Source organism: Porites lutea, chromosome 5, assembly GCF_958299795.1.
Source record: "Porites lutea chromosome 5, jaPorLute2.1, whole genome shotgun sequence".
In the NCBI taxonomy this organism is placed as follows: Eukaryota; Metazoa; Cnidaria; class Anthozoa; order Scleractinia; family Poritidae; genus Porites; species Porites lutea.
Genome location: NC_133205.1, coordinates 24,308,685 through 24,379,646, shown reverse-complemented (window position 1 = coordinate 24,379,646; position 70,962 = coordinate 24,308,685). Strand labels below are relative to the sequence as shown.

The following is a 70,962-nucleotide window of genomic DNA, read 5'->3' as shown; positions in this document are numbered from 1 at the left end:
AATCGTCGAAAAGATCATCGAAAGATGGCAGGCTGACTTGAACGTTCGGAAAACTTACTGATAGGCCAACCCAGCGGATAAAAGGTTTCATGCTTTTTCCAAATGTCTTGGCAATTCCGTTTAAAACTTTGTACAGTCCGCGTGCTGCTTTTAACCAGAAACTACTCTCTATTTTGTTTTGGATCTGTGACAGCCTTGAATTAAGTTCTCTAGAGTAAGACGATAATTGTTCGTTCATCCGCTTTCTCTCTCTTTCAAATTTCACTCTCGCCTCTTTAAACTGGTTATCGATTCGATGTTTAGCGGCCAAAATAATGTATTTTCTTCTCATTTCCTCTTCCTGCCTTTCTTTCATCTCTTTGAAGTATTTCTCCAGAAATATATTCAGCTCTTTTAACTTTTGATCGCAGATCAGCTTTCCTTTGCCAAGAACTGACCACTGGCGGTTAATTTCTTGTACCCTGTGTGCGTCCATCTGTTCCATAAAGGCCCTCTCCAGGTCTTTCTGTTCTTCGTGAAACGTTCTGTATTTTTGTAAGGTCCTTACGTTTGTATAGTGAATGGCAGTGAGGATGACGGAAAACACAGTCAATGTCAGGAGGAAACTTTTCAAAAGTCTCATACCGACAAACCAAACGACGAACAACACATGTCGGAAATGGAGTTGGTTGTCTCTATCGCGGTGGTGTGCATCTTTTGGGCGCGTTTTGTAGCCGTAGATTAAGATTGCAATCAGTACTATCATCATCCCCCCGACGGCACTGCTGAAAGGAATTAACACTTCAAGTTTTGTGACGTCAAAGTCGTCGTCAATGTTCGGAATTACGATGTCGGGTATCCCCATTGGACTCACAAGAATAACCTTCAGGGTTTTGCGCGAATCTGTCAGTCGTACGACGAACTGTTTGTCGATAGAATTAGTGTCTCCACTTGATGGAAGATGAAACTCCACAAGAAATGAACAGTCCTCCGTCGTTATGGCTGTTGAAAAGAAAAGTCAATTAGACTTTATTCAGTCACCATACCCGCCATCTCTGCACACGCTTTAAATTGATAAGATAAAATAAGTGGTATTTCAGGGGGCAAACAAATGAAAAAAAATACCAATATGAGTAATCGCGGTCGAAGTTTGTTTATTCTTTTAAAGCGTGACGACGATTTGATAGTCATGCAAACTTTATAGTTCAAGTTTTGATAAGATTTACGTCACTATTGTTTGCTATGAGGACATCTACGGTCGCTACTGCATCCACAAAAGTAACATTGATCACTTCCAACCATAATTTGCCATTATCTTCTTCAAGATGTAAAGTTCTTTATTTTCTGTTTTCTAGAATAAACAAACTCAACCGTCATTTCTTGCGTTGGCATATTTTTTCAGTTGTTTGCCCCCTTAGAGACCACATTGATTTTATGCCATCAGTCATTAAGCGCGTGCAAAGATGGTGGGCATCGTGAAAAAAAATGTATTGTCAGCGATTAGGAACAAAGTTTATCGGCAAAACTGCTCCCAGGGTATTATCAGATTTCGAATCGTATACGATGATCAGCTTAAAAGATCGGTTTCATGTGTTTCTACAAATGCATTTCTCTTCAGTGTTCGTAAAACTGAAGGGAAGTGTCAGTTTCAGATTTGAAGTTCAGTGCTCTAGTCAGCTATAACAGTACACTTCTACTTATACTTAGTAGAAAAAAGGTAGAAAATATTTTCAGCCCTGGCGAACATATGTCAGTTTTCCTAAAATTTAAAACTTCCATGAAAGAAGTACAATTTAGACGAAAAAAATATTTCGAAACGCTTGAAAAATAGATTTCATCAATTCATGCGTTTTAACAAATGCATTTCTGTCACTTCTCTTCACATTTTCATCGCTACTGTTGACCGCTTGAGCTACAATATATACTGTCCAAGGTTCACATGCACCAACTCACCAATATCGTAATGATAAACTTCCACATCCGGGCGATCTTGGTCCGTCAACCTCACCACGAAAAATCCTGGGCACGAGCTAACGCGTCCTGTCAGACGGATGGTCCAGAATGTTCTGTTCTTTAAAAGCCGTCCTGCGAAAGACCGGTCGTTCAACACCACCGTTTCCGGAAACGCGTATTTCAACACAGAACGTCCCTGAGGTAGCTCAACATGAACGTAATGTGAACCGGAGTTGTTATAAACTTTATACACTCGTTCGTTGTGCTCGTAAGCGATCTTTGCGGTAAGACTGGAGAAACTTTGAAAGTTGTTAATCGATCTACTCGGTTTTATGGTGATAAAATTTTCCGTCTCCATGGTTTGGCAGTTTTCTTTGGGCCACGATTTTGAGTTGATTATAAACGGTTCTTTCGGTTGAATGTAAAGCCTACGAGTGGCACCTTGGGCTGACAGCTCTTCCTCCAATTTGTACAACCCCACATTAAATTTCTTGTCACCAGCCTTACCGCTTATGAGGATATCCTTTGTTATGTCGTTTCTCAGAAAGGAAGGGCGCGTCAACACCATGAAGCCATAATCACGTCCTTCTCCAGCGCCTTGACTATTGTTTCTCTCGCTGGTTTCAATTCTCCTCAAGAGCGCCTTGTCTTTCCACACCGATGCTTCCAACTCGAACACGGGACCTCGTGAAATTTCAACGTGGCATTTAAAATCTCCCAGTTTTGGGAAAATAGGTTGAATGGGAACGGTAAAATGCTTGGCTTCAACGCATGTCACTTGCGATGTAAGGCATGAAGTGTTGTACAGAGAGCATGGGCAGTTACTACAAATGCAATTCGCTTGAAAGCAGCAATCGAAACAATACGTGAAGTGCTCGCCATAATCCTGCTTGTTTTCACGCTGGAGATCTTCCTTTGTAACATTGCATATTGGGTCGTTTCTCGAGAGTGCTGTACACCTCTCTCTACAGATGGCACAACTCTGCTTATTGTTGTAGCATTCTTGAGACTTTTCTTCCTTCCAGAGGTCTTCTGGCGAGTTCTTCTCCCCAAACAGCCTTAAAACTGGATTTTCGGCACCATTGCAGGAAAGTAAATTTCTCGCAACTGGTATTTTGGACGGATTACCGTCATAACTAGGGCAAGGTGACTGCGGATGGCCCTTGATAAACCTTACTTTATCCACGGATTCTTGCAAACTAATGCTATAAAAATCTGGAATCGGAGAACCGCAAAAATTTCTCAAAACAGCTTGCGACGTGGAGTCTTTGGACAACATGTCGTTATCATTAACTTCATGGTTGACTTCTTTAAATGTCGTACTGAAATCCACTCGTAACATTTTGAGCTTAATTGCCAGGCCACTTGTTCTATTTAGCCACGTTGTCGAGTCTTTTGAGATGTTTGATATTACTTGACTGACCGGTGGATCATCCTTGACCTTGAAAGAGGGAAACAAAAACATCTAACAGAAATCAGAGCGCTAAAAAAGCCGGGAAATGGCACAAACATCAGCTTACAGGCTATGCTCCTCTTCAGTGACAGGGTACTTCGCCAGCATAAAGTTTTAGAGCTCCAGTTAAGGTTCAGAGTCTAAACTCACGGAATGTTCAAGTTCAGCTTAAGCTGCAAAGCAGGCGTATTTTGCTGTGTGAACGATGATACAAATGTTCTCCGGCCACCTTGGACGTTGAAACCGCCCCACCTTCCTTTGTTTTTCAACTGCTTTTACATGTAAGATGGCGACCGCGATCAATGCACCCTTGAGCTTTCGTTAAAAAAACCCTGCTCTGTAGGCTAAGTTCAGCTAATCCTATCCAAGGTTTCCTCCAAAAATATTCATGTAACCAAAATGAGCTTAGCAGTCCCGCAATTAATGACCCCTCCCTACGCTCTAATCCCGAACACAGTTACCGGTTTTCTCAAATTATCTCCGCAACTTTCGGGACTGAAAAGCACTACTTCACAGGAATTGATCATGTTCCTACGTAAAGGAATGTGGAGAGGGGTGCCGGTTAATTTAAATGACGATGATTTAGAGTACTCACCTTTAGAACATCTTCGTAGACAACATTTGAAGAAACTTTAATTGGAGGAAGTTGAGAAATGTCTGAGAAATACAATAAAAACCCATGAGCCTGACCTACCTTTATAAATTAGGGACTATTCCATTTAATATAACCATTCCGTCAAACGAACTACTTTGAAATTTTCCTAGCTCTCAGAAAAATGCTTATTCCCCCCCCCCCCCCCAAAGTGTTCAGAAAAAATGTATTGATGAACACATATTCCTTCAGAAAATGTGAGTGATGTGTCCTGATAGATTATGTATTTTTTCGGCTTTTCTACTACTCCCCCTCAGAAAATCTGGTCTTCAGTCCCACAACCTTCAGAAATTCCATTTTTTGGTTTAAATCTTCAGAAAACTGCGCCCGGCTGTGGGGGAAGGTGTGTATATTTAATGGATAGCCCTAAGGGTACAATGCCGGCGTCAGGCGTGATTGCACAATTGACTCATTTCAACGTACCGGTGCATTTTCTGTCTGTTTTTCCAGCACATGGAGCCGACTCGAATTCTTGAAAGCTACACAGGGGTCTGCATTCTGAAAATAAAAAGGCCAAATACTGTTTATGAGCCGAGCATATTACAGTTGCTCAAACAAATGCCCAGCAACCACTTTTAGGCGCTTTTTCTTTAAAGGCAACGCCAACGTCTTTCTGCTTTTCGTGAGAGCAAGCCATTTTTTATACCAATCAAACGATCTCAAGTGATTCAACTTACTTTTGCAGACAGCGGGTTGAGTATGGTTGCACGGGGACACTTCAAAGAAACCTTTCTGGCATTTTTCATCGCATCCTTTAAAAAGCAGAAAATATGATTAATTCGCACAAGCCTGTAAAACCAAAAACCAATCACACCATGTTCATGCAATAGTGTTACTGCGATAGTGTTATCGTTTTACTGTCAAGCCAGCACGGTACGCTACCCCCATAGATTTGATAAATAACCTGACTATTTTAAAGATTCAATCCGTTCTGAGGTCGTTGCCGCTATTTGGGAACGAAATTTACACTTACATTCCTGTAAGAGTAGTTGTCCAGTATTCAGTCCGAGATAAAAGTTCGTTTTCAGTGTACATATATAATACGAGAAGGAATTTTCATACCAGAACGTGAATTTTATTCAGATATTTAAAACCGGAATGAACTCATTCCAAAATGACTTGTAGGGGAACAAAATGTTGTTTCGGTATCATGAAAACTTATTACAGAGAAATATAATGGACCTCGTTCCAGAATCATGTATGCAAGAATCAAGATGTGAATCTGAGATTGGAGGAGACTAAAGGATTTAATCCTCAAAATGATCAATTCATCAATACAATCCACTGTGGAACGCCTGACTTGGCTTGACAGTAAATCCTTCCGCTCCTGTTATCAACAATGCACAACTTACTATACACACAGCGTGCTTGTCCTTCTTTATCTTTCTTAGCTCTCATTTTTCTTGGACAAACACATTTTCCCGCCAATGGATCACAGGCTCCATTGACACATGTCAGGTTTTTAGCTGAGCATCGATTCTCGGAAACGAGGCCAGCATCAGCTACATCTGAAAGGTAGGGTAAAAAGATGTGGTTACCTTTCTGGTCGGCTTGATCTTGACAATCACAAACGGTCAGCTACAAGCTAACTAGTTTTGCAATTTTTATCCGGCTGAGTTAAACCTTTGCAGGATAAATGAAGTCTGTATTTCCACCAATCACAAATTTTTGATTTTTGATTGTAACGGTTTTTGGCCGGAAAATTTAAGCAAGATAGTAAACTTAATGACAAAAAAGTAAGCAATATTTAAAGAGCAACCAGGGAAGAGCCCAAATGTGAAAATTAAAAGGTTTAAAAAGCTTATTTGGTTTAAAAAGATATGGTATTTTCAAGAGTCAATTACTTTTCTAAAAATAGTAACAATTTCACGGAAAATACAAAGATCAACCTCTACAATTTTTCAACCAACCCAGCGAGAATTAGTACTTGAAAAATCAGGTGGGGAGATCAGGGCTGAGAGTTCAGGGTTGTATTATCTGCCTAAGCTGTAACAAGAGACGGAGAACAAAAACTGAAGCCTTGGTTATTTTTGCTGCTTGAACAAGGGCCTCTGTAGGCCGTGTACAACCGCCTCTTCCCCCCAAACAAAATCTCGCCGATAGAAGGGGCGACTGTACCCAAGCTATGGCCTCGTGTGTGTACTTTTATTTAAAAAACAACAGCAACAACAACAACAAGTGCACAGACAATAATTAATTCAAAAAGCTTACCAAAAACGCCGATTTTTAAACTTGTGTCGTTTGTTATTACTAGGACTTCATTATTATTCTCTGACTTCAAGAACACTCTCGAATCCGGGCGCAAAAATCCTTTGGGGAAGAAAACGTTAATGTCCACGTTGTAGGGCTGTAATTGGGCTTGTAATACGCAGGCGCAAACGGCTACTACCATAAACGGAGTAGTTCCTGCAGGTCGGCTTCTTCTTAAAAGAGCTTGTGAGACACGACCACTGTCGGGTGTTGAATTTTCTGAAGAAAATAAGAATAATAGAGACTTCAGATGCAACTAGCTAAAAACGACACTTTCTTTTGGCAAGATAAAACTGACATTTGGACAAACGTTTTGACGTGTATTTCGTTAAAATAATGGAGAGATTTGGAATCACGTTTACGACAAACGGCAAACGTCAATTTGCACCACGTGACCACGTTTTCCCTTCCCTTGTCTTTTGATTTTTATCAAGTTTCATGCTACAGTAGTTTCATCCATGAGAATTATTTGTACAATTGATTTTCCCCGATTATTTTCTATTCTGAAAACCATTAACCTTAATCTGCCGTTTGCCGTAAACGTGATTCTATTTAAAAAATCTCTCTCATAACCAGGGGCGATACAAATTCTCTGATAAACAGACACTTCTACTGGACGTTCACCATCTTAAAGTGAAACGGAGATCAAGAATTGGTCCTTGCCGTTCTTAAGGCATTTCGTACGCCATCACTCAGTTGGACACTTCTCTAACACCGACACCCTTGCCCAATTCAAAGATATCCGTCTTAGTGATCTAGGCTAAGACAAGCGACAAAAACGTTAAACGTGTAGCATTTTTTGCAACATTGTTGTAAAACGAGGTGCAAAACAATGCTGAGCGTTTTACCACCTACGAATCAAACACGCATTGCAACAAATCACGTTATTGAAGGTTGCTTAAAGTTGTTGTATAAGATAGAGAGTGGTTCTTCTTTTTGCAACAATATCTGTAAATGTTGCGCGTTTTTCTCGTTGCAGCAAGTGACGTCACTCCCGCGTATTGAGTGACTCTTACCAAATACACCTTTTTACCGATACGGCGGCCATATTGAATTGACTCGATTTAAGGGGGGCATGAGCAAGATCCGTTGTACTCGCTTAGTATTAGAAATAAGGTCTTTCACCGTATATTTCTCGAGAAAAAGGCGATCATTATAACATCCTAACACGGAAAACGATCTTTTTTCTCATTTCAATCTTATTCTAAGAAAACTTTAAGAAAGAATGCCCCGAAAGGCGCTTGTAAATACTAACAGGAATGTGCTCATGCCCCCTGAGCATCCCATAATACTCCTTAAATTAACTTATTCAATATGTCCGCCGTATCGGTAAAAAGGTCTATTCTATCCAATCAGAAGTCGGTATTCACGCAACTTCTGAAAACCTGTTTGTTAGGTTTGATTTGTGGGTGGAAACACGCGCAACATCGCTTTTCAACTCGTCTTGCTGCAACGTTGCAAAATACGTTCCACTTTTTTGTTGCCCGTTTTACCCCACCTTTTGAGACAATTGTAATGACGGGATTTCTTCTTTAGCACTTGATAGGGGCGTTTATTTCAGCAAAGGAATAATCGACCTTTAACTAAAGGAGAGTGATTTTTGCTAGGAGGGGGATGGGTAATTATTAATCAATTCAAGAAACGGTCATCATTGGGAAAAAAGAATTCATCTTACAAAAAAAAAGTTCCCTCTTTTTACCAACCTTTGGGTATCTCTTTCGTAGTTCCATCTGCTTTTAACGTTCGCCTTTTCTTCCAATAACAAAAATAACAGAGCGCGGAGACTATGATACAGAGAAAAGCAAAAGAACCCACGCTGCTAACAATGATAAGTACAAGCTTGTCCTTTTCATTGGCTTCAACAGGCTTTTGCAAAACAGGTTGGTACTGTGAAACAGTAAACAGAATATTAAACAATAGTGTGCATCAAATCGCACATCCATTTCGAGGCTAAGCGCACGGAAGACGGTAGTTAATCATTGATCACTTCACCTCACCTCGCCTCTTGCTTGCCTTGGTGATCTTTGAGGCGGCACCAGTTGGGACCACGGTCCCTGGTGAGTTCAACCGTGCTTGGCAGATTTTGGATAAAAGGCCAGACGAATTGCAACTCCTGGCCGTTCAGGTTGGGATTTAGGCGATGGGTTTATGTCCCATCCCCGTTAAAAGTCGCACTACTGAAATCAGAAAAGTTTTAAAATTGTTCATACAGAGAGGGAATACCCGGGAGAATACCCCTTCCGTACTGAATAACAACCTTTGATGCCAATACCCTAGCTGACCGAAACACAAAGCCAGACTGATCCAGACTGGTGGAGCAGTACAAAGAAACGGTGTCGGCTTTTGTGAAGACAGTACAGCTGAATGGCAAGTATATGAAGCAAGTTTTGCTCTGATTGGAACAAAATGGTAGATTATAGAGCGAAGCACTTACCACTTGCAGTAAAATAGTCTCGTTATCAAGGGACGAGTACGTTGCCTTGACCTCGGAGTTATTCAGTTGTCCGTCAGGGATGGTCGTTTGTAGTTCAATCCAGAAGTCATTACTCTCGTGAAAAATTATCTTCCCCTGTCAAGAAATAACAACGCATCTTCACATGCAATTTTGCTTTTTGGACAATGGAGATACGCGTGATTTGTAACAGTGTAAAAGTCTGAAACGGTGAAAAACTTCAAACACGAGCACAAAATGACACTTAACATCATCCTTCAATGTTAAATAAGCAGGAAACGCAAAATACTGCTGGGAATCAGTTACAATCTTTGCACAGAAATGCCAGTTCTGATTTGTGAAAACGTGAGTTGTATAAGGCGAGCGAGCTACTTTATACCTGTTCTGTCCAAGCAAATGTTCATTACAACGCTCTTTAATTTGATTGAGCGCCTTGCTGTTCAGTGCAGTTTAGATTAAATTCCGCTGGCCTGAAGAGGGTGAGATTTTTGGACCCTCAGCAAAGGAAAAGAAATTTTGCCACTTCGAGTTCGGGAACGTTTGCTGGTCTTAGCAGCAGCACGCATCAGACAGAGGAGGGCCTGAAAAAAGAGGTTAGCATGCCACTGAGGATAAATATCAGACCGATGAACTACCTGACTTACCGGTAAATTGTGGCGAATAATCAGAGTTCTGCTGTTTCCACTTGTATCATTGTGGCTTACTCTCTGGCCAGATTCTGGAAGGCCTACGAATCTTCGCGTCGTTTTATCTCCTTTAGCCCACGAGAAAAGAAGTGCACAGCATATAAGGACAAATCTAGAAATTCCTAACACAGAGACATATGGCTTCATTGCCTCTGTAGATGGTAGAGAAAGTTCAGTGTTATCATACAATGCTCAAATACTCTGTTCCAGTAAAATTGCAGAAAATATACAAATAAAGGATCAGATTTTGTTCCTGGGCAACCGTAAGGGATAGTTTTTGCCTTGAAACTTACTCTCATACATGCGCTGTTTTTCGCAATAATGAGTAACAGTCTGACCCACTGACGATATTCCTAGTTGAACATGATCGCGTATAACTGGGCGCTCTAAATATGATAAAAGCCTCGAAACGTTTTGCGCCACATACCCCGTTTTTAACCATGCCTCGATATTTTTAGCAAGATATTGAAAACTACCGATAAATTTTGGAAAGAGCACATACAAAGGCTCTTTCCGCATTCCTGAGAAGTTAAGACACCAACTGGAGGCTTGAGTTGACAAAATGCAGTCAGGATTTGCATAGAAATTTTCACCCGGCTGGCAGGACGAAAATTTTTCTGCCAAACCTCGTCATACTTTTATTGTGTGTGCTCACGGAAACGGAATTCAGGAAAATTCTTTGAGGCTTGCAAATTTTATTGGGACGTAAGCAGTGCCTCAGTTTGTTCTAAAAATAAGGGGGTGGGGGGCGGCCCCCCCGGCCCCTCCCCTGGATCAGCCACTGGTAAGATCTTTTTCGTACAGCTTAGCTCCAATAAATTCGCAAATCTTGTAACTTTCAGGCAGAATCAGAGGGGCAAGGTAAATCGATTCGCCTTTCAGGGGTGTTTCCTGGTGTTGCGGAAACTATTGCTGGTTCGCTTTTGTTTTGTGGTGTGGCCATTGTTAATTGTCCTTTTCAATCTTTCGTATCACGTAATTAGGCGATTCCACCCGTCCGCAAAACCAAGAAACCCTTTCTTCTAATGAATCAAGACTGAAATATGGGCAAACTGGTTTTGCTTGATTATAAAATCAATGACATTACAGCCGTATGCATAGAGATTAACATAAGCCGAATTTACTTAAAAACCCCAAAGCGGTGTCCTCTGAGACGGACACTGAATTGAACACAGTCAGTATGGTGATCCTGTGGCCTACGTTGCTTGTTATACCTTTGAAATCACATTAAATTTATATGTTTGCTTATACAATGTCGTCATTTCCGTGCAACTGAACATTGCTTTTATAAAAAGTACAGCAACAATTATTGCTCATGTCACAAGACGTAATAAAACACAACTAGCTAAAGGAAAATTGAAAGATATAAAAAAGAAAGAGAGTTAAAAATACTAGTGCCATTTAAGATGCTTCATCTGAAAGTTTAGAAATTTTTTCTTTTTGTTTCTTTGAAAATTAGCAATTGCCGTGTCGTGCCGGGTCGCCTAATAACTTCATGACACGAAATACTGAGAACAATTTGGGGCTGAAAGTCGTCTCTGTTTCTTCTGCCGTAAGCGAGAAACAATAACTTGAATTAAAGTTGATGACCACGATATGCCCCTAGCTATGAGAAGAACAGCAGAAATGTAATCAAAGGACGAGGGAAAATAGAGGTTTCTAACAAGCATGTTCTAAGATCTTTTTGGGTTCAGAAAAACGTAGCCTCCCGGCAGACGTCCTTTGGGGTTCGTTCGTCACGTATTCATTTCTCCCCCAAGGAGCTGAGAGGGGGAGAAATGAATGCGTGACGAACGAACACCAAACGACATCTGCGGGGAGGCTAAGAAAAACGTGGCAATCAAAAACTATTAAAAATCGTTCAATCTGTGTGCGAACGAGCATAAACTACAGGTTTCCAAGAAGGTTACATGGGGTCAGGTCTTGATGAAACAATGATATGAATTTGTCTAGAGCAACGATCCAAGAAAACTGAGTTTAGTCTTAGGCACACGAAACGATACAGACGATAATGATACAGGCAAAAGAAATGAAAAACATAAACCATTATAAACCGTTAAAACTTTATAGAGTGAATGCTACAATTGTAGCCTGTGTACAGACGTCCCTCTCGAATGCTTTCGCCATAACGGAGGTCTACGATGTATCAGCTTTCCCGTGTTGCGTTGCAATAAAGGTAAGAAAAATAAATGTCGGATAAAACATTCACAATATAAAAACATGAAACACGTTTCTTTATCGCGACATTACACAAACAAAAGTGTACATTAGTTCTTTTCAACACCTAACAGCAGAAAAAAAAAACGAGCGACTGCATTATGGACAATCACAGTCGTCGCACAAAAAGAAAAGAGAAATTAAAGGAGCAGTATTTTTCTAAGTCGTACGGCCTACCTTGGTAATGTATTTGCCGATCCTGAAGTGTAGATTGCTCAAGAAGCTAAACCTGTAAATAAAAACGTTTAGCTTTGGATGGGTTTCCGGTGCTCCTCGTTCGTGCGCAAAAGGGAAAATTGGTGAAGAAATACTTCCGGTCGACCTAATAAGGAAAGTCCGTTGAACGGGAAGTCAAGTGGCCTCTAAATTAAGAACAAACTAATCCGATCAACAGAGACGTGACGCTGCCTGCATGTGAAGTAAATTGAATTCACTAAAAAGGGAAATTTGAAGCGCAAATTTGAGAAAATTTTTCCAAATAAGCTACAGCGATCAAAAAGTCGCTTTCTAATGACTGCGTCTAACTCACAGTCTTAGTTAGCTGCGACGCTTCGTTTCCTGTCTTTTTTGCCGAAACTACGCCTGCTCTTGTACCGCTTTTGTAAACCCTTTCGTGGCATTTGCTTTATCATTAAATAGTATCGATTACATATCGTACGTTACCATACACGGAAACATAGCACATTAACGTTGAAGCAGGTTAGATGGGTTGTGCCGTTTCAAACAGATTAGTCTGAGAAAGGGTATTGGAGTCTAGGCATTTGGCCTAGACTGGTTCTATATTCAGTATGACTTACTGTCTACATTTACCTGTACAAGGAAAAGGATCATAAGGTTCTCAAAATAAATTGAAACCGGCATGGGGTAGTATATTTTGAAAGAGTAGTCAAAAACAAACTTTGGCTGAACATAACTGGCTTGCGGCTGGCTTTCATTTACCCCATTACGTTTTCAAGCACGCTTTTCTTTTTATCTCGGCGATTCGATTGACCAAAACCAGCTGAACCAGGATTAACATGATTTTGGCCCGAGCACTACAACCACCCCCACCCTCCAAGTTTTCATTTAATGCCTTGTTCCCCCGGATTGTTTTTATTCACAGGTAAAAACATTTGGGAAGCGAAGATACTAGAAATACTTGTGTGTGCCCGGGGTTTTCCTTGTTTGGATGGAAGCTAAGGCGTAGTTCAATACCCTTGGAAACTGAACGCACGGTCACCTTTAAATAAGCACCTTACTACACATGGGGTACTCAAATTACCTGTCGTTCTTTCTAAAATTCTACCTGATAAACTGATGTTTTCAAAAGTTACCTACTAATTCCTGGATAAAATAAAATGTAAATACGCGAGCCCAATAATTTAATAGGAAATGCTGACAGCTGTTGTCAAGGTAGTTCAGCGGGGACTGCTAGGACACGCGCGAGTGTGACCCGCCTCAGTAAATAGACCAGTAAAGAAACGAAAATTAACCTTGAACGCTCACGCAATTCGGTGGACAACTAAGTCAGATGTTTGGTTCTTTTTCCATTTTATTCGTTAAGCTAGCGTTACGGGTAATAATCCGGTGGTAATATGCGAATAGCCAGCACAGCGGAAACGTTTAATCGAAATGCATAAACTGACGAGGACTTGGTCACGGTTTGTGGACACTCGCACGTAGTTTACACGATGACGAGACTATCACGACTCGCGCGTTTTAAGCAAGGGTTCGCGCGTGCGAGAAGGTCTTGAGAGAGGGCCTCACTCGTACCACGTGTCCACGCGTGGGACACACGCTCTAACAATAACGAGTTTTGACCGACAACAACAACTTAAGACTGTGTGTCTAAAACCAACAATAAAAAGCAAAGCTTTGGCATGATTCCTATGAAATGATGATCTCAAGCACTATGGGCATACCGTATTTATTCGTTAAACGCCGCCCTTGAATAAACGCCGCATTTTGAAGCACAAATATTAATAAACGCTGCGTCATGATGGGGCGTTTATTCCAAAGCAAATGCAGTGATAATCAAGTTTGAGCAGACCTAAAGAATTTATTTTCCTTGATTGTAACAATGTTTTAAGTCAGATCAGTACATTCAAAGCTCAAAGGAATATAATCAAAACACGAGACCAATAAACGGTAGTTTAGCTCAATCAAGCTTTGGAAATTTGCCTTCATTGAGAACAATGTTTTTCGGTTCGAAGTGAGTATACTTCAATGCTCTTTCATTAAGCTTCCTCTCCAGAAAAAAAATTGGATTTTAAATAAACACCGCACAGGAATCACGAAAAATTTAATAAACGCCGCGGCGTTTAATCGAATACATACGTCATTAATTACCTTCAATTCGTAAAGATGACCCATTTTTCTGATCTGTGGTGTCATGATTATTTAGCCAGGGCTTGGACTCGACTGTTCAGCACATGATTAGCTTACTGTGCAGAACACTCAGGTCTTTCAGAGCAGGAAGTAGCAGTTTTGGTCTTCAACTGGACCAGCTTCAGCATATTGTAGAAATAATTGATGATGAAGGTACTGCCTTTTACTACAAACATGTCTTGGGTGACCACGCATAAATAGTCTTATCTCTAACAGAGAGAAGGAAAAGAAACAGTAAATCGTACTCGCTTCTAGTAGGCCTAAAGTGTGAAACTTAACATCCAGCCCATTTCAGCCCCTTTACTCCTGGGTCAGGTTATAGCAGGATGATTTATACAGTGGAACTTCGATTCAACGAGCCTATATATGGAGTGTTTTCACTCACCTGGCCAGCATCTAAGCAAATTTATTGGAACAAAATAAAGCGTTCGCATAAGAAAAGAGTTCAACTCCCAGAGGATTGGTTTGGGACACCAACATGGCCACAGTTTCATTGTTTTGGGACACCAATATGGCCGCCGTGACGTCATGTGAAAACACTCTATCAGGAAGTCCTCCGTATAACAAACGGTTTTCTTTACCCCAATAATAGTACAAGAAAAAGAATCTCGTTATAGTGAGCAAATTTTGCCAGTCCCCTGGCCCTTCATTATATCGAGGTTCCACCGTACCTCTTAACTTTTTAATCTATGGATGAAATTCTATGGTGTTACCATTCAAATGAAACCTCTGGCAGAACTTTTACATGGTCCTGTATTTTCCTTATGATTTTACAGTTTTTGTTCACAATTTTTTACTTTTGCCACCATTATTAGGAAGTTAACGGTTTACGGCACTTATAGTGACAAAAGAGTAATATTTTGCTGAACAACAAATAGAGCTATTGTATTTTCAAATACAATATAAATAGACAGTTAGACAAACTGCCTCAATGTATGTGGCTTGACTGAAATTGCCACATTTTGCAGCAGGGCGGATAAAGGTTGGGCGGTGAAACGAGCGTGTCCGAGCAAAAAGGTGTGATGCAGTGGACTGGGACTCTGCTTAGAAATGTCGCTTGTTTTCGACTTCGGTCAGGGCTTGCGATGTGGTTTGTCCATTAGACACTGCCTCCTTCACTGAATTATGGCGGCTTGATTTGTTTTCTTGCACTTCTTCCTCGTTCCTTTGTGCTGGTACGCTGTCTGCGAGAGGCAAATGTTGGTATTTTTTGCGGGAGGTTTAACTGGAGTAAACAAACATCTCTTTCAAAGGGTTTCTCTTATTACTTCCATGACTCTACCACTGAATTATATTTTCGTTCTGCTGCTCGCCAATGTCGATGTTATTCCAAAACAAAAACAACTAAGTACTGTCTAAAACACGAAGGAAAATCTCATCCATGTCATCCATGGCAAAACTAAAAGACAGCAGATCGTGTTTCATAACCAGATGACGTGTATTTTATAAATGCGTGCAGCTCGTGCAAGGTGAAATTATGCTAATTTCAATCACCATCATCCTTCTTTTTAATTTTGAAAAAAAACATCTCATACGTCTTTCTGTTTCTTCGAAACTTCAAAATTAGTTTTCCCTCAGTTTTTACTGTTTACCTTGTTTTGTTTTAGAGAGAAAAACGAAGAAAAAACCTTACAACTGACCTCAATAAATTTGGTTTACATGCGGTTGCCGGATTTTCAACGCATTGCGCGAATCGCCATAGCGCATTGCACCCGAGAAGCAAAGTTTGAAGAAATATAACGCCACTATATCAATATATATCAATTTAATTTTTTGTTATGTTATACAAAATTTATCCCCCTTTAACATATGTAAAAATTGAGGTTAAGAAGTGTTAAGCTTTTGCAAACGAAACGGCGAAAGACGATTAGGTGATATTTAGTGGAAGGAGGAGGTATTCAACACTTTCAAATTAAACTCAAATTTTGGCATTATACGACAAACAAGTTTGAATTATAGACGTACAGACACAAACATATGAAACTGTTTATTGATATTGCTATGAAACGAATTTATCTATTTAACATTGTAGCCTGAAATTACAGAAAGAAAATAGGATTTCCGGTTTGCAAAAAGGAAAATTTCGCCGGCCTTCAAGCGCACCGGAAGCGCGGAAAGAGCGCTCGTGCCAGTCCTACTCCGCATCACACATTAAATGAAGAGCGGAGCGCTCGTTTCACCGCCCAACCTTTACCCGCCCTGTTTTGCAGTCATAGCTCATCAGCTAAAAATAAAGAATTTTATTAAGACAACATAAATTTCCAGAAGGGGTTGGGGATGGAAAACACAGAAAATTTTTATTTTAGCACCCAGTCTCTAATAGACCTCTAGTCCAGGAACTTTAAATCATAATGCTTAAACGTACCTGTAAAATTATGCTCATATTTGCATTTGCAATTGGGTTTGTGTCAGGCACTTTTTTAACTACTAGATATCATTTCACTGTGTATATTATGACTTGTTTAGTTCTAGATCAGAGATGTCAGTCAAGGGTGCATTTCTTTACTAAAATCCAAATCCAGATTTTTAATGCGTAAATGGATATTTTGTTTCTTCACTAAAATCCAAAAACGGATCATTGATCCAAATGATCCACAATGGAGGTGGATTCTTTGGATCATGTCCAAAACCAGATACTTTGGATACATGATCAGAAGCGTTTCTTTACTACAGAGCCAAAAATAGTGAATATTGCCAGCAGTAACTCAAAACAATCTTAATACATCAGGTTTTTGACAAGACTGCTTATCTTTACAGCCATTTTTGAACCAGAGTCATGGATTAAACGATCAATTTTATCCGTTTTATTGAGGTGGTAAAATCGCAATACAAACAGGACCTGCATTATTCTAGTTACAAGGAAAAAACTGCTACAAAACTTTGCTGGCTTGTCTTGAAGACTTTACTTTTCCAATACATACCTTATTTCAAGACTCATCTTCATTTGGCCTGTCTAAGCAGTATCCTAAAGCTAACCATCCAGAATACAATGAAAGATCATCAAACTTGCAACCTTGTCAGCAGCCGTGTTATACTTTCTCCGGGATACCATTGATATTGTGGGTCGTTTCTATGGAAATGAATGAAAAATAATCCCTTTCTGGATACATCATTTCTTTTCTCAACGAAAAATCCTAATGATCTGGATTTTTGATCTGATGTTGCATTTTAGTAAAGAAATGCACCCTAAATGTGGTAACATTAGAAAAGTGGCTAACATGTCCCTGATATTCTTAATCCATTTTTATGTCTTCTGTGGCCTACATGTATAACTGCATAGATGTGACATAATGGCACAGGAAAAAAAATCCATAACTTACCTCATAGCAGTTGACTGTGTGAAGACTTGTTCCAGTGTTTAAGTTATTTCCAAGTTATTAGATACAATTTTCCTTTTACTTTTTTTTCTTGACTTGTATCTCATCTCCTTCTACACTGATTTAAGACCTCCACCTCCTCTGACAATCTAGATTATTCTTTAGACATTAATTTCCAAAACTTCGAGCCAAGTTGGACAAAACAAAGGGAAATGTCAGCTGCATCTGCCTTCTAATAGATCATGGGTAACCACCAATCAGTACATATTATATTGTAAAAAAAGGATTATTTTAACAGTTCTGTGAGCACTGATGTAGCAATTTCCTTTTTTTCTTTTATTCATTTCTCTTCAATCATCATCCATAATACAATTTAAATGTAAGATGCAACCAATCAATAGTAAAAAAAATTAACTATCTACCAATACACTGTAGGTCTCTAATTTTTTCTTCACTGAATATTTACAGCATTTCATACGTACACCATGCACATGTAAATGTACATGTATCTAAAGAATAGGACCACAGTTATAATGGAGAAAATGCTCAGCACAACCAATACAAAAAATGATCTTGGAAGCTTTCTTTTTTTGTTTTTGAATACTAGGTCAAACCGATGACGCAAAACTAGACTTTTTCCCAAGAAATTACCATTTCATTTGGTGTGTCCTCAAGTCAAGTGTCCACATTAGAAAGATCACAGAGTCCATGTTACAGAAGTGAGGACTGTTTGAAGTAGAGAGTCTTTGGTGTCACTAGATTACTGTCTTCTTTTGGCCATAAAATTGGTTTCTTTTGGAGTCATTCAGCAAGTCCTTTCACATTAAGCTGTCATTTTAAGGCAAACAAGGAAAATTTAAGGAAAAATTTTTGCATTTCAGTGAAAGTTTTCTCAACACATAATTTACTTTCAAAATTTCATAATTTGTAGTTCAGTGATGAAGTGACAGGTCTCTCTTCACTTTCCAAATGTGTGGAAAGACAAATTGTGCGAGAGATGCTAGTTTTGAGGATTTTTCTACTAGTCTTGCATTCAGAATTCTATAGTGTAGTTTTTTCTACAAACTGTAACTGGCATTTTTGCTTGAAAGGGAAGTATACCCAGTAACTTTCATCTAGTCACTGAGAAGGAATGTTCTGTGGAAGAGCGAGCTGCAGTGATTCCAACATATTCTCCAGTTCTCCTAGATTATCATCCTCCTGTGATTGGTTAGCATTCTGGTATCTCTCATTGATCTGTGCAGCAGCCCAGCCAGCATATTTCGAATTTACTTTCTTCACTTTTGAGTCTTTGGATGAATTAGCCAAATGGGCTGAAGCCATGAAGAATCCAAACAAAGCCCTCATGTTATTGTTGTCCAATTTGAGAGCTTGAGCGAAGTATTTTCTTGCCTTTTCCATGTTTTCATTTTTCCCAATGGTGTAGAGAATTTCAGCATACCTCTGGTGGAACAAATGGTTGTGAGGATTGACCAAGATCAACTCTTCCATGCAAAACTTTGCCTTCTCGTGTTCCTGCTGAGAGATGTAGAGCTCTGACAGCTCGGTCCACGCTTCTTGATCGCTCATGAACTTTTTTAAGTATTCATTAAGTTCCTTGACGGCTTCTGGGATCCTGTTTTGGGCTTTGAGGATCGCGACCAGCCTTTTGCGGACTAATGCATTGGCTGGCTCTGCTTCTAAAATCTTCTCGTAAATTTTCTCGGCATCCTCGTACTTTTCGAATGCTTCCAGTCGCATGGCATTGAGTTTCTCCACTCGAATACTATTGGGAAATTGAGTTTTGAGCTCTCTCAAACACATGGTCGCCAGGTCCATTTTGCGGCAGTCGATTGAGGCCAAGAAGACTTGCTCGTATATAGTCCATAACTCATCTCCTAGTTTATTACCGTGTTCTAGAATGAGACACTCACCGAGTTCCGTGACTTCTTCACTATTTCGAAGAGGTTCATCGCGCCATTGTCTCATTTTCTGGCGAGCAACTTCTAAATCAACCACCTCGTCGGCCATGTTGAACAAATATTTGACATGCGCATTAAAGAATTCGAATTTTCTCTAGGGTAGGGTAGAGCCAGGGATGGAGGGTAGAGTCTACCGTTTTGATCATCAATTGATCAAAATTTGACAAAAGGCAACATTTTTGTTACTACTAGAAAAATATAACGAGAAAAACAGAATGCAGGGCAATAACTCAGGGCTCTTACTAAAAAATGTACAATTTTTTTGTCGCTGTGAACGAGACTTTCGCTCCCTTCCCTAACTTCAACAAAAAATTTGGCCCATCGGAGACTGGTACGATAATGTCACTGAAAATAAATATGGCGTCTGGAGGTTCGTGATCAAAGCAACAACATCATCAAATCATCGCGCATTTCTGACCTAAAAACTCCAAAATTCGAGTTTCAAATTGAAGTTAAGAACCATGAATGTAATTTTAGCAGTAAAGCAATATGTCACTAAAATGATCGAGGACAGTGGACCAGGGATGAAAGTTCTTCTTATGGATAAGGAAACGGTAAGAGATCCCCATCCATAATCTGTCAAAAATAACATGATCACCCTTTGCTTAGATCTCCACTTTAAAATGTCCTTTTTTGCTTATATTGTAGATGATTTAAGAATGCAATAATTTACACAAGAAGTGGGATTTTGATTTCGATTGAATTGATTTGAATTGAATTTGAAATCTGTGTTATAAATACATGTAAGCTTACATGTACACTAATTAAGTCCAGGCTCTTACACACAAAAATTACACACAAGCGGACACTGCTGAGACCAGAGAGAACATTCCATCTAAGAGGAGAGGGATGTAAATATTTCAAAACCTGAAGTGAACAACACAATATTATTATTACTTGTGTGATCTTTGATATACACTCTGCCCCTTTATTTTAATACTCATGTAATTTTGCACTTGTTCCAGAGAAGAAATCTAAAACTAGAGCAAAAAAAATTGTCATAGAAAGAAATTAACAGAAAAGAAATCAAGTGTAAGTCTGAACTGGGAGTTAAAAATTTCACATGTAGTGAAATAATGATTTTCACGATAATTTTGATAATTTATTACATGTTACACCTTTTGCTGTTCATTACGAGAAAATACGCAATCATTTGCGTGAAATGGCGACCAATAGTGCGAAGATACATTCTTTAGCGCGAAAATACGAACATTTGCGCATAAATCAGATTCAATAACTTTTTTTGCATTTTAATCAACATTCAATAACACTTTTGGGCATTGATAGGCGTCATTGGGCATACAAAAGAGAAAAATATACTTTCATTAACGACAACATCAAAGTTATTAACACCATTTTGAAAGTCAATAGGGGCAACTGACATACATTAAAGTGCAAATACTATTCATTAACATTTTTATGACACTCTTTGAAATTCAATAGCATTCCTGGACAACCTTAGGAAGGATAAGACAAACATTAATGCGCTTGTACAATCAATTGAGTGTTCTTTACATTTAATATACAAAAATCGATTTTCAATTAAACAATAGAAATTCACACAAATTTGGCCTGAATTTCAGTTCGCGAAATGTATATCCCTAAAAACCTCACTACTTAAACATTTTGGGAGGTAGGTTTGCATGAAATGGTACCCCTTAGCACATTTAGCTGCGATCAGAATGTCATGTTTCTGCGCAGAGCTTCAAGCACTGCAGTTCTTGTTTCTGAACTCCGCTAGTGGGATTGCTAGAGCGTTCCAGTTATACATCTTTAAATTTCCGGACTCGAGATGTCGGCCTTTGGTGTCGCTTTCAGACAACTTAAATCCTTTTCAACGATGTCGAGGGGGGAAGCATAAGCTGTGTACGTAAAGGGCGGGAATGGCCAAATCTAGGTGGGCTGGCACCCCGTCATACGCAAAGACCACCGACTTATCGGGATTCATTTTTTCCTTGCCCGTGCCAGAAAGTCACCGAAAAACTGACACTGTATTCATTACTCTAGCAGCTGCGGAAAGAAAAAATTTGATAGGTAATATGTATTGCCATGGTCATAGTCAAGTTTCGCCCTTGTTGGCCGCACACTTGGCGGTACGCCCTCCACTCCCTGTCGAGCCCCACCATGACTTCTGGCCGTCTAGGGTAAATGTAAATCCGCAGCCGTCGACGAACACACAGTGGCGAAGTACGGCGTGATTCTTTAAACAAATTCAGGCCAATTTTGGGGGGGATTGGTTTTGTTTCATTGAAAATATATTTTTGTGTATTAAATGTAAAGAACGCTCAGTTGATTGTACAAGCGAATTAATGTTTGTCTTATCCATTCTAAAGCTGTCCAGGAATGTTATTGAATTGCAAACAGTGTCATAAAAATGTTAATGAATAGCGTTTGCTCTTAAATGTTTGTCTATTGTCCCTACTGATTTTTAAGATAATGTTAATGACTCGAATGTTGGCATTAATGAAAGTATATTTTCCTCTTTTGTATGTCAAATGACGGAAATGAATGCCCAAAAATGTTATTGAATGTTGATTAAAATGCAAAAATCGTAATTGAGTCTGATTTATGCGCAAATGTTCGCTTTTTCACGGTAATGAATGTATCTTCGCGCTGTTGGTCGCCGTTTCACGCAAATGAATGCGTATTTTCTTGTAATGAACAGCAAAAGGTGTATTTATTATTTCATTCATATTTTTTTCTTCTTTTGTCAAAGACTGGAGTTGTGAGCATGGTATATACTCAAAGTGAAGTTTTACAGAAGGAAGTTTATCTTTTTGAAAGAATTGATACTAGTGGACGGGAAACGATGAAACATCTGAAAGCAATATGTTTCCTACGACCAACAAGGGTAAGTTGCCAAAGTTTCCTTTTGCTGGAGAAGGATGTGATCACCAGATGATGTAAGACAGAAGATTGAAAAGATATCAAATATTAAATTCCCACGTCACTACAACACAATAGCTAGCCAATAATGTTTTCTGCAGCACCAAGAAACATCTAAAATGATTAAATGCCGCAGCCCTGGGCTTATCTTCATAGGGACTCAGGACGCACAGTAGCAAAATCTCTGTTAAATACATTTGAAGAAGGCTTATAAATGCATGTATTCTTTGTTTACAGGTAGGTGGGCCTTTAACTGGGGGGGGGGGGGGGAGGGAGGGCACTTATGACTAGGGGGCTTACAGGGTCGTCATTAGGGGCCAAGGGGCCTTTTTCTTCGGCTATCATAAACATGGCCCCACCTACTTTTGTAGGAAAATAGAAGAAAAATAGAACCAAACAAAATCCCTAGTTCTTGGATTCCCCACCTACTTGTATCATTGATATAGCCCCGCAACTTGAAATTTTAATGACAGCCCTGGGCTTATAAGCACTGGCATTATGGTTGGGTATGAGTGATTTTGACACTGACACTGTGTCATTATGATGAAGTGATGCAGAAAATTAAGATGTGACTTGTTAATATTTATAAGCACTTTCTGTTTATTCCTTTTAGGAGAATGTTGAGCATCTTTGCAGTGAACTGAAAAATCCCAAGTATGGGTTATATTATTTGTGTAAGTGTATATTTCATTTGATACAAGATCATGCATTATAATCAAACACTTCTGATAAATACTCTTAGAATTTGTTTCGGAAAAGTGTCTAAAACATGGTTCGTATATTTTAAACAACTGTCAGCACTATATAACATAAGATTTATTTCTTACACAGTCCAGAACTGAATATAACCATAGTAAATTATTGATTTGCATTCTTTAGATTTCTCCAATTTCATTGGCAAGCCAAGTATTCGTGCTATCGCAGAAGCTGATGACCACGAAGTTGTCAGAGAAGTACAGGTAAACATCTGTTGGTGATTTTTGCAGGAGTATACGTGGTTAAGTTTACGACTACCCAGGGGTTTCAATAAGCACCAATGGCTGTCGAAATGTGTCGGCTACTTTGCTCATAGAAGTTGGCTCCTTTTTCCTAGAAAAAAGAAGCAACTAGTTTGAATAACGTTACAAACCAAAAATATATCATTAAATCTGAATGAAAACCTTAATTATGATGTACTTTCATGAAGGCTCCTTGGTTTAATGTTATATTTTCGTCATGAGAACACTATATTTCAGTCAATTTTTCACACTTTTACGCAGAATTTGTGTCTGAGCAAAAGTGTGTAATTTAGTTTTCATATTTGTTCATTGCTCAAGGAATTTATTGTGAAACTGATAAATCGAAAGTTGAATGGAAGCTACATTTTCTTGAATAAAAAACAAACTCTTGTTTTCTCAATTTAGTCCCCGGAACTCTAAAATTTGCATTTTAGGGCTTTGAAATTTCAAAATTTTCTGGGGAAGCATGCCCCCAGATCCCCTCCCCCCTAGAAAAAGGGGACTAACGGCCCCTTGTTGATACAGTTGGTTACTCTATTCAAACCTGCTGGCTACTTCAATTTTCATTGAAACCCCTGACTACCCATTATTACTGTACATGGTTAACTACACTTAAATGTATGTTGAAATGTAGTGGAAGGTACGGGCTTTTTTTCAAGAGAGCAAGGGTATGTACTCACAAGGGGAACACTTTTTAATCCAATTTGAGGTCATAAATGGTCATCTACGTATACATAAATCTTGGTTACAAATAGACTGTTCACAGTCCTCTTCTTTTTTTTTGTGAGATCTTCGAGATATAGTGCGTCTTACTGTTAATGGCAGCCATCTTGATTTTCAAATGTACCTAGGGGGCAGGCATCAGGGATTATAGCTGTAATAACATCACTGCAGCTTGCATTCACAGAGCACGTTGTACCAGCAACGGAGGCATTTGATTGGTCATTAGTCAATAGAGTTAATTTTCATTGACTTAAGTTGCCGACACTGACAAGTCGTTGACAAGTCATTGACAAGTCGTCGTTTCTACAAAACGTATGCTTTCATTGTACAGTGCTAAACGCATGAAGGTATTTTGGGGATGAATCACGTAAGCCAATGCGCTCTTGAAGCAGCCTAGCCAGGGGAATGTTGTAACACAGTTCTGCCTAAAGTAACCTGTCAGAAGTGCCTGGCTTTTTATGGGGAGGTTTAACCATTTTAATCTGTGGTGAAGTGATCATGCTTAGTGCTTCCATTAGGAAAATGTTTCACCTGAGCATGTTTGCTGATTTTACTTGGAGGAATGTCCTAGAAACTGCATAGAACCACTGTTTGGAAAGGAGATTTGTAAACACATGAAATCGATGCTAAATGTGTCTGGCATGTTTTTCATAGCCAGCGGAGTTTCTTAATTAATGAATGGTAAAAGGCATGAAATTCCTGTCATGCCTCCTGAACGCGAGCTGCAGTGATGTTATTACAGTCCCTCTATTTTTCTTGCTTCCTCCCAAAACCGCCCCTTGTCCCCTAAGTAGCTTTGACACTCGTGCAAGATGGCAGCATGTAACACAAAGCGCTCAATCTCGACAATCTTACGGAAAAATTGGGGACTGTGAACAGTCTATTACAAAGGATATCTTTTGATTCAATAGGATTTTTTCCGTATTATTTACCAAAATTAGTAACAAAGTGGTTGAATCAGTTCTTTTTCTTTTACTTTTACAGGAATTTTACTCTGATTTTTATGCTGTTAGCCCTCATGTGTTTACTCTGAACCTTCCAAATTGTTCACGGGTAAGTAATTTATACATCTATTTATAACTAGGTTTTTCCTGGTTATATGTTCAATTAATTGGTCCATAAACCCTCATAATTGTTTCCCACTTTCTAGATGTCAGTTAGATTTACAGCTAACAGTCAAGGGCACCTCAACAAAATATATAATTTAAAAGCTTGCTTGTCAAAAAATGTACAATAAAAATGTCTCATCCTAGCAGAGTAGTAGGAGATCTAGAGTTTCGTAGATAAAAAAGGGCAATAAGTTCCTTTACCCTGATTTTTTTAAAGTTTTTTAGTGCTCTTCTAATTTTTCTTTTAAGTACTAATTTTTTTCTGACATCTTCTTTTGTTCATCTATATATTTTCAGGAATGTTATACCCTTTTAAATCAAATTATTCATTATTTTTGTGGAGTTTTCACACGATTGTTAAGCATTAATTTTTACCTAACCTTTCAAGTAACTTGGAATTGTTATTAAAATAAAATACTGTTTCAGGCTGGAGCATGGGATATAGATGCTATCGACCGTGCATGTCAGGGGATATTGGCCGTGTTACTCTCATTAAAGAAATGTCCAATAATTAGATACCAGAATTCATCTGAGATGGCTAAGAGACTAGCTGAGAATATAAGGGTAGGTATATATTTGTCATGTGTATTTTGTTGTGTCACTGTCAGGAAATCATTATGGTCTACCCTTGCATCAGCCTGTGAGAAAGAAAAACAGGCTCGGAATATATTAAACAACTGACATTTACTGTATTGTTGATAATAGACTTTATGGTTAATATAAAATAGACAATCATGTGCTTCATTTTAATTTTTTAATGTTATTTTCAGCATAAAATAAACGATGAAGCACAATTGTTTGACTTCAGGAGAACGGATGTCCCTCCTCTTTTGTTGATTTTGGACAGACGAGATGATCCCGTGACCCCATTATTGAATCAAGTAAGTTCCAAATGTGACTAGTATATCACTGCATGTACCTTTAACTTCATTTGCCCAGTTGACACAGTATGCTCCAAAGTATATGAGTGGCATAATGTGTGGTCCCAGAAAATATCCATACTCCCCCCACAGAAGGGATTGGAGATTCTTGGGGGGTGGTGGGAGGGGGGGGGGGGGGGTGTCTAGGACAACTAGATTTTCCCACTGGGATGGTAACTTTGTGTGTTCACTTACTCAATGAACATCCTTGCTAGAGGAGGCCTAGCTCTTTTCCCTGGTATTCTGTTGGTGGGAGGAAAAGACTGATGATCACTCAGATGTTTTCCTCCCGCCTGTCAAACGCCAAGGAAAGGACAGGCCTTTGCTAACAAGGAACCAATGAGCAAGGATCAGGTAAGTTATCTTCCAGCTAATTCGTAAAGAGACTCATTTAGTGACTTCAGCAAGCTATAAGCTAGAATGACTTGACCAAAGGGTCAAGGTGGCATTCAAGTTTTTTCATACCTTGTTTTGAATTTTTCTTAGACCTGACTATTTAACAATTATTATTCCTCAAGCCTGAATTGGCTATGAGTCAATAGCCCATGAGGCCGAAGGCCAAATGGGCTATTGACTCAGAGGCCATGAGGGCGAGAGGAATAATATTCTTTTAGTGAAATCCAACTGCTTGGTCAAAAATATCGAGACAAAACAACTTTAGCTAGTTAAAGCTAGACTTTAAACCTTTTTTGCCGCCAAAAAGCTGGCGCTTTGCACTACTAGTGGGCTATAACATATAGCCTAGTAGTAACTCAACCACGATACTAGTGGGCTATAACACATAGCCTAGTAGTAGCTCAACCAATCAGGACACAGCATTGATAACAGACCACTAGTTGGATTTTACTTAATCAATAGACAGTTCACTTTTCTGGTAGTTTCTTGGTGTTGCGGACGGATGCAATCACCAAATGACTTTAAAAAGATACTGAACAATGCCTGCACCACAACACAAAAGCGAACCAACAATAGTTTCTGCAACACTGAAAGACACCCACTTTTCCCTGAAAAAATTGTTAACCCTTTAAGCCCCACTATCCACATACAAATTCTCCAAACTGATCTCGATACATTTCCTTAAGGAATCAGTTGAGAGAATTTGATGATAGATCAGGGCATTTTCTCTCAGGTGATCATTTTATTAATTCTCATAACTTATCTCTTGACAGTGTATGGATATTGTTAGGAGAAATTGATCTTGGTCACTATTCAGACTTAAAGGATTAATTCTGGCCCTGTTGAGTCAGTAGCAGTGATATTATTCTGTGTAAATGTTTGGTTCTCACAAGTAAACATTTTGAAGTTTCCTCATTCGCTGTTTGGTTCTTGATTTCTTGTAATATTATATTATATTAGTGGACGTATCAAGCGATGGTTCACGAGCTGATTGGTATTAGAAATAACAGAGTTGACATGTCAAGGTGTCCTGGTATTTCCAAGGAGCTACAGGTACTGGCCATTACAGTTATTAAGTTTGAGCTATCGGAGCTGGTGACTGGTCTCCTCTTAAAGTAGGAATACAATTTTGAGCGGCCCTTCCCCTTAACCCTTTAAGCCCCAAGATCCACATACAAATTCTCCAGACTGATCTGCATACATTTCTTTTAAGAACAGTTGAGAGAATTTGGTTTAAGATCAAAGCATTCTCCCTTTGGTAATCAATTTAGTAATTCTCATAACCTTTACTCTTGATGATCTGCTGATGTTGTTAGGAGAAAATTGATGTTGGTAACTCTTGGCACCTAAAGGGATAAAACTTGGTATCGTTATTTCACCTAAGTGGACAAACTCCAAACAAGATTGAGTTGTAACACCAATTCATTACTCAGGGACAAGTTAGCGAGTTTATTGTAAAAACCGTTTGAGTTAAAGGCAGATTTCTGTAAAGCAAGAAGCAAAAGATCAAACGACAACTGCCGATCATATTTTAGAAAAGAGAGATAATTCAGAACTCTACATGCTTTGATATTACATTCTCAAACTCATTAATAATTCATTAAGAAAATACAAAGGAAATTAATGTTTAATGAGTGTTTGGAAATCGGATGAAACACTGCTTAGTATTTGCATCCTTAATTTCTCCTTCAAAAATGATTTTGTTTGAGAAGAAATATCAAACATTCGACACAGTGTTTCATCACCAGATGAAACACCTCGAAGTTCGTCAAAAATACTCCGCTGCGCGTCGTATTTTCAACTCTCTTCTCGGTGTTTCATCTGGTGATGAAACACTGCATCTCATGTTTGATATATTACGTGAAACCCAGTTACCGAGACCACTCAATGGCCATTAAAACCTGGAAATATTAAGGAGGAGGTCGCAATAACAAGGCGGTCGTATTAACAAGAAGGGTTTCAGTCAAGAAATTGACTGATGATTCTTTTTTGTGCGTTTGGGCTAAAATAACCTACTGTAAATGACCCAATAATCGCCGGGAGCGTCTTTAATCCTGGGAGCCTAAGACAAGCGGGAACGTTTAATGGATAGGAGGCGTTTATTGTCATAACTGCAACAAACTCCACAAAACTAACATGCTTTCGGCAAATATATCAGAGCACTGTAAATAAATAGCAAATCATCCAGTACATCCATTGGTACGTCGAGGCCGTTTAGAGATCAGTTTGTCAGAATCCTTACTTTGAATTTGCCATTAGACAGGATTCAGTGCGCGAACTCTTGTTAATCAAACAAGAAACTGAATGAATTGAATGATTTACCCTGTCATACAGGTCGTCTATTTTACACGGGGTGTTTGTCAGAGGGGCGTCTAATAAGAAGGCGTTTATTAGACAAGAGGCGTTCATTTGAGAAATGGTGTCTATGAGATCATTTACGGTAGTAAGATGTAATAGTGAGGTAGTCGCATAATCGGGTTGGTCCCAAAGCAGCCTGGTTTTGCTTTAATTTCTTGTCTAACTTTAATTTAATCTTAACACAAACCTGTGACAGTCTCATACATTCATTTGATGAAAATATGACCAACCCAGTTTCTTTTGTTTCCCTGAGTTTGCTGTACATTTACCTAGTGCAGCATCAGTTTGTTTTTCCTATTCATTCTCTTTCTTATCTTTTTGCTTACGAATTTGACAGGAAGTTGTTTTGTCAGCAGAACATGACGAGTTTTACCAAAAGGTAAGTTTATAGACTACAAAGCCGACACCACGCAGATATATATTTAATGAAGTCATTTTTTCTTAACCCTGGGAAGCTGACTCGCCAATACAGCACCTCAATACAGTCTGCTCATTCTTAATCGACACCTCTATTAGACGGACACGAACGGACTTCTAATATAGAGTTGTTACAAGTTGACTTTATCTCCTTTTCTTCTCCTTTTTTTAAACAGAACTTGTATTTGAATTTTGGAGAAATTGGTCAAAACATTAAAACCCTGATGACAGAATTTCAGCGAACTGTGAAGAGTAATCAACAACTGGAGTCCATCTCCGACATGAAAGTAAGATCAGTTTAATCTTTGCCAAATCCTTTCATGCTGATTTACTTTGTTCTTCCACCGAGTTTCTCCCCGTACCATTGTTGACTGTTTGAACATTCTCGTTGTTCGTTTTCTTAGTTCTTCTGTTCATCGTTACAGTTAGAGTCAAAAATTGAGTTTGAGTCAACAGTTTGTTTAGGTGGTATTGTTTTCATGCGTTTAAATGCAATTTAAAGGAGTTAACAACTAAGAGCGCCTTAGGGGGCTGAGGTCAGCGGTCTTTGGCATGCGCATGCCCAGTAGCTGGCTACATCGATCATGTGATTCATTGGCGCGTTCAGTTTTCCTTCGTGCTAGGTTCTGCCAACCGAATCGCAGCACTTCACTTACGTTTTGACCGAAGTTTTGATTACTTCTCGGTATAAAAGTGGGACTAGAAGCAGTAGTGTAATTTTTGAAAATCGAAACGGCAAGTTTCGTTCAGACCGTGCCATTTATAATTCGAAAGAAATTTCAGAACTAGGACTTGAAATTTTGGCTTAATGGAAAACACCCTAAGTAATCTTTCTCAGAAGAATCAAATCAATCAATAGAAGGGTTTGGTTAAAAACGCACCATTGAATACTGTTGTGTAGCAGAGTTAAAGACCATCAGAGTACTTTCCTTCATGTAGTTCTACCTGTTATGATGTTCAAGAAGGCTCTACCTTATTGAATCTCAAATGGATGAAATCTTCGGTTGATCAACTAAACGGGAAGTTTAAGGGCTGTTCTTGTTCTTAGCTTCGTTAGATTTTGTCAGGTTTCAAAACCGACGGCTTGTGATGTGTTGCTTGCGGTAGTTTTATGCTTTTGTAGCTTTTGCAAGGCTGACTACAATCCTGGACAAAAGTCCTTGGGACAGTAATGTAGTATTCATAATTTTCTGTAATTTCTGGGTTCTGCCATAAAATAGTGCATCCTTCTCGAAAATTGCTTGCAGTTCTTCCCCCCCCCCCCCCCCCCCCCCCACCCTACACTAAATTGAAACTCGGAAAAGATTCTGGATACAAGCATACAAAGTTTTTTGTGGGGCGGGGCTGAAGAAGGGGTTGGGCATTGAAAAGAGGGGGGGTGGGAATTGAAAAAAGCTCCACAAATGCAAATTTGTCCCGAGACTTTTGTTCTTTTTTGTAGGTGTAATTGTGCTTATCGTGTTGTCTGCTTAACAGGCCTTCGTGGAAAACTATCCGCAGTTCAAGAAAATGTCAGGAACCGTTTCTAAACACGTGACTATTGTGGGCGAGTTATCTCGTCTGGTCACCGAAAAATCGCTTCTAGATGTCTCCGAAGTCGAACAAGACCTAGCTTGTCAGAATGACCACTCTTCTGCTCTCCAGGCAAGTATTTCTATAACCGTCATTTAAACTCCTAGACAGTCCTTCAGACTTTTTTTGCAACTCCACAGATCTTGCTCAGGATAATTTCAGATCGGGGTCAGACTAACTGCGCTTTTCCTAGCCTGCGTAGCAGGCGTCGAAAGAGGTACGCTTTTCAACAAACATGCGAATTCTGAAGTTCAAAAGCCGACTGACGATTGCGTTTTTCGCTGCCGTCAATCATCTTAACGGACCTCTTAGGAAACAAAACTTTATTTTAACGGGTTCCAAAGGTCATGGATTGTGATTTCTGATTGGTGGATTTCGATCCGTTTTGTGAGTTTCTGTGTTTCAAGGTCCGTTGCTTGTGATCGTAATTATGATTGACGACAGCGAAAAGCGCAATAAACAGTTTGCCTCTCCTGGTTACTTGACAGAACCTTTATGTCGTTAGTGATTTTTGACATTTTTAAAAGTGTCCGCCAATTTGGTTGTTTGCGAAGTTTGACAATATGAACTCAGTGGAGAAACAAACGCGTGAAAAGCTAAAAACTAAAATTAGTTTGTCACCAATTATCCACTTTCGCAGTGCCGGATAGTTGATACAGATGGTAGGCAAAGTGGTTATAAATAATAGGTTTGTGGCCAACACGCTTAGCAGTACCCTTGGTCGGTACCAGAGGTTTTTTGTCGTGTTCGGCGATTGAGTGCGGCGAAGATGCTTCGGAGATGGGTCACTAGAAAAAGAGAGCTTTAGATTCGAGGACTAGGACGACTGCAAGCACGAGATTGTCTTAATACCAAGTTAGCCTCCTCCTCAGGCGCTTCGTTTTTCGCAAGGTAGAGGCGAGCGACTGGTGATAAGCCGCAAGGGACCATGGGAAGGTTACATTGTCTCCTTCCCACCTTCCTTTGCGCGCGCGAGAGAAACGTCTGGGTACGAGGCAGATACTAAGTATTGCGCGCGCGTGAGTTGGCGGGAAAACGTGATAGCCGTCGTCATTCTACGACTGGTTTTGTAGCGGCAACAAGTTATCAAATGTGAGAAGTTTTATCATTTTGCTATCGGGAGAGGGCTTAACCTGCTTCAGTGTAAATAACTATACTAATCCTTTTGGTGGAAAAAAGTAAAATGAAGCTTTCCGGGGTGGCTTCTTTGTTAAAACACGCGCAAAAACGTTAAGTTAAATCTCGTACTGGTACTCGTTCTCGTCCAAAAATCTAAAGCTCTCTCTTACTTGACCGAAACCGGAAACCGCGTATGAAAAGTCTCTGGAACCCAGGGAAGCTTGGTAGTTGAAACTGTCATCAACTTTCATAAGCGTTTTAGACACCTATGGCGTAAAACTCAGCGGCCGAAATCTTGTGCGATGTCGCAACCTCTGTGTCTGCATTACCGTGTTGTACTATTCAGACGGCTGTCCTGATTTGAGTTATTATTGTCTTAGAGTATTCGTCGTCTGCTGGCTAACGATAACGTGACTGAACTTGATATGATGAGAGCCGTGTCCCTGTACGCGCTGCGCTACGAAAAACACAGCAGTAATGACGTTGGTGGCTTGTTAAACGTGCTATCCAGACGAGGAGTCAGCGAGCACTATAAGAAGGTAGTAAGTTTTATTACGTCCTTGACTGTTGTTTTATGGAATGCGCATGAGCATTGCATCGGTTGGTACTCCCTATATATGGGTGTGGCTTTTGAGCGGTTTTGGTCCGAAAGTAGGTAGACATTTAAGTGTCAGATCTGAAATGGGTATCGATGTTTAAGCTTAAATGTTAGGGTCATGTGTGAAAAACCGTGGGCAGGGTTAGCGTAACTCATTCACTTATTCCTTGGAGAAAACCCCATGGTTTTTTGAAAATGGCCTATTACATGGTTGGGGGACTGGTCCCTAGGTAAGACTAGTCCAAGCCTCCTCAAAGTAGAAAGGGTATCTCTCTTTTAGTAAAATCCAACTAGTGGTCTATTATCGATGCTGCGTTCTGATTGGTTGAGCTACTACTAGGCTATATGTTATAGCCCACTAGTGGCGAAAAGCGCCGGCTTTTTGGCGGCAAAAATCTAGCTTTAACTAGCTAAAGTTTTTTTGTCTCGATATTTTTGACCAACTGGTTGGATTTTACTAAAACAATTATTCCTCTCGCCCTCATGGCCTCTGAGTCACTAACCCATTCGGCCTTCGGCCTCACGGGCTATTGACGCAAAGCCCATTCGGGCTCGAGGAATAATTGTTAATTATATTCGATTGTTACTTAAATGATAAGATAAGACAGGAACCGAATTTATCTGACAAAGAAGTGTTTCTTTTATTAGACACAAACCCCGGACATGGATATGTCCTAACACTCCACAAAACACCTTTACGTGCTCTGCTTATTATGTACATAGTTAATTCACGTGTAGCTTTCCTCACTGTTTCTGTTTATAAATTTCGATAACGTTTCTTCATATGTATGCAAGTCATGTCTCACTTTTTATGCAGTCTGCTACGCTGTAACACGCAATAATTTCGTTCTTTTTTTTTCATATCCACGCGACCTGGTTTGAAATTAAATGCCGCGCGCTGTAGAACTTACTTGTTTATGGTAACATTGGCTAATTCTGTATGCTAGGTATTGCCAAATCGACCCCTCAGATCACTTAAAATTTAGCAGTAATTTATGTAGATTTAAATTGAAATAAGTTTCTTTCATGAATATCCCTTTCATCAGAGTTTTTTTTTCTAGACTCTCCAGATTTAACAACAGTTTTACCCGAGTACGTTTTCTTAAATTAGCAATTAAATTTTTTTTCTCGTGATGTATTTAAGATTTTAAAAACTGCCTTTTGTGATAATATACAACTACTTGGTAAATGATGATAGGATTCCTTTCTCCTTTAGAAACCAATATTTGCAATTTCCATCTCGACCAATGTAGGCTATATTTAGGTCTTTGATGATTAACAATATTCAAGTGAAATGGATGTCTTCTACTCTCTATCAAGGATTTTATCGAAGAATGTATATCGAGAACGTATTTTCTAGTAACTTAAGGCGAATCTATTTCCGCCGCGCGATTTCACTAGTACACTTGTCGTGCAAATTAGTAAATGAATGAGAATGATCGAATGTGAGTTTTAGGCTTGTTTGCTTTACTGTTAGAGTTTTTAATTTTTAGTAATTTTCGTTCTTGAAGAAGTGCGGAGAAAATGTCGAAAACGATGTTTTTGCTACAAGAAAAAAAATTGTCTCGAAATGAAATAGTGTACGTTTTTGTGTAGAGAATAATTTACCATTCGTAAAACATAAAAAAAAATAGTGCTCCAGCAGTTGAATGCATCTTAACCGATCTTCTTACTAGGTCAGTCTTTTCATAGATTTCGTACACCTTTGTGTAATTGTAGTCCTTTCATCGTCAAGTCCATTGTAACCTTTTACTGCCTTTAAGCTAATTCTTGGTTTTATCCAGGGAACGTTGAGGCAGCCGTGAATGTTAATTGCTGTGGGTATTTTTTTCTCCGCCAGGCAAGATAATTTAGATAAGAGAAGCGGAACTAATCTAAGGAAATCTTCTCTTCCACTGTAGTCAGAAACAAACGCGGGGGCATCACTCCTAGATGAAGTTCTACTGATCGCTCTTTTGCCTTTTTGCGGTTGATGGCTGTATGTAAATTGGCTCCAACCTTTTGTCTTTGAATCAAAACCTGAATTGTGACCGTTGAATTGAAAGAGAGTGAACAGTACTTTCCTGTGGTACCGTTTTTTATGCCCTTCAAGGTGGCCCTGACTTGCGAGTTTGTGGATAGTCCTAAAGTGACCGTCTCAATGAAAGCTGCTAAATAGCTCTTTTCTTTGATGTGGTTCATTACGCTGTTCAGAAGGCGTTGTGGTCGTAACTGCCGATTCTGTATTTGACACCTTTAAATGTTATTATCAAAAGAAAGACTTCACTTTCCTGTAACATTGTCAGTCATTCCCTTAGTCTTGTGTGTGGAATGGTATCCCTTACCTTATTTAGTCAGAATTTTCTTGGGCGCTATCTATCACGCCGTTTGTCTTTAAACCCCTACATTTTTTATTATTTTTCTTTTTTAAACTTGGAAGCTTCAGTTTGGCCGAGCCTAAAAAGTATGAAAGTTAATCGCCCTTTCTTGTCGTTCTTCCTTTTCTTTTCCTTCCATTGCAAATTTCAGTTCATTCTTTCAAAACAGTCCACTCTATTTTATAAACTTCCACTAAGAACTTCACCTTAACTTTCTTGTTCTAGGCAACATCAGAATGAGTTTCTGGCAACATACAAAGGCTTAAAAGACTTAAGATAAGACTTTGTTGCCTTTTTAAACTAGGCTAATCCAATGTCAAAGACCGGATTACAAAACGTCTACAAAGTACTAAGTGTACTAAATACTAAGAAAAGGACTGTCTATACTAGTGTTTTATCAAGTTTAAAACAGGATGCGCTTCCCCCGATTGATTTTAAGCGTTAATAGACTAGATCTATGGCTGTGTTGGACAGCTTCGTTCTAGAACTTCACCGGGAGTATTGTTCAAAATAATCCGTCGGTTTTGGATTGTTTTGGTCGATAAGATAGGATTCTGAATAATAATTCAACTTTGTGTAACACGAAAAGATCTCTGATCCCAGGTCGAAGTGGAATTTAGAGCTGTTGATAAAAGTGAACTCGAATGAAGAATGAGAATCACAGACAAACTTATTTCATATGTTCCCGGCGTAGACTGAAATCGAGCCCAGGCCACATTGGCGTCGGGTTTACCGCGATCTCCCATTTTAGATAATTTCTCTTTTTATTTCCTACGATTGCATTTACTTGAAAGTGGAAACACGATTAAGGATATAAATGCACGGGTTGCTGAGTCTAAACAATAAAAATCCCGATTTTTTTTTTGTTCAGTGCTCGCACTTGATCAACATTTGAAAGATGTCTCCGACAAGTCCGCAAAGGACTTTTAAAGGTAATTTAGCAAACAGGACACTGAAAAATTATCAGACTTACAAGTTACACAGTGAAATTGGTAACCTTAGCTTTGTAAGTGCTTTATATAATCACTCCTGTCTCTAATGTTATCTATTATAAGTATACCCGATGTAGGATTTAACTAACTGATTTTTATATAACAGTTACAAGCTCTTCAGTTTTTTTACGAAATGAAGTTTGTCGTTTTTACGACTTCTGACTTTGGTAACTTTCATAATGTGAAGTTTGCTGTTACATGGAGGTGACGTTTGTACTCCTTGAGCTCCTAGAGTGTCTTACTCCTCCGCCAAGCGATCTCAACGCTTCTAGAAAGTCTTGCTTGATAAAAGTGCACAAAAGAGGGTTGCATAACGCGGTGAGAAAGCGGAAGAAAAGTATGGCGATTGTTATATTGTTCATAGCGTTTTGAGAGATGCTATGTAATGCTTTGACTTCAAGGTCGTCCATTAACCCCCAAAGAAAGTAGAAAAATAAACCAGAGATGAAAACTGCGATCATGGCTATAAACAAAGAGGCGATTTTCTTTTCGTTTAGTCTTCTTCTCCCGACGTTGATTCGGTCCGACGATTGTTCACTAGACAGCTCGCTGTGGATTTCATGGCTTTGTCTCCGAAGATTAACAAAGATCTTGGTATAAATCATGGTCATTAGAAGAAGTGGCAGAACGACTACTGTGGCCAAGCAAAAGATGAGGTAACCGATGTCAATGCGGATCAGGGTGGCTTCACTCATGTTATTTTCTAAAAAGCTTAGGATCCAAACAAGTTGTACCATGGAGGCAACGAGTGCAAATACCCAGACAGATGCCAGCATCCAGCCTACCCTGTCCTCAGTGACGATCGAGGGATACTGTAGCAGCTTGGTTACTCTGATGTAGCGGTCGATGGACAGGAGCATTAAATGTCCCACAGAAGAGAAAGCCAAGAAACGGTTCAAGATGTCCATGGCTACACACAAGTCCGTAATTTCCGTTGTCGAACACGCAATAACCATGGGTATCGCGAGCAAGCCGGTTAGGAGATCACTGGCTGCAAGACTTGCTAGCATGAAGTTTGTTGTGGTACGAAGACGTCGTTTTCGCCGAATTAACCAAAGGACCAGGCTGTTCGCAATAACGATGAAGAACGCTTGACACCCGTAAAGAACGAACGCTGTGACAGCGCTCTCGTCTTTAGCAGGCATGTTTTGACGTTTTCACCCGAGACGTGTCCTTTCTTAACTTCTGTGTACTTAAGCGTGTCTTTACCCAGTTCTCAATGTATGCAATTTTGTTTCGCGGCCGTCTATTTAAAAGCACAATTGTTTCTTTATCTCAATGCACGTCTTTGTGTAGCTTTTCCACGAACAAGATCAGATTAAAAACTCTTTGGATGTTATCGCTATCGGTACTGAAGGCAATACTGAGCTTGCTGTATTCTCCTCTTTATTTCAAATGTAATAGTCTGCAATAAAGACACAATAAAGACGTTATATTTTCCGGTTTACAATGCCGTCGGCATCTGTATACCCTTAGTAATGAGTATGGAAAGTATAAAAGCGAAAAACAAGTACATATTAAAACCGGTGTTCCTTATTGGATGATGTTTTTGGGTTGTGTTGCTGTAAATGCAGTCAAGTAAATGGCAATTACAGTAATAGATTGAAAGATTGAACGACAACGGATAATGGTGTATAACTTTACATTCAAATTTAAAATTATCCTTTCAATTTACTGTTGCGGGCCTTTTTCTCTGACTTTAAAAATTGAGCAAAGGTTGTATGTGTCTCTTGAAAATCTTTCTCCGTCAAACGTCATATATTGAGCATTCATTTTTAGTCTAAGTTTTACATCTGTTCCTGCACGTCTATGCTTTTAGCCACACCATTTAAAGTTTTCTTAAATACTATCCGGAAGTTTCCATCAATAAGAAGAACGGACTTTACGTTCATTATCTCTGACAGGAGATGGGTGCCATTGAAGCCGGCTAAGCAGCGGCAAATGGTTTTTCAAATAAGCTCGTTACTTAGACCTTAGTGGCAAACGTTCAATCGGCAAATTGCTGTTCAAGGTTGAATTCAATTGTGCCTAAGTCTAAAATCCTGATACGGCAGATACGGAAGGCTTCAAACGAATGCTGATAGGGATATTAAAAATTGGGTACAATCGACCAAACTGAGCCGTTTGTATGAAAAAGGAGATCGTCAATCATTTTACTTACACTGAACTTACATATTCCAAGGGAAGCTAGCAATGTGATGCTTCTAAACGACCACTCTCTCACTCAATTTGATCTCTTTCTGAGACAGCTCATTTTTTAACGCCTTGTAAACTGTTCATCTCGCGTCTTTAACATTAAATAGGCCTTCATTTATAATGTAAGCAGATATCTGTCTCCTGTTTGCTTTCAATTCAATGACCTATTATTTGGTTTTAATAGCTGTTAAGAAAACCGAATTGTTTCTTATTTTAAAACCTATGACGACCTTTATTGTCATTAACATCACGCCTGAAACAAATCTTTAGCAATTTAAATTTCACTCCTGTTTCCCTACTTTAAACACGTTAGGTACTATTGTGAATCAAAAGCAATTTTTGGCTCTTTCCCGATGCTTTTCACGCAAAAATGATGTCGTATCTTTTAAAGATCTCTAGGCAAACACATATGTACATATTCAATTGAGCTTTATTTGCTTTTTTATGGAGAGGAAAAGAGCTTAATTATCTTTTATTTCGAAAGATCAATATAGTTCCTCCGACGTGTGCGTCACATGTTTTGCGCAACAATGTGAAACTAGGTAACAATGTCGCCTGAGCGAAAAATGTTCTTCAATGAAATCGAAAACAAAGAGCGACTAATTTTAGCTGTTAAAAGTAACTCAAAAATCCGCGTTTTTGAGAGTCATTTTTCGTTACCTATACTGGAATACAATAATTAGTATGTAACCTGTATACGTGCCTGTTTTTTTTTTTTTTTTTTTTTTTTCTTTTTTGGTCTTTACTCCGGAAGGTTGCTGTTGCAGATCATTTTACTTACATAATGTAACTTCAAACTTTGATGAAACATTGCAGTCGTAGAACAGTCACGTTTCGTGTTGATATTGCTGGTTCGTTTGCGTTCATATGTAGGTTATGCAATCGCCTCACCGGTCACTTTATCTTCTGTGTTAAGCGCGCAATATTACTTTTCCACAGGAAAGCGTAGCTATATCATTTGAATCTTTACTTTAGCAACTCATTACAACTGGTCTGAAAAATGGCATGAACATCTCGTATGTACAGCAGTATAAACAATGTCATAGAAAAGTACTCAGTAATCAGGCGAGCTTTCATTTTATAGTTTTGTCCACGGACTGATTCCGGAGCCGGGTTAGAACTGACCAACTCGTAAATAAGACATAATAAACGATTCGGGACGTCTGAGAATCAGGCTAGCAGCATAGAAAAAAGGATTACCAAAGCAAAGTACTACTCCGTACTTCGTGCAGCAGAAAAACAGTCCCATAAAATTACTACTCAATTTGCCCTCATTTGAGTGGTCAAATGTTACGCTTATTCTCTAAAGCTAAAACCACCTTGAGTAATATAAGACAGTGCTGTACACAATATTAGTCAACACTTAATTAAATACCTCTTCATGCGACACAGGTTAGGATTTCATCCCAAGCCGTCATACGGCGAAAAAAAATAAGCGAAAAAGAAAAAAGGAATAAAACAGGACTATTGAAATATGTCTAAGAAGATAGGTCTTTGTACTTTGGTGCTAAGCGATTCTTTACAGCCAGAGAGTGGCGTCTCTCACTTCACGATCTAAAGAGTGTTTGGAGTTACAAACGAATTCATAATACTCTTAACCAACTCGCTTACAGTTGATCAAGGACCACTCACAAGGCATTGTTTAAATTTCTTAGCGTTGAGGCTGTGAAGAGCAGCGGAACAGGCACGCGAACAAGGAATTTTACGGTGATTAAGAACTGATTTCTTTTGCGAAAAGCGACGAGCGTGGCTTTGCCTTTTGTGGTCTGTAGTAAAATGCAGGGAGTTCTCTACGTAATTAAACTTCACCTTAACTTTCGTTAAGGAGTTAGAATTTATTTTCTACAGCGCTGCTTGAAGTGTTAATGGTAAAATATAGTTTGCTAATTCTTGTTTCCTGGAATTGTAAGAGCCTCTGAGGATATTTATTTCACGGTCACGTTGCCTTAAGATAATCTTTAAACAACTCCAATTTACCAGTGTTTTCACATAAACTACAGGTGATTTGGAAGAGCCCCCAAAAGTAGGGTTGTTAGTGGAACAAAGAAAGGTTCAGCTTATCAAAATATCAAAATGAATACTCACAATGTTTACGAACTTGATAACAACCTTCCTGGATGGTTTTTTAATAAGACTGCGAAGGACGCAAGGCAAATTTAAAGTGGCTAGGAAATCATGATCACGTGATATTTGCCGTTCGCGTTCGTTGTGCACGTGATTCTTGATGTTCTCTGCCCAGTTTCTTGCCAAAGTTTAGTGGTATAAAAGAGAAACTGGCAGCGGAAATCAATTTTAAAATCTCAAAATCAACAAACGAGATATTCTAAACGTAACAAAAGCAAACTGCTCTTTCACGTGTTATTTGGGGACCGTTAAGGGAATGATATTCGCTGGAAGTACACTACAAGTACATTAAGTACATTAATGTTACCGCGATACACTAGTGCATTTTAACTTGACCTAAGGCTCTAAAGGATAGTTGTCGATTGAAATTAAGCTCACATTCATTTTCTCGAACACGGTAAATTGTTCCGAGTTTCTAGACTGCTAATGCCTCGGCTCACCAAGCGTACAGAACATACAGTCATTTAGAAAAACGAATTCTAGAACTTCGGCAAGTGTCCCCTGTACGTGGCCCATTAGAAATGATTAAAACTTCAACCTTCAATACTATAATTCTTTTTCATTTTATGGCCACTGAGTATTTTTTACCATCGCAATAGCAACGTTATAATTCTCTTCAAATATCCTTAATTTTAGCTTTACGCGCATACAACTCAAAGGAGTCTGTGACTCTTACATTTTGTTTGTGAATTATGATTGGAAGTCAATATGTACCTTTCTACGTCGTCTTAAAATTTCTGTTGAGACGGTTCAGAGCCACCTTAAATTTTTCCAAAATTCAAGGAATTAAGTGACTATATCTGGATTCTGGTATCATTCAAGGGTAACCAGCGACGTGGCTTATAAACGTAACATAAGTGAAGTTTTTAAAATAGCTAGTTAAGTTTCTATTGTTTTGCCCTTTTCAGCTAGTAACTGCTCTTATCCAATATGGAGGAAGAAATGTTCGAAGCAGTGATCTGTTCGGTCAAAACAAAACTCCCTTGTCTCTTACAAGAAGGTTCTTCAAAGGATTAAAGGTATGTCTATGCATCTGTTTGAACATCACTTTGCAAACAGAATTCAAGACGGAACAGGAAATTGAGTAATTTCAATTTGCAGTGGACAAAAACCTTGTACCAGAATAATTTAAACAATATCGCATTCTTTTTTACATTTTTAAGAGCTATAGAAATAATTAGTCATCTGTAATAACACCAAAGACTATTTCTCATGGGAGCCCGAGAAAAAAAATGTCAAATTTCACAAGAATTGTGAAAACACAGGTAAAATTCTGAAAATTTCGTGTGCAAGGTGTCATTTTGTGAAATTTGACATTTATTTTCTCCGGCTCTCATGAGAAATTTTCTTTGGCCATGGTGTTATTACAGATAACTAATTACATCTATAACCCTTGAAAACTGTCAAAAAAGAATACAATATTATTCAAATCATTCTGGTACAAGGTTTTTGTCTACTGAAAATTAAAATTACTCAATTTCCTAATGGATTCCTTCTTAAAAACATTTTTAAAACCTACATTTAAAGACTTGTATTAGAAACCGCGCTCTTATTTATCCGTTACATTTATGGCCGACTCGCCTTCAGCGTTGAAGTTTATGTACTTTTGTTCGCTTTTCTGTTGCTGTTCTTGTAGTTTTGTTTTAAGTATTACCTAAGTTGTTTTAATTTTTGCCATAGGTTTTGCCATTACTGCATTGCCTTTGCCGTCGTTACGGTTGTTGTTGAGGTTAACTAAGGCTTTGTTCACGCTGTATCGGATAGCTCTTACACTTGCACGAAAGTCAAAATATATAAAATATCAGCAAGTCCACACCGACAAACCAATGAGTGGTGCCGGATCTCCCTGTTGTAGACCCGGATCAGTTCAATAATGTAACTTGTAGAAAAATATGAAACAGCAAACTGATCCTTCAGGGGCACCCAACGTCAATTTTCGGAAAATATCTGTTCGGAAGACGATTTGAGATCTAAAATTTTCGGAACATTTTTTGTAAAATTTCTTGCTTGCCTACCTCTCCTAGGATTTTCGAACATCTAAAAATTGGTGTAATTGCCCATTTTTAACGGATTTTTACCCTAAAAAGCTCACCTAGAATTTCTCGGGAGCCTTTTTTCTGGCTGAAATTTTCGAAAAGGTAAGCTTTGATCCCTATGATTTTCGGATCTCGAGACTTTCAGCTAGGAAATCCGAACAGATGAAAAATTTTTAGGGGATAAAAATATGCCTATATCTACCGTTTAAATACTAAAATACGTTTAACAATGCTATGTTTAAGTGGTTTTGAACTATATTCTCGTTGGGTGCCCCTGATCCTTACGGCAAGGCGATGAAAAGTCATACCGGATATAGCTTTTGTTCACACATAAGGACGGGAATTTCGGCGCGAATTCAGTAAAATAGAGACCTTACGATCCGACAACGGCGACGTCCATGAAAACGTCGCTGAAAAACAGACTTCTCATCATTTTAAACTTTTTCGCGATTATCCCAATTCGCCCTGTTACTTAAAAGAAGGGGATTTTGGCTGAAGCTGAAGAGAGGCGAACGCGCTCAAGTTCGGACAGAGATGGTAGAATTTATCGCTTTGCCCTTCCCGTTCCCAAGTGAACTTAAAATTTGGTCATTTCACGTCGCAGTTGTGCAGTGAAGACAAAGAAATGTACAAAAAAGCTTGATGCACGTGCGGAGTTGTTGTTTTGCTCATTAAGCCTATATTTTTTTTTATGTTCCCGTTGCCCTCGTCGTCGTGGTTTGCCGCGCCGATCTCTGTAGGGGAGACAGTCAAATATAGGATTTGTGCTCATACTATACAGGATAAATTTTCGTGTCGGCAAGAAAAACGAGCCAGTATGGTGTGAACATGACCCTAATTAAAACAAATTGTACTTGAAATTTCAGGGAGTGGAGAACATCTATACGCAACACTCTCCACTGCTTTCTGAAACACTAGACAGCCTGATAAAAGGGAAACTTAAAGAAAGTCTTTTCCCTTACCTGGGGTCGTCAGTTCTTCGAGACAGGTAAGCGCTTACTAGAAACAGGTGGTAAGAAAAAACGGAGTTTAATAAGACCCTTTGCGCTTTAATAAAGAATACGTAACTGTCGCGCCTAGTGCCTTTTAATTAATATGGGGCGAATTTCATTTCAGTGTCGAAATTAGGGAACTTAAGCAAGAGCAAGTCTGATGTATATTCATTGACACTTTAAAAATTATAAGTCACTTTTACATAAATGACAAATAAAACAAATAGCGGCAATATCTTTGTTGTTAAAAACTGCCACTCTTTTTTATTACAAAGCGCAATTGTTGTCCTCATAGTAATACTACTAGTAATAGTTGACACTACAGCTGCCCCCGTTCTTTATATTGTCGGTCAATAGTATTCTTGCTGGTTGTGTAGCTCTTTGAAATATACCGATTCATAATGAAGATTTTCACACGTATTCCATACAATAGGTGAGATAAATACAGGAAACGCAATGTTCTATGCACAGTTTCAGCTCGATTTACACAGCTTTGATCAAAACATTCTCAGTTTCGAGAATAGTTTATTCTAAACCATAAGAAAAGATTTAATTAGAAGTTGAATTTTTCGCTATTTCTCTTTCCCTCTTTACATTCAGTTCATTTTATTTGCCGGAAAGTGAGCCTTAGAAATTAAAAGGACGTTTGATCGATTCACGCTAGCGCATTCTAGTCTTATTTGAAACTTTATAACGGAAGAACATCTGTGAGCAGGGAATAAGTCAGCACACAATTTTATTGTCGGCGAATTTCTGTAAATGTCCATCAATCTGCTAGTGATAAGCTAGCCGTTGTTCACTCGTCTTGCTTGTTTGGGGCTGAGTCTTATTCCGGTCAAAGAGAGAGAAAGAGTGTCTGGCAACGTTTCCAATATAAATCAAAGATTTGTGAACTCGTGTCTGGCAAACTCTCCAAGTGTTTATATATACATAGTTAAACGCACCTTATAACCTCCCCTGCGCTTAACGAGTGTCAGTTCGAGCAAATCGAGATTTTTTCCAGTATACTGACTGTATATTTGAACTGTAAGTACCGTCCTTAATATACGCGCGAGATACTAGGGTGCCTCCTCGGGATTTCGCCTCTGGGCGAAATCCCTGCGGGGGCAACAAAGTGGCTGCGGATGTTATGATCAAGGCCTAATTTTTCCTCAAAATTTGGCCGCTTGTTTTTGTGTGCGACAAGTGCAGCTGTTATGAAGTATTACAGCTGTTTTATTTCATAGTTTTATTAGAAAACGTAGAAGGTATTAGTGGTGCAAGTTAAAGGTAATCTGCCAAGTGAATAGTCAATGCAAGAGCTTATTATACATTGGCACTAAGCTGCACTACCTGATAAAAGCAGTGACATCTGAAGATGATTTTTTTTGTTCGTGAAATGACGCCTTTATAAACAATATTGGATGAGGTTTTTGTGATATCAGGAATAATCAATTTCAAGGCAAGTGTTACGAGACCTTAATGATTGTTTCGGAGGTCACAAACACCAAATCTAATAATTATTTAATTCTACACTGTTTTGAAGAAAATAACGACAAACACACCGTCGTACGGAAAATAGTTTGACGTTATTCTTGGAAATCATGCATTTTGCGCACATCTCACAGATTAGTCAGTTATCTGGTAGCAGAGAACTAACTAATCTGTACATGGGTTGCGCTGATTTCCAAACTTATCTGTAGGCTCTTAGCCAATGAGAAGACAGATGGTAAGTATAATGTATAATGATATCTAAAATTGGAACAGTGATATCAGATAACTGTAACGGATTCATAGATATCCCAAATCGATACAATGATATCTGAACAGGTCCAGTAATATCTAACACTTCCGTGTGTTGAATGGGTTGCAGAATAATAGTTAACTTGCGAGTCGCCTTATAATAATACATACATATCGGTATATTTTTTCACATTTATTTCATATTTGAAGAATTCTGATGGATATATATTTATATTTCTACTTTTTATTTAAAACAGCGCCAACTGATAAAATTACCGTGGTTTAATAAAATACCGTATCTTACACTAGACCAGGAGTTCGAGGTTGATTACAAGTACGAGTTTTCGAACAAAATTCGTGCGCCTCACTCAATTTACTTATCACACGACTCTTATCCCTAACGTTAATTATATATGCTAGTCAGCAACAGAAAAGAATTATAGTTGGGGGAACGAAATTAACCCGAAATTCCAAAGTAGAACAGGAACTCGATTTGCTACTTAGTTAAATCTAAAGGTCGCTAGTTAATCACCCTTTACCAAGTAAGATTTTCTCGTTATCTTTCACTGTATTTCCTCACGTGTGAATTGCGTTCTTTTCAAGGCCCCAAGAAATTATCGTCTTTATGGTGGGAGGTGCAACCTATGAGGAAGCATATGCTGTTTACAACTTAAACAAGACGCTACCCGGAGTGAAAATAGTGCTAGGGGGTACGACAATTCACAACTGCAAGAGGTAAGCTGTCCTGATTGTTAATTTAAGGGAGCCTTATGATACTGCCTATACTGGACTATACGGGGTGGCTCCTCCTGATGGGGACGGATACCTTTTCCACGCTTCAGGTATATGAAAGGCTAATGATTTCAGTTGTTGAAGTATCTCAGTGAAAAGGAAGGAAAATCTGTCTTTTTGGTTGGTGAAAAGACCCAAAAGGGTTAACAAGCAGTGGCGAATCCAGAGAAGGCCCCCCCCCCCCCCCTCATTATTTTTAGATGAAACTGAGGCCCGAAGGGCCGAAAAAAAATTTTTCGGAGACCGGTCCCCCCCCCCCCTTTATCTAAGGGTCTGGATGACCGGCTCCCACCCCATATCTCAAGGTCTGGATCCAACACTGACAAGTGCGTTTTATGTCTGTGAAAAAGTCCAGAAAACAATGGTATGTGAAAGCGGTGTGAGGAAATTATTGCGTCATTATCGCGGGAAAGCTCGTCACGTGATCTGAGAACTGAGCTTTGTGCAAGAGTCTTGGAACTGTGTTGTCGTTCGGAGTCGTGGAGCTGATCGAGAGTGTAGATTGAGTGTAGATCATCGACATTTTACGCGAATTGATATCGGTGAATCCTTTAAGTGTAGAACAGAGTACAGAATTCTAAAATATGAACATGTGAAGAAATATACTTTCAATGAATTAACGCTACAGAGAACTGGTTCATCACACATAATTTGTGACAAGCGGTACCATTTTCCAAAAGAAGGTATACGAAAGGGGTAACTTATCGTCAAAAATGGTATATAAAAGGGTAGGGGTTGACCTTTTGTTTCCAAAGATCTCTTTTTATTGTTGTATTATTTACCGGTTACAAAATATGCAAAGTAAAACAAGAAGTTGTTAACGTCTTAAAATTAAAAATTCATCTTGGCTTGCTATTTTCAAGCTTGTCGGTGACAACATTTAAAACTGAAAAGCGTGATAACCAAAACGACGTACCTTTCTGCTGACTTTCCAATTTGTGCCAAAAACCGCAGCTTGCGTCCATTATCTTAAAATATTCGCGCTCCATTTGTAAGTCGTTTTATATCTCAACAGAACTTTTTCGTTACTTTTTTTATGTGGAGAAAAATGTTGAAGCAGTGACAAACGCAGCTGTGGATATAATCGCCTTAGCTTTTGCTGTGAAATCTCCGTTTCTTGCCAAAGCTGCCACAGCATTCCTTGTTCGAAGTACATATTTAATCAGTTGTTTAAAGTCTCACAGTCCTTATTTTTTTATATGAATTTATTAAAAGAGGTATACTTTTTATTGTTCGCTGCAAGAAAAAAATCGCCTTCTAGTTATTTATTTGCTTGTTTATTGATTTATTGATCGATCTTTTTTGGAAAAGACAACGCCTAGTGCAAGCTAGCAAATGAAGTGTGCGCTAAATCAGTTTACATTTCCAACATAAAAGAATTGATTGACAAGACAGAGTCATGGTTTTTACTCCAATTTATGTCTTAGTTAGTATAACAATACGAACTCGCCCCCCTCTCCCCTCACCATTAGAGAACTTTAATCTAAACGATTTTAAAGTTTTTTTTTAGTACGTGTTACAGTTCAGCAGTCCAACCACACTTTACTCAACAGAAGTATTGCTCATGAAGCGATATCATTATTAGTTTGAATATTCCTATGGCGCCAGAAGGCTAAGTACCTTTCTGTTAAGAAAAGAACGAAGTCGCTTCTTCACGCACGCAACGTTTTCAAATCCTGATGGCGTACATGTAACTGCGAACAGACACGTACACCCTTGGTCGCTGTAGTCTTATCCGTTAGAGCTGTGGTTTTAATAATTTGCCACCTGAAAAACTGAAACGCCGTTTGCGAGCAGTTTTATTTTCAGTGATCACACCCCCTGTTTCATTTGAATATTCGAAGCTTAGAACTACTTTTTTCAAAACAGTAATACAGCACTTGTCATAGCGCAATCAAGCAGTTTCAGTTCAGTGAATCATGACATTTGGGAGTAGAATAAATGTTTCGAACAAGCGATTTGAAAGGTTGGCTTTTGAAAAGTTTGATAAACGGATGCATGGCAAGGAAGGAAAGTTAACACTATAAGGGAACTTTCTCCAGATTTATCCTTTTCATCTTGGCTTTTCTTACATGTACTTTCTTACTTTACATGCATCTTTTGTTTAAATATAAAATCAATTTATGCAGCAAACCCTCTCTAATTTACCACTCTCTTGTACGACTATCTCCTTAAGCGGCAATCGTTATAAAAATCCTTCTTGAATTTAAAATTTTTAATTCAATCAGTGCATATGACAACTTCTAGAAACCCCTGGTCATTTCGCCGCAAGTGAGCCTGTTGTTAACTCCAAAGGCTATAATGCCTTACACGAGCCTGATTCGACCACAACTACAATATATAAACGGCTAACCTTGAAAAGTCGAATGTTGTGTTAAAATTTTCGTTCGCTCTGTCTTATTACGCCTCTCCGTCCCTCTTGGGCTTCTTACAATACTAAAGACCAACAATAGCTCCCCTCTGAATATATACGAAGCTGTCATGTCGCAAGGTTTGCGTACATTAGGCTGCTCTCGTATGTTATGTACAGTTGCAGCCCCGGAAAATCGTGACAAAACTGTAACAGACTGTCATTTTTTGCCACTTTTAAATTGCATCTCAGTAAACACAATCTAGAAGAATTTCCTGTATCTTCCGCCTCGGCTTTGTGACAATTTTGTCTGATTTTGAAGAACTGATGAATGAATGAAAAAAATTACATTAAATACTCGGCTCCCTTTTAACGTTTTAAAACGTAATATGAATAAAAACGCCAGTCACGAATTGATATTCGTGTGTCGCCGCATAATTGTCGTATCGTGATGTTTCTTTTCCGAGTAATTTGAAACGTTGCAATTTTTTTTGTCTTTTGATCGAAATGACATTTGATGTAGCCTTAGTGACCCTACTCTGATGGGCGGTCACGTGTGGAAGATTCAAGTGTATGAGGAGTTCACCCTTTCCCTTCTAATTTGGTGGCTAAAAAACTCAGAAAAAAATACTCATTTTTTTGTAGAATCCTGAAAAACAAATAATACCATGGGAAAGTTCTACCTAAGAGGTTTCATTTGAATGGTAATACCATAGGATTTCACCAACAGATTTAAAAGTTAGAGTAAAAAATAACCTGACCTTAACGTTCTCTAGGAACAGTTTGGCCAGGTCTAGACAACAGACTGTCTTATTACTGAACTTGATTCCAATTTTGGCCGGTAACGAAACCGAACGTAAAGGTTCACGGCTGTATACTTGTTAATATTGCCAATGTCGCCCCCCTTTCGCTATATGGAACAGTTAACGTTGGCGGCGAAATTACTTATAAATGACAAAATCACAGCTTTGTGTCAATGCAAATATGCCTCCCAAGCAAGTACATCAAAGGTTAAAGACAACAAAGTGGAACTTAAAAAAACAGTTGGGCTGGCAACTTTTCAGAAACCACAATTACAATCCGTTTTAATCTTCTATAAGTTTGTCCATCCGTGCGTGCTTTATTTTCTATTTAATGTGTTATTTTCACCTAGTTTAATATTTTCAGCGCTAATTTTATATTTCACTCAATTTGTTGGTAGCTCCCGCTGTTTGAATTTTGATAAATCTCGTGACGAAACCCCGGCCTTTAATAAAGTTTGAGGACAGGGATCGTGAAATTGCCATTATATACGGTATTGTACATATAATTTATGAACCGAAGTTCGGCAGATGAAAAGGGCGGAATTCCCGACTGAGCCTGGTGGCGGCAAGAACCGGCGACTCCAAACTTTTGCTGCTCTTAATTTCAAAACGAATTAGGTTCGATGGCGCGGGAAGAGATTTGAAGCGTGCTCTACGATAGAAAGCGTTCGGTTAAATCTCTAAGCTCTACAATACTGTTTGTTTTTTTTGGGGGGGGGAGGGATTCAAACGATAGTTTCCTCAGTTCTTTCAGTTTTTTTTTTTTTTTTGCCGTTTGATAACGTTCAAGAGAGATCGTGAGGACGTATCCCATAATCGCATTTCTTTTCAGACTCTATTTAATGAAAATATATCTAAACTATACTCCTGAATGATGCTCTTGGCACGTGCTTTTTTTAAATTTTATTGTGACAGTGGGCACGAGAAATAAATTGGTATCCTCAAATTTATCTTAGTATTTCATTTTCGAGTCTTCGAAGCAATTTTCAGGCGGTCTGTTTATTTTGCTCTTTAAAAGCTGTGAGCGTGTCAAACTAATTTTCATGTTTAATTTGAGTTGTGCAAATTTGACAAAATGTTCAACTGGAAACTGATCTAATTAGACTAACAAACTCATTACGAGTTATATGTGTTTTGATACCTCTTAATAATGTTGGTAAATTGCTAAGAGTAAATATCAGACATCTAGGAAATTTATTACATGTAGATATAAATATCTTGGCCCTGCAAATGTGATTTATGCAGCGCTTATATAGTTCTTCTAATATTGATTTACGCCCTGTCAAAATACACAATGTCCAATACATCAATACAGACACTATGTGCGCATTTCTGTAAAAATAAATAAAATAGATTCTATTTTCAAAAATCAATCAATCAATCAATCAATTTATTAACGTCAATACGTGGGATGGGGTTGCCCCGATCATCCAAGCCAGAGGCTCATGTATAAAACGTATGACAAGAAAGATAAATATCTCGAGCATTGGACAGGAAAAAAATTTGTTTTCCCTTTGTAATTAGAGCCGGGGGAGATACTCCTCTCCAAATGACGGAGTGCTCGTCGGAACATTTCGGAAACAACGTGGAAAGGAACTAGAATCACGCCTTTTTGTGGGCTTGGCCCAAGTTCATTGTCACCTCTAAGAGCTACCAAATCTGAAAACACAGATTAACAAACACTGACAATTTTTAATAGCAATTAGTATTATTCAGTTGACTGAAGAATATCTCTCTCTATTTTTATAGCTCAATATAAACCATATTAGTAAAATCCAACTGGTCGACTGTTATCAATTCTTCGTTCTGATCGGTTGAGCTACTCCTAGGCCATATGTTATAGCCTACAAGTAGAGAATAGCGCCGGCTTTGAAAACCAAGCCAATGGCGGCTGAATCGCGTTCAGTGCTTGCTAAAGTTGTTTTGTCTCGATACTTTTGACCAGCTAGTTGGATTTTACTAAAAGAATTATTCCTCTCACCCTCATGGCCTCTGAGTTAATAGCCCATTCGGCCTTCGGCCTCATGGGCTATTGACTCAGAGCCCATTCGGGCTCGAGGAATAATTGTTACGTATTTGCCATAAAGTACGCATAAATAAAAAGGTACTGCGAAACTCTGTGTTTATTTTAGATTTTAGCAAACTAAGCGTTACCCATCCACAATTTTACCCCATAAAATAAATGTACGATGTACACCCTCGTCATTTAATAAGGATACCCCTAACGGTGAGGCGTTCCACCCGCTACACCCTGGAAATACTCATGATAAACATAGTCGAGCGCGAGGCGCGAAAGACGAGTGTAGACCCCTACTCTAGAGTTTCCTAAAATTTTCAAATTTGGGCGCTAAAGCATCAAATCTCCTGGTCTGTACGATGAACAAAAAAAGCCTCTGAAAACTGAATGAACATGGATATCCTTTAAACCCAAGAAAGAATGAGCTAAAACCTTTTCGCAGGTAGCTTTTCTGTTGATGCTCTGTTTACATAACTATTCTCACTGCATAATTAATTAGCTCATTGCAGGGATTTTGTATAATCTGTGCGCATTCCCCTCGAAATCGCGCGTCCTTGTAGGGGTTGTAATGCTTTTGCAACCCTCGACTATAAATTAGTCCGTGCTGCCTAAAACCTGGTCATTTTTAATGATCGTGATCCGGGACTACGGCCAATTTTCGCGACCCGCCCACGTCCCCTGGTGGCGGTTACCAACTTCAGTCGCAGACTTTTCCTTCCCATAACTTAATATTACACAGTGAGGTGATGAGTATGCAGTGAGGATATATTACAAAATAAATGTAACGCCGATTTTCTTTCTCTTCTGTTCTCAGTTTTCTAGAAGAAGTCCTGCATTCTACTGGTCACGGAGCGGCATCTAGAGCCCGAGTAACTTCAGCCAGCGGAAACTACAGATCATCTTACACGTCTTCTTTCTTTTGAACCATACAAACTATGCAGGACTGAAAGTAATCTGAACAGTTGATAATCGTGTTTTCTTTTTATAGCATTCTTTACATTCTGTTCTTCATAGCTTTTCAAAGTGAGCCCAACGGGCGGTATACTGTGTTATTATTTCGAATAGATGAAATATGCTCTCTTTTAGAATAATTATAGAGCGAAAATCGTGAGAAGCCGTCACGGACCGCGGGGGCCTACCTTCATGAACTCTTGAACACTATAAGGCTATGTACACACTATACTGCTACCGTAAAATTCCGAAAATAAGCCCTTCCAAATATAGGCCCCCCAAACTCGTAACGCAAAAAACCCTCCGTTAAATGGCCCTTCCGAATAGAAGCCCCTCCGTGAGCTTGTACTTGGAAATTGCCCTCAAATACAAGGGCAAAACAAAGCAAAAACAGTAAATTTCCTTCCAACTATAAGGTTAGCCCAATCGATTTTGAAACGCAAATGTCCTTCCGTAGATAAGCCCCTCCGAATATAACCCCCTCCAAAAATAAGCCCCTCAAAAAGGGCCTTTGAAAAATAAAAACCTTTTACTCTGATCTCAGCCTCTAAATCTGAGCAGGTTATGAACGAAGCGTTCAGCGTCATATAGCCATTCAGATAAAAGCCTCAATTAAAAACTTAATTCTTAAATATCTTGTTTGTTTTATCGTTTTGTACTAACCAGGTCGATCACTGACGTTACTATTTACATGTGTCTTGAGTCCACTCGTTAAGTGCCATCCAGACCTTTGGGATAGGCATTTCCCTACAAATATTGGCGTACCGTTTACATAGAAACAACAAGTTGGCTCTTGTAGAAGGGTGAGCAGCTTAGCCAGGTCACCCCGTTTTTTGATAATAGGGTCACCCCTCTAGCTGGGTCAACTCGGCCGCGGCCATTCTAGTTCAAGACCACGTGACCAAGAAACGAAGGGTTCTGGGGACGAGAATGGGTTCAGAGTATGCGCGAGAGCTATTGTCAGCTCTTGGCTTGGGCAAAGGGTCAACATTCTCATATATAAACGCTCGCTAAAGTTTTGACTCAGAAGGAAAAGTGACCATCTTTCCCGGGACAAATTTCCTGTTTTAAACAGCCTTCCCATTGTTTTTTCTAGCCGAGGTCAGAATTCCCGCCAAAGTCACTGAGCAAGCAACATTGCAATAGCACCAGTTGATTTCATATTTGATATACCAATATAACAATTGTAATAAGTCAGTATGACTGGTCCCTCTTTTCTGGAAGCCAAAAAATGTTATTTTCAAGAGCCTCCAAACTTCACTTTACACAGGTTTGTGTTACTACATAAAAAAAGTACGCCAAATGAAACGATGTGTATCTATGGTGAAATGGCAAAGAATCATTTATGCCCAACAGATGTCACCAAAAGATGTGCTAAAAAATGTGCCCTACTCTACAATCTTGGACAAAAATGTTAAGAAAAATGCACCTTGTATGTTTAATTTTAGATTACTACCCTCCAAAGCTCGGTTCACTCGAGATACTTACCCCTCCCCCGATAAAAACAATGTTGAAGGGTGACCGGAACATTTCTGCTCCCGACTTAACAACACTGATAAGGGAGGGGTGAGGGAAGGGGCCACCATGATGCTAAATTCACCGGGTGGGTCTCCTGTGAGTAAGGAAGTGTAAAATTCTAAACACTTTTTGTCCAAGATTGTAGATCTATACCCCTTTGCAAAATGATTCCACGTCAAAATATTGAGACCTTGAGACACACGTCATGAATATGTCCTTTCATTTCTTGACGTTCACGTAAAAATCGGGTAATTCACGTTTCACGGAAAATAAAAATTAAATTTACGGATGTTTCCTTGTTTCCTGCTCTAAATCAACTGTTAGGGTTGGGGTAATACTTCTAATGATCCAAATACCGGAAGGTAGATCATTGAGCCAATCTCTTTGCCTAAACAAATTTCCCGAGAATAAAATCGGCTTAAATTTGAGGCGAATTACAAAACATCAGTTCACGCACAAGGGCATAGCTTAAAACTCAAGTTAAATCAAATCCTAGTCATGCATAAACCCAAAAACGCTTTTAAGTGTATGTAAAGGTGACTTGATACGAGAAATCACGCATTAGGAATGAATCAAAACCTTCATCACGTTTCACGAGAAAAAATACAAATAGCCCCAATCACGGTTCACGGAAAAAGCAAAAAAAATCGGCGGTGTCTCCTTTGTTTCGATCAGTCCCTTTTCTCTCTCTCTCTCTCTCTTGTTTTTGTTTGCTTGCTTGCATGTTTGTTTGTTTGTTTGTTTGTTTGCTTGTTTTTTTTAAATTAAGACTCTTTTGACTACAATTCTCATTTTAGCGGTATGGTGATCTTAAAGACGCTCAAATCATCCTACTTTCCATTACCAAGTAGTGGCTGGTTCTCGTCTTCATTAATTGTTTTCGATTGTTCTTTCTCTACTGGTTGCTGTTTCTTTCTTTTGGATCTAATAAAGATCACCCAGGAGATGACGCATAAAATTTCAATGCTTCCAATACAAACAAAAGCTGCAGAGACCCAAGGAACGAGTTTCATTGGAATCAGAACTGTTTTCACTGTGTGAACAGTCGATGAATCAACTGTGACACTGTTGTTGAAGTAAATTAACGGAAGGATGACCTCTTTCACATTCGCCATTTGAAAAATATATTTGGTAGGTTTAATGTTGACGTTAAGTTGAAGCCTCAAACTTAAGTGCAGAGGAAGTCCAAAGTGCGGTTCTACATCAAAAAAGGTGCCGTGTTCTTCTTTGTTTGGTCTCAGCCCTCCTACATCATTCACAAGCGCTGGGTCGCCTTGATAGAAGTGTGGCTCCGAAGCAACAATTGCTGGTACTGCAATTGGAGTGTTTTTACAAACGCTAGCATCCAGGATGCCAGTAGGAAAACAGCCATTAGGACAGAACCCTTTGTTTGCTGGGTTTACACTTGCATTTTGCCACAACTCCGCAGGGTATGTGAATCTCATCGTGTTCACACCGTGAACATTGAATTGCGAGTCGTACACAAATCGCATAGACCTGCACAACTGAACATAAAACGCGTACAGCGTGTCATCCTTACGAATTTGGGGTGGAAATTGCATGCCGTCACTTCCGTTGAACATATTTGCCCAGGAGGAGCTCCACAAGCCTACATCTGGTTTTCCCTTCCACATGGTCCAAACTGCAGCTTTTGAAATGTCCAATGCTCCCGTGTGAACGGTGGTGACGCCATCTAGAGTGTTGTTGTACATCATTCGGAAAATGGGATCGATGTCTGGGAGAAAAGACAAGTGAAACTTGCGCCTCAGTTCGGAGAATAATTGAAACACTGGATCTCTGTATCCCCATAACATCTCGTGTACTGTGATTTCTTTAAAGAATTCTTCCTTGAACCTCTCGAAAATGATATTGAAAATCAGAGCAGATCCAGGATACATTTTTGAAACCTCGGACAAAATAACCAGTGGTACATTGGGAAGTGTGATAGTGTCCTTAGATGCATCACACGAGGAACAAGAGCACTCGGCGCTGAAGATATACTTGGTAAACTTGTTGAAGGAAACTGTAGAATTGTCATTCCAGGTGATGTTTTTTCTTAATTGATGAACTCTGTAGCAGTAGGGTCCCTTCTGAGTCACATAAGGTTGTTTCCCCTGCTTCATTTCCAACGGATTCTCTACGTTGAATACAAAAAACTGCATGCGAACCGGAACAGTTGGGGAAATCCATTGTCTATAAATAGGAGAGTTTGGTTTTATAACAAGCTTGGAGTCTATGATGGCCTGTATCCAGCAGTCCCCTTTAATGAAACATACCGTACCGAAGACAACCAGAAGGGCGCCTGATAGTGTTAACACTGTGAAACATTTTTTCGTATTCTTGGGCATACAGCTGCAACGATTTCCACACTTCGTATTCTTCATGTTGCATGAGTGAAGAGCTTGACTTGTCAACACACTAATTGATGGTCACGAACGCTTTTTCGCAAACAGAAATTTTTAAATAAGATCTTGAACAGTAAAAAGAGACAAATTAAACCTCCCCGTTAATTGAACTACAATCCACCAAACTTGAAGATCAAGCAAAAGAGAGCCTGAAGGTAACCGAAAGAAAGCCAAGTCATGGCTACGCCACAGGTTATGTAACCGGCTATAAACTACACCGGCTCGTGATTTTCAGCTTATTGGGTGGTCACTTGTAAACTGAGCTAATCTCAGTTATATTAGAACGGTGTTTTTTATGGTTCGAAAACATGAATTATGGTTGAGTTAGGGCTTAAATGTTGTGCTGTAGTCTTTTTGCTTTTATCTCGTTTTGTTTTTCCCGCCAGGGTGCTTTTTGTTTCCGATTGTTTTATCACTTTTAGGTTTTACAATAAATCTGAGGGGAATTTCTAACGCCAACTAGGTCGGTTGAAAAGCGTAATACATGTTAGCATTACCTAAAACCTGTCAATTACAATTGTTTTCTTGTATCACATCCAGCATTCTATGGGGTTTTGCTTAAAGTGCCCTGAAATTCTGCGGTTAAAATATCAGCAAATTTAGTGACAGAGATTTGACAAGACTTGCATCGGTGACGCAAGTCTCTTTAAAAATTACCAAAAAGAACCATAAAAAACAGTCAGCCAACCACTAATAAAAGATGAGAGAAAATTTATTTGCACATACATTGCGAGTAAACACTTATCGCAGTAAAAGAGTAGCGAAATATATAACCTGTCAACATCCTATACGTATCTTATCCCCAGTTTGTGACGAAAAGAGATATCAGAAAATTTTTAAACTTTTTTCTATGACCTTTGGACTGCACAAGCATGTTATTTTTGGCAAATAATGCGGAAGCTCTAATCAACTAAAATTCGAAAAAGGAAAATGATACCCTAGAATGAACGAGCAGACAAAAATTTTAGAGCACCGCTTTTGCATAGCCTGCGAGCCAGCAGCAAGCCAGCAGCTAGGGGCAGGGTAAAAAAATGACTCAAACGTACGTTTGGGGAAACTTTTTGGCGGGGGAGCCACCAGTGCGCGACAAGAATGGGCCAAGCCATTCTTCTCCTGCGCCGCCAAACGTTTTCGCCAAACTTACACATGTGAGCCTGCTCGCAGGCTATTGCTTGCTGGCCAAAACGTGCAGCGCTTTGAAATGCTCGGACGGCTCTTTTACCCTCATGCAGCTCATTTTTCGCTTGGAAATCGCCTGGGTCAACTTTGGAGGTCCCCTTGCAACCAGTTCGCAGCCTTGTGGCAAAAAATTGCGCGATACACGTAAAACGGTTGGGATAAAATGGCCCTCTCCAGACCTTTACAGAGACAAAATCGTAAGGAAGGATATTTCTAGGGGGGGGGGAGGAGAAGAAAGAAGTGATTAGGGAGGGAAGACAGTAAAGGGAAGAAGGTTAATGATTTAGTTCAAGATAGGATAAAGATCCTTCTGATTCTCTCTTGTATAGGCAAAACCAACAGGATCAGGCCTTCCTTTCCCTCTTCCCCATCCCCTCTAAAATCTCCTCTTCCCTTGCCCCTTATGGAACGCCTGATTCTCAGGATACCATCACTTAAAGAGGTTTCCCAATGGGGTTCTTCAATCAGACCTCATACGCGCGAGATTTAACACGTGCTTTTTGCGTACAAGCTTTCCTTCTTCTAAAACAAAGTTCGTGTTTTTCAGAGCCTGTGTCTACTGAAACAACCTTACCCCATATGATTGTTCAAAAGTAAGACGGAGAATTTTCGAGGTCGATAGGCCAAGAGCAAAGGCTTCTAAAAAGGTTACCGCCTTTTTAGGAAAAGAGCACTCTCTAAGCTCGTACCCAGATCCCCCACGACCAAGGGTTTTTCAGCGTATGGCAGAGTGAGATCCGGGTACGAGGTAAGTACCCCTCTCAATTTTAGTTCTAACTCCGTCAAGTGATAACTTTGAAAAACTTACCATTAACTACTATAACTTAAGCCTTCTGAAACCGGACGCAACATTGTTGGCCAACAACTCCCTGTTGCATGTGGCTGCGTGTTGTTGACAGTTGTTGCGCAAAGTTTGAAACAGGTCAAACTTTTAGCTGCGTTCAAACAGACGCAACAACTCCCAACATTATTGGGCCAACAATGTTGGGAGCTGGCTGTCAAAAAGTAGCGGGAAAGAAATTCCTTCCCCGGCACTACTTTGCTTCAGTGCTCACCGACTAGAACTCGAGGTCGAGGAAAATCTTTCTAAAAATTAAGCATTTTTTCTCCTAGTCTCGTTGTATTTTTATTTTGCGTTCATGAAAAAAGGTACCACTTCCTTAAGGTGGCTCGATACAGTTTTTCAAGGTCAATACCTCTCAAGTTTGAGCATAAACTACGTCGCCATAAACAAAGTTTTGGAAAAATTTCCACCAGCGTTGTATTGGATAAAGATGAAAATTTGTTATGATCAGTGTTGCAACGGCATCGGAGTTGTCATAGCAACGAAATGACGCTATTGCCTATTTTACTTGCAGCAGTATATCTCGGCACTGGGAACTGTTCTTCGAAAATCATTTACGGGAGCTTTTTCCTCCAATAGCAGCCTCGATGTTCGTGAAGTTTAAGAAAAATTGGTAAGAGCGTTATCGAAATATTTTGGGATAATGTTTTTATTGTAAGAAACACAGTAAAAAGAAGACAATATTGTTGTTTGGCCGTTATTTGTAGAAAATCTTGAAACTAAAAGGGCATATAAAAGGAAGGTTAATCTCAAGAATCTTAAATTTTTAAAAAAATCTATCGAGCGGTTTACGAATTATTCGCTAATTTGTTAAAGTAGACCAACATGTTCAAAAAACCGCTAACAAGAACGCCTCGATACATACTAATCAAATCCTTCTTTCTAGCAAACGGCTGGAGCTATCTCCTTGATCTTTCACACACGTTTTTAAAAAGACTGAAACTACTATTAGGTGAAATTGCATGTCAAAAGCGCTTCGTTTTCTACAGATAACAGCCAAACACCAAGATTGCCAATTTTTACAGTATTTCTAACCACAAAATCTTTATCCCAAAATATCTCGATAACGCTCTTACAGATTTCGCTTAAACTTCACGAACATCGAGTCTGCTATTGGAGGAAAAAACTCCCGTGAATGATTTTTGAAGAACAGTTCCCAGTGCCGAGATATACTCTGCAAGTAAAATAGGTAATAGCGTCAGTTCGTTGCTATGACAACTCTGATGCCGTTGCAACCTTGATCATAACAAATTTTTATCTTCATCTAATACAACTGTGGTGGCAATTTTTCCAAAACTTTGTTTATGGCGACGTAGTTTATGCTCAAATTTGGGAGGTATTGGCCCTGAAAAACTGTATCGAGCCACCTTAATGAAAGGGTATGCCTTTTGACAACGCCGACGCGTGCCGAATGCTGTACGAGTTTTTAAGGCCTTTGAAAAGTACCTTGGTTCTCCTGGGCGATATTTTTCAGAAACGAGCTGTCAAAAATTTGAGAAAAATAATTTCATTTTCCGTCGCTTCTGTTCAAAAGAATCTTGCTTAAGGTGTTTTGATACAGTTTTTCAGAGGCGATACCGATATTTTTCAATCGCCTTAAAAGTGATTTTTTCCTTGTCCGATCGCTATAAAATTTTTACCAGTAATTGGCTATGGATTGAAATCTGTGAAAATGTAGTTTTAAATAAAATCGATATTACTATGACAACAATAAACAAAAAACTTTGAAATTGATAAAAGCCAAATTTTGTGTGATCTAGACCTGCTACTGAAAATCCAACACTAGGAACTTAAGGTTTGGTGTTTAGCAAACAATATCCGTAAGAAGTAAAAAATTCTGTATGTTTGAATTCGACTAAAACGAAAATATATTTCAAACCTTAAATTTTCAATAGCCGTGATAGGTTATTTAATAAAAACGTTATAAATGACTCAAATTATTCTTAAGTAGCATAAGAATGATGCTTAATATCATATTTTGATGCTAGGAAATTTTGGTGCACTTTCGTTCATGCGATCTTGAAATCTAACCCGTTTTCTCACCACCTGTATAAGTGTTACTTCATTCAGAATTTCGACTTTTAGCGCTTTCTTGTATATCTCCAAAACGACGCGAACGAATTTTTTTAAAATCTCTTCACATAATCTTCATAATGTATATAAAAATGTCTGAAACTTTCATTAAGATTGATTCACTGCAGCACCTTGAAATTTCAGGACAAACTTATCCTACGAACCGGACAAAAATCTGCGTTACAACATTCACTGTTTTGACGTTATGCTAATTTTTCCAAAATAATGCGCACTATACATACCTCCATGACTAGTACAAGCTAGTACATTTTAGTTTGAATTTATCGCATCTTTTGAATGTAAAACATTGACAATACTCACACTGAAATGTACTAGTCATGGATATATGTATTGTCCGCATTAATTTGGAAAAATTCGCATAACGTCAAAACAGTGAATATTGTAACGCAGATTTTTGACTGGTTCGTAGGATAGGTTTCTCTTGAAATTTCAAGGTGTTGCAGTGAATCAATCTTAATGAAAGTTACAGACGTTTTTATATACATTATGAAGATTATGTGAAGAGATTTTAAAAAAAATTCGTTCGAGTCGTTTTGGAGATATACAAGAAAGCGCTAAAAGTCCAAATTCTGAATGAAGTTGCACTTATACAGGTGGTGAGAAAACGGGTTAGATTTCAAGATCGCATGAACGAAAGTACACCAAAATTTCCTAGCATCAAAATATGATATTAAGCATCATTCTTACGCTACTTAAGAATAACTTGAGTCATTTATAATGTTTTCATTAAATAATCTATCACCGCTATTGAAAATTTAAGGTTTGAAATATATTTTCGTTTTAGTCGAATTCAAACATACAGAATTTTTTACTTCTTTCGGAGATTGTTTGCTAAACACCAAACTTTAAGTTCCTAGTGTTGGATTTTCAGTAGCAGGTCTAGATCCCCTAAAATTCGGCTTTTATCAATTTCAAAGTTTTTTGTTTATTGTTGTCATAGTAATATCGATTTTATTTAAAACTACATTTTCACAAATCTCAATCCATAGCCAGTTACTGGTAAAAATTTTATAGCGATCTGACAAGGAAAAAACCACTTTTAAGGCGATTGAAAAATATCGGTATGGCCTCTGAAAAACTGTATCGAAACACCTTAATTGTAGAGAAAAAATATTGACCTAGTCATCTTGCAAATTTAAGTTCCAAAGAACAATAACACTAATGAAATTTTATACATAGCACAATGATCAAATGTGCTTTACGATGTCCTCAAAATGGGTCGCAATTAACTGCTTTTACATCCATCTACAGAAGAAATCAAAATTGCACAATACAACTAATCAAAAAAGCCACTAAAAACATAAATTTGCCTTTTCGTGAGCCGACACCAATGCTAAGAATGACTGATGTTATATTGTAATAACTAAAATTCAAGTACTTCTTGTTATATCATCTTGCACACTATTAGCGAGAAGTAGGTGGAGGACATTGGTTGCCGTGGACGGAAAAATGTCGTAACAAAAATGATCTTTTTTTGAAGTGTATTATTATCCTTCATTTGAAAAAGAAAGAAAATCATAAATTCAGTAATGCCCGTGGGTGCAGGCCGTATGCCGCCGTATGGTGCCGAGCTATTACTAAGAATTTACCATAAAGTACCCATGAATAAAAAAGTACTGCAAAATTCCGTGTTTATTTTAGGAGTTCAGCAAACTAAGCGTTACCCATCCACAATTTTACCCCATAAAATAAATGTACGATGTACACCTTCGTCATTTAATAAGGATACCCCTAACGGTGAGGCGCTCTACCCGCTACACCCTGGAAATACTCATGATAAACATAGTCGAGCGAGAGGCGCGAAAGACGAGCGTAGACCCCTACCCTGGGGTTTCCTAAAATTTTTCAAATTTGAGCGCTCAAGCATCAAATCTCCTGGTCTGTACGATAGAACAAAAAAGCCTCTGAAAATTGAACGAACAAGGATATCCTTTAAACCCAAGAAAGAATGAGCTAAAACCTTTTCGCAGGTAGCTTTTCTGCAACTATTCCCACTGCATAATTAATTAGCACATTTCAGGGATTTTGTATAATCTGTGCGCTTTCCCCTCGAAATCGTGCGTCCTTGTAGGGGTTGTAATGCTTTTGCAACCCTCGACTATAAATTAGTCCATGCTGCCTAAAACCTGGTCATTTTTAATGATCGTGATCCGGGACTACGGCCAATTTTCGCGACCCGCCTACGTCCCCTGGTGGCGGTTACCAACTCCTCTGTTCTCAGTTTTCAGTTTTCTAGAAGAAGTCCTGCATTCTACTGGTCACGGAGCGGCATCTAGAGCCCGAGTAACTTCAGCCAGCGGAAACTACAGATCATCTTACACGTCTTCTTTCTTTTGAACCATACAAACTATGCAGGACTGAAAGTAATCTGAACAGTTGATAATCGTGTTTTCTTTTTATAGCATTCTTTACATTCTGTTCTTCATAGCTTTTCAAAGTGAGCCCAACGGGCGGTATACTGTGTTATTATTTCGAATAGATGAAATATGCTCTCTTTTAGAATAATTATAGAGCGAAAATCGTGAGAAGCCGTCACGGACCGCGGGGGCCTACCTTCATGAACTCTTGAACACTATAAGGCTATGTACACACTATACTGCTACCGTAAAATTCCGAAAATAAGCCCTTCCAAATATAGGCCCCCCAAACTCGTAACGCAAAAAACCCTCCGTTAAATGGCCCTTCCGAATAGAAGCCCCTCCGTGAGCTTGTACTTGGAAATTGCCCTCAAATACAAGGGCAAAACAAAGCAAAAACAGTAAATTTCCTTCCAACTATAAGGTTAGCCCAATCGATTTTGAAACGCAAATGTCCTTCCGTAGATAAGCCCCTCCGAATATAACCCCCTCCAAAAATAAGCCCCTCAAAAAGGGCCTTTGAAAAATAAAAACCTTTTACTCTGATCTCAGCCTCTAAATCTGAGCAGGTTATGAACGAAGCGTTCAGCGTCATATAGCCATTCAGATAAAAGCCTCAATTAAAAACTTAATTCTTAAATATCTTGTTTGTTTTATCGTTTTGTACTAGCCAGGTCGATCACTGACGTCACTATTTACATGTGTCTTGAGTCCACTCATTAAGTGCCATCCAGACCTTTGGGATAGGCATTTCCCTACAAATATTGGCGTACCATTTACAAAGAAACAACAAGTTGGCTCTTGTAGAAGGGTGAGCAGCCTAGCCAGTTCACCCCGTTTTTAGATGATAGAGTCACCCCTCTAGCTGGGTCAACTCGGCCGCGGCCATTCTAGTTCAAGACCACGTGACCAAGAAACGAAGGGCTCTAGGGACGAGAATGGGTTCAGAGTATACGAGAGAGCTATTGTCAGCTCTTGGCTTGGGCAAAGGGTCAGCATTTTCATATAAAAACGCTCGCTAAAGTTTTGACTCAGAAGGGAAAGTGACCATCTTTGCCGGGACAAATTTCCTGTTTTAAACAGCCTTCCCATTGTTTTTTCTAGCCGAGGTCAGAATTCCCGCCAAAGTCACTGAGCAAGCAACATTGCAATAGCACCAGTTGATTTCATATTTGATATACCAATATAATAATTGTAATAAGTCAATATGACTGGTCCCTCTTTTCTGGAAGCCAAAAAATGTTATTTTCAAGAGCCTCAATACTTCACTTTCCACAGGTTTGTGTTACTACATAAAAAAAGTATGCCAAGTGAAACGATGTGTATCTATGGTGAAATGGCAAAGAATCATTTATGCCTAACAGATGTCACCAAAAGATGTGCTAAAAAATGTGCCCTACTCTACAATCTTGGACAAAAATGTTAAGAAAAATGCACCTTGTATGTTTAATTTTAGATTACTACCCTCTGAAGCTCGGTTCACTCAAGGTACTTACCCCTCCCCCGCTAAAAACAATATTGAAGGGTGACCGGAACATTTCTGCTCCCGACTTAACAACACTGACCAGGAAAGGGGGGGGGGGGGGGCACCATGATGCTAAATTCACCAGGTGGGTCTCCTGTGAGTAAGAAAGTGTAATTTGTCGAAGATTGTAGATCTATACCCCTTTGCAAAATGATTCCACGTCAAAACATTGAGACCTTGAGACACACGTCATGAATATGTCCTTTCATTTGTTGACGTTCACGTAAAAATCGGGTAATTCACATTTCACGGAAAATAAAAATTAAATTTACGGATGTTTCCTTGGTTCCTGCTCTAAATCAACTGTTAGAGTTGGGGTAATACTTCTAATGACCCAAATACCGGAAGGCAGATCATTGAGCCAATCTCTTTGCCTAAACAAATTTCCCGAGAATAAAATCGGCTTAAATTTGAGGCGAATTACAAAACATCAGTTCACGCACAAGGGCATAGCTTAAAACTCAAGTTAAATCAAATCCTAGTCATGCATAAATCTAAAAACGCTTTTAAGTGTATGTAAAGGTGACTTGATACGAGAAATCACGCATTAGGAATGAATCAAAACCTTCATCACGTTTCACGAGAAAAAATACAAATAGCCCCAATCACGGTTCACGAAAAAAGCAAAAAAAATCGGCGGTGTCTCCTTTGTTTCGATCAGTCCCTTTTCTCTCTCTCTCTCTCTCTTGTTTTTGTTTGCTTGCTTGCATGTTTGTTTGTTTGTTTGTTTGTTTGCTTGTTTTTTTTAAATTAAGACTCTTTTGACTACAATTCTCATTTTAGCGGTATGGTGATCTTAAAGACGCTCAAATCATCCTACTTTCCATTACCAAGTAGTGGCTGGTTCTCGTCTTCATTAATTGTTTTCGATTGTTCTTTCTCTACTGGTTGCTGTTTCTTTCTTTTGGATCTAATAAAGATCACCCAGGAGATGACGCATAAAATTTCAATGCTTCCAATACAAACAAAAGCTGCAGAGACCCAAGGAACGAGTTTCATTGGAATCAGAACTGTTTTCACTGTGTGAACAGTCGATGAATCAACTGTGACACTGTTGTTGAAGTAAATTAACGGAAGGATGACCTCTTTCACATTCCCCATTTGAAAAATATATTTGGTAGGTTTAATGTTGACGTTAAGTTGAAGCCTCAAACTTAAGTGCAGAGGAAGTCCAAAGTGCGGTTCTACATCAAAAAAGGTGCCGTGTTCTTCTTTGTTTGGTCTCAGCCCTCCTACATCATTCACAAGCGCTGGGTCGCCTTGATAGAAGTGTGGCTCCGAAGCAACAATTGCTGGTACTGCAATTGGAGTGTTTTTACAAACGCTAGCATCCAGGATGCCAGTAGGAAAACAGCCATTAGGACAGAACCCTTTGTTTGCTGGGTTTACACTTGCATTTTGCCACAACTCCGCAGGGTATGTGAATCTCATCGTGTTCACACCGTGAACATTGAATTGCGAGTCGTACACAAATCGCATAGACCTGCACAACTGAACATAAAACGCGTACAGCGTGTCATCCTTACGAATTTGGGGTGGAAATTGCATGCCGTCACTTCCGTTGAACATATTTGCCCAGGAGGAGCTCCACAAGCCTACATCTGGTTTTCCCTTCCACATGGTCCAAACTGCAGCTTTTGAAATGTCCAATGCTCCCGTGTGAACGGTGGTGACGCCATCTAGAGTGTTGTTGTACATCATTCGGAAAATGGGATCGATGTCTGGGAGAAAAGACAAGTGAAACTTGCGCCTCAGTTCGGAGAATAATTGAAACACTGGATCTCTGTATCCCCATAACATCTCGTGTACTGTGATTTCTTTAAAGAATTCTTCCTTGAACCTCTCGAAAATGATATTGAAAATCAGAGCAGATCCAGGATACATTTTTGAAACCTCGGACAAAATAACCAGTGGTACATTGGGAAGTGTGATAGTGTCCTTAGATGCATCACACGAGGAACAAGAGCACTCGGCGCTGAAGATATACTTGGTAAACTTGTTGAAGGAAACTGTAGAATTGTCATTCCAGGCGATGTTTTTTCTCAATTGATGAACTCTGTAGCAGTAGGGTCCCTTCTGAGTCACATAAGGTTGTTTCCCCTGCTTCATTTCCAACGGATTCTCTACGTTGAATACAAAAAACTGCATGCGAACCGGAACAGTTGGGGAAATCCATTGTCTATAAATAGGAGAGTTTGGTTTTATAACAAGCTTGGAGTCTATGATGGCCTGTATCCAGCAGTCCCCTTTAATGAAACATACCGTACCGAAGACAACCAGAAGGGCGCCTGATAGTGTTAACACTGTGAAACATTTTTTCGTATTCTTGGGCATACAGCTGCAACGATTTCCACACTTCGTCTTCTTCATGTTGCATGAGTGAAGAGCTTGACTTGTCAACACACTAATTGATGGTCACGAACGCTTTTTCGCAAACAGAAATTTTTAAATAAGATCTTGAACAGAATCACGCTTCACAGCGGTAAAAAGAGACAAATTAAACCTCCCCGTTAATTGAACTACAATCCTCCAAACTTGAAGATCAAGCAAAAGAGAGCCTGAAGGTAACAGAAAGAAAGCCAAGTCATGGCTACGCCACAGGTTATGTAACCGGCTATTAAGAGTCATTGTCAGAGAAAACCGGGCGGTGCCAAAAGATTGGGGTCAGCCGATTTCCTTTATTTTTTCAGCATTTAAAACCAAGCTGATAAGATTAACTTTGGTGACATTAAGAAGATTTCCCGGCGTTTCACTCCCGAGATTGACCACCCCCCTAGTTTTTGGCCAAAGGAAACCCTAAAAACCACCAAAAACAATGGCAATTTCTCGGGTCTAAAACAATTTATCCTTAAGGAATTAGCGCACAGTTTTTCTTCTGAAGCTAAATCACCTAATAATAAACGTTTTGGGTGCTTAAAATCATATCTTTAGTTTAACAGTAATTTTGGCCAAGGTTTTTAATCCGGGTATGTTGAGTGACTGTTACAGGACAACGAATTTCGAGGATTTTCGAAGTGCGTTTTCTTGAAAGTGCGGCTGTTTATTTTTTATTTAATTACAGATTTGAACAGTCTATACCCTCCTAAGTCAAAAACAAAAGTTTATTGATCGGCACAAGAAACTCTTTTCACGCGAATTTTGTTGGAAAATGTCAAAGATCGCTCTTACGGGTAACTGCTCGCTGAAGTTTAAATAGCGGCAATACTGCGTTATAAAGGTACTAATCCATTTTAAATGAGTATTTTATATTCCACTCAGGTTTGAATAAAGGGAATATAACTATAAAATACTATTGCTTTAACGTTGGGGTTATACAAGACTGCCATCATGTACGCAGAGGTCTCAATTACTTGGTGCTTCGATGATTATTGTCTGGCCTATGCGAGTTAGCCAACAGGACGATGTATGTGCGGTCCTATCTAGTGATAAAATCGTGACGACTTTTGCATCACATGCAACAGAAATTCTCAAAGTTTTTGCTTCGTATGCAAAGTTTGTTACATACCCTGCGAGGAGATGCTACATTTTCGCTGTGTGACCTGTCGTGCGAAAAGTAGCCTCTGCCGACAACCGTTCAAATCCGTCCAGAAATCTGGACGAATAAATTTAAAAAACGGGTTTTTTCCTTTTCTTGACCGGTTTCGAACATTGCGTCAGTCTTGCTTAGCAGATCAGAGTTGTCGCAATTTTTTTTATTCCCACGAAACTCGCGCCATTTGACGACAGACGTGACAATTAATTTTGCTTGCGAATGGCGTGACGAATTTCGCGCATGCACGATAGAAAATTGAACGGTTGTCGGCAGAGGCTACTTTTCGCACGACAGCTCCCACAGCGAAAATGTAGCCTGTGCTCGCAGGGTATTTGTTACATCGATCACTACTGAAAAAACCCAACAATATATTTTATAAAATGCGAAAGAAGAATACGTAGTGCAAAATTCAGTTATTTCCGGCATGAGCACAACTTAGCGTAGGCATCAAGTGGTTCAGTAAAAGTACGTTTTCTTGAATTGCTACCATTTGTTTGCAGACTTAATGCTCTGCATACTTCTCTCAACTGTGCTAACTTCAGCGAACTGAGCTTTCCAGCGCGCGAAAGTTCACAAACGTTTACTGCTTCTATTTTAATAGGGTGACTGATAGTTTGTTCAATGTCTTTGTAAACCTCCTCGCGTATGGCTTGAATGTGGTCTTCTGATTCAAGGGCTGTGAGGTCTTCGTCTGTTACTTCTTGTTCCTCTTCCTGGCTCTCTATTTCATCAGCTTGTCTTTGTCGCTGCAAAGCTGACATTCTTGCGAAAAAGCTACTAATTTGTTGAGCGGTTCTCCATTCGTCTGGGTTGAATTGTAACTTTCCACCGCTATCTCTAATACTCTTCATCTCTCTAGCCACGTGAATTGGATCAGCCTTTTGCCCTCCCGCTACTCCTTGGTTAAATTTCTGAACAAGAAAGGCTTTTACTTTCTCTTCCATCCTGTTGGTCCGCTTAGTTGATTTAAGCGCCCACCCTTTATTACGGCGTTCTCTAGCACTGGAAGGCCCGGCTTCTTCAAATGCAATTCGCTGTCTATCTCCGCTAGCCACATGCATCTCTCCGACTCGGTCAGCCCACTTCTTTCGTGCCGCATCGTACACAGACTCACAATCTAGATCTAACGCACGTACATGCTTCCCTGCGTCCATGTGAGCTTCCGCTTCCTCTCCAGTCTTGAACGTTAGCACGCATGTACTTTCACTGCATGAGAATATTTCTCCTCGTGGACTGGAAGCATGGCTAACTGAGCCAAGATTGTTGCTACGTGGACCCCACTCCTTTAGGACTTTCAATCCAGTTTCTTCCTGTGGTACAACTTCAAGCTGACTGTATGATAAGAATCTGCCGGGTCCAACGCTAAATGCACGCCAAGCGCGTATTCCTTTTCCCTCAAACGAAAAGTTGTTAAGGAGGCTGATACCTGGTATCTTGTTGGCGGTGATTTCTTTATTAGTGTCCACTTTGACAACCGCCGCCCTGACTCCTTTTACTCCTCCATGCGACTCCAGTGCTGTCTTCATGTCTTCCGCAGTGATGACATTGTGTTTTTCATTGACCCATCGTCGTATGTGTGCCTTCATGGGAGCGGTCTTTCGGTCACAGATGTCTTTTCCGGACTGTGGCTCTGAAAAGTCGTAACGCAGAATTGTCATGCTGGTTCGCTGACCAATGAACGGAAGACTGAGCAAAAGAGATCCACTATGGTAGCAACCTGCGTTATCGGATCTCAGGAAAACATTTTCAATCTCCGGTGATTCTTTCTTGATGGTATTTAAAAGATGCTCTATTATAGAGGCTACAGCAAAGCTATTCTGCGTGCAGTTATCAAACAGATGGACAAAACATTCCACTTGGAATTTTTCAGTATGCTTAGTGATCACAGCACTCACATGCCAGCTTCGTCCTCGTTTTCCGAAGAAATCACTCATTCGTTCCCGATAACGTTGTGGGAGGTATTTCATGGCCCAATCCATAACGATTAAACATGAAGCTTCATCAACATGTACAAGAGCAAATTGCTTTCCTTCTTCTTGATTTACTGTGCGAAGCAAATGCGCCTTCCAGTCCTGGATAGATGCCAAACAGAGTTTGTAGTCGTGGCTTAACCGCCATCTGTGCTCCTCCGGCATCTCAACACGGTTGATCTCGGATTCAATTTCCTTCAAAACTGTCTCTAATGATTCGCATTGCTCGCAGTCAGTTTCATGCTCGTGCTGACATATGCTTTGCAGGTTGGAGTCACTTGTGTCACCTAGGGCATGTGCAGTGCAGTGATCTGCACAAGTTTCCTCTCTGCCAACATGGGACTTAAACTCAGTCTTAAGGTATCTCTTTGCCTCCTTGATTTTTTGTTCTGCATCCTTTACCCAGGTAGCCTCCGATCCATGGTCTCCAAGCGTCTTAAGCACGTCAGTGACATTGTCTATGGCCTCCGTCCCTTCTGCTGTAGTGTTGTCGAGTCCCTGCAAAGATTTTTGCATTGAGGCACCACACACCTCAATTATTCTGTAGAGTGAACGCTGTCCTGCTGGTTCAAAATTCTGCTCTTTGCAGTAAACTGAGTATTGCTCAATTATTCTTGACGGTATCATAGTCCTTATAACTGCCGGAATGATAATGCTTCCTCCCGTGTCAAGCTTAAGCACTTTTGTGCCAAATGCTACGTCCTGCAGCATCTCAGGTCTTGCGATGTAATCGATAAAATGATCAATTTGAACGGGTGAGATTCGGGAACGGAAAATTGGCTCTTGCGGAACAGGCAGACCTTCACCAACTTTGGTAGCATGCTGTCGAGCTTCATCTATTCGCCATTTTGAAAGTGTTGGTATCATGTTCATCAACTGGGACCTGCTAAAATCATTGGCAAAGAGAGAGAGTATCTGTCGTTTTGTTTGCCATGACTCGGCATGGTTATATGACTTGATCAGAACGTCGATTAGCCCAGATTTCGGATCAAAACTTCTACGTCTAGTAGCACCACCAGAATCCTTATTTACTAATCTTTCCTGTCGAAGAGTGGTCCATAATTCCTCTTCCTGTCCAGGGCTAAGGACCGAAAGTGCTGAGCAGATGCTTTCTTTGGCCTTTCGCAGATAGTACTTTTGCTGTGTTGTCGATATATCATCCCAAGACGTATTCAAAGTTGACAGAATGGGTGAAATTCTTCCTCCAGATAAACTGCTAATGGTATTGTTCAGTAGCTGCCTTCTCTGTTGCTGTTCCTCTACTTCGTCGGACCAGATACTGATTTCTTCTTCTGGGATACTTTGTTGGGATGATTGTGATGATGATGAAACCATCTCTTGTTCTGCATTAGATGTTACCAGAGCGCCCTGATCTTCATTCTGCTGTGGTAGTTCAAATACATCTTCATCACCAGCCACTTGAGACTGTCAGTGCAATAAAAGGGATATTAACTACATTTCCATAATTTTTCTGTTACGTTGTTACCGAGACTGGAGCCACAGAAAAGGGAGTTACAGGACTCCTTAACCAGTAAAAACCACTAAAAGTTGCAAACAGACTAAAACCTGAAACCGAATTTTCAGTTTGTTGTCATCCAAAGATTTTGCTACCATGGCAACGTGACGTAACGACTTCCTCTCTCTATTGCATTCAAACCTTTCCCGGTACTATAGCCTACCCCTCGTCCTTATATTACAGAGATTTAGAATCACGGCAAACAGCAAACGTCGATTTGCCGCATCTCTTTTATTGTAGTTTACTAGTCACGATATCTACACAAATAGAAGTTTCAACTGAAAGCGATCTATACAAAACTGATGTA

General features: G+C 39.3%; 6 protein-coding genes across 6 annotated transcripts in view; 1 reads left to right on the top strand and 5 right to left on the bottom strand.

Moving 5' to 3' along the window:
• The window catches only part of LOC140937745 (uncharacterized), an 18,938-nt gene extending 7,041 nt beyond the window's left edge, over positions 1 to 11,897 (bottom strand). The window contains exons 1-11 of the mRNA XM_073387307.1: positions 11,820 to 11,897; positions 9,384 to 9,577; positions 8,722 to 8,856; positions 7,991 to 8,174; positions 6,249 to 6,506; positions 5,390 to 5,545; positions 4,715 to 4,789; positions 4,461 to 4,535; positions 3,981 to 4,042; positions 1,933 to 3,373; positions 1 to 981 (exon numbers count right to left, since the gene is read on the bottom strand). The exon at positions 1 to 981 is cut by the window's left edge and continues 1,124 nt beyond it. Coding sequence (XP_073243408.1) covers positions 1 to 981; positions 1,933 to 3,373; positions 3,981 to 4,042; positions 4,461 to 4,535; positions 4,715 to 4,789; positions 5,390 to 5,545; positions 6,249 to 6,506; positions 7,991 to 8,174; positions 8,722 to 8,856; positions 9,384 to 9,572 — 3,556 coding nt within the window. The 5' untranslated portion in view covers positions 9,573 to 9,577; positions 11,820 to 11,897. The remainder of the gene's footprint in view (positions 982 to 1,932; positions 3,374 to 3,980; positions 4,043 to 4,460; positions 4,536 to 4,714; positions 4,790 to 5,389; positions 5,546 to 6,248; positions 6,507 to 7,990; positions 8,175 to 8,721; positions 8,857 to 9,383; positions 9,578 to 11,819) is intronic.
• Positions 11,898 to 17,639: 5,742 nt separating this feature from the next.
• Positions 17,640 to 19,339, bottom strand: LOC140937813 (ER membrane protein complex subunit 2-like). Its single transcript, XM_073387388.1, has one exon. It carries the CDS (start codon positions 19,334 to 19,336, stop codon positions 18,446 to 18,448), a length of 891 nt encoding a protein of 296 aa, XP_073243489.1. The 5' UTR covers positions 19,337 to 19,339; the 3' UTR covers positions 17,640 to 18,445.
• A 298-nt stretch (positions 19,340 to 19,637) lies between these two features.
• Positions 19,638 to 52,212, top strand: LOC140937057 (vacuolar protein sorting-associated protein 45-like). Its single transcript, XM_073386587.1, has 16 exons — positions 19,638 to 19,841; positions 22,004 to 22,138; positions 22,787 to 22,847; positions 23,053 to 23,132; positions 24,879 to 24,947; positions 25,430 to 25,567; positions 25,774 to 25,884; positions 27,280 to 27,372; positions 29,015 to 29,056; positions 29,271 to 29,381; positions 30,571 to 30,738; positions 32,166 to 32,324; positions 40,961 to 41,071; positions 42,955 to 43,076; positions 45,406 to 45,537; positions 51,579 to 52,212. The coding sequence occupies exons 1-16, from the start codon at positions 19,749 to 19,751 to the stop codon at positions 51,685 to 51,687; spliced, it is 1,734 nt and encodes a 577-aa protein (XP_073242688.1). The 5' UTR covers positions 19,638 to 19,748; the 3' UTR covers positions 51,688 to 52,212.
• On the bottom strand, positions 33,012 to 48,301 carry LOC140937058 (trace amine-associated receptor 9-like). Its single transcript, XM_073386588.1, has 2 exons — positions 47,948 to 48,301; positions 33,012 to 37,137 (listed from the first exon to the last, which is right to left on the bottom strand). The coding sequence occupies exon 2, from the start codon at positions 36,875 to 36,877 to the stop codon at positions 35,927 to 35,929; it is 951 nt and encodes a 316-aa protein (XP_073242689.1). The 5' UTR covers positions 36,878 to 37,137; positions 47,948 to 48,301; the 3' UTR covers positions 33,012 to 35,926.
• A 1,782-nt stretch (positions 52,213 to 53,994) lies between the features above and the next one.
• On the bottom strand, positions 53,995 to 55,699 carry LOC140938466 (lysosome membrane protein 2-like). The gene has a single exon (XM_073387944.1). It carries the CDS (start codon positions 55,615 to 55,617, stop codon positions 54,064 to 54,066), a length of 1,554 nt encoding a protein of 517 aa, XP_073244045.1. The 5' UTR covers positions 55,618 to 55,699; the 3' UTR covers positions 53,995 to 54,063.
• Positions 55,700 to 64,384: 8,685 nt separating this feature from the next.
• LOC140938665 (lysosome membrane protein 2-like) lies at positions 64,385 to 66,237 on the bottom strand. The gene has a single exon (XM_073388161.1). It carries the CDS (start codon positions 66,005 to 66,007, stop codon positions 64,454 to 64,456), a length of 1,554 nt encoding a protein of 517 aa, XP_073244262.1. The 5' UTR covers positions 66,008 to 66,237; the 3' UTR covers positions 64,385 to 64,453.
• Between the last annotated feature and the right edge of the window lie 4,725 nt (positions 66,238 to 70,962).

What these genes read in the sequence shown, in the direction of transcription:
- LOC140937058 (XM_073386588.1), bottom strand. Translation starts at nt 36,877, where the DNA reads ATGCCTGCTAAAGACGAGAGCGCTGTCACAGCGTTCGTTCTTTACGGG.
- LOC140938665 (XM_073388161.1), bottom strand. Translation starts at nt 66,007, where the DNA reads ATGAAGAAGACGAAGTGTGGAAATCGTTGCAGCTGTATGCCCAAGAAT.
- LOC140937813 (XM_073387388.1), bottom strand. Translation starts at nt 19,336, where the DNA reads ATGGCCGACGAGGTGGTTGATTTAGAAGTTGCTCGCCAGAAAATGAGA.
- LOC140938466 (XM_073387944.1), bottom strand. Translation starts at nt 55,617, where the DNA reads ATGAAGAATACGAAGTGTGGAAATCGTTGCAGCTGTATGCCCAAGAAT.
- LOC140937057 (XM_073386587.1), top strand. Translation starts at nt 19,749, where the DNA reads ATGAATGTAATTTTAGCAGTAAAGCAATATGTCACTAAAATGATCGAG. An exon ending in GTTTCCTACGACCAACAAGG is followed by an intron (nt 22,139 to 22,786) that starts GTAAGTTGCCAA and finishes TATTCCTTTTAG; the next exon opens with GAGAATGTTGAGCATCTTTG. An exon ending in ACCACTCTTCTGCTCTCCAG is followed by an intron (nt 30,739 to 32,165) that starts GCAAGTATTTCT and finishes TTATTGTCTTAG; the next exon opens with AGTATTCGTCGTCTGCTGGC.